The following is a 68,970-nucleotide window of genomic DNA, read 5'->3' on the forward strand; positions in this document are numbered from 1 at the left end:
TTTGACTTTGTCAATTTGTTTTATTTTGCTTTTGTCAATTCTCATCTGTGATTAAAAAAAAAAAAAAAACTCCCTTAACCCCATAGAGAGTAGAGAACTAAACTTTGTATACACAGGTGAACCATGGTTACTAGAAAAAATCCAGAGCTCTATATGTAGATACAGTTCACTGGCAAAGATGAATCACAGAGTTAGAGAATGAAATCAGGAGCAACTTAGCAATAGCAGTATGTATCACTTTGCTGCCCACTAAACTAGATCACTTTAGAATGGCCTTCAACTTTTTCATATACCTTAGTGTTTTCACCGAAATTCTTTTTTTACTTGAATTTTTATGACTGCTTGTATGAATGCCTAGCTTTATGGCTGCTTGTGTATTGCTTGTATCATAAGTCATAGTTTACCTCTAAATGCATTAGCGCATAGGGGTTTAACTGAATCTTTCTATGTGCTAAAATTGTGCTGGGCACTGTTCTTGTCCTCAAGGAGCTTCCAGGCTCATTGGTAAGATAAAGGGGGAAAATGAGAACTACACACAAAGGTACGTAGCTTAGAGTAGAATGGTACATGCAAGCTATAAATACCAGAGGGATGCAGAAAGACAGAGAGACGCTGTGTTCAGAGATATCAGGGAACATATCTCTGATGGGTTGAAACCTAGAGAGTCTTGAGAAATGTGTGAGATTTGGTCTTCTGTCTTGTAGGTGGAAAAGATAAGACCTCTTCCACCTAGGAGGGCACGGGACACTGTAGCTATGAGAACAGCTTTCTCTTGGCAGAAGCTGGAACTGAGGAAGGTGTCAGGGCTTAACGCAAGGCTTAGAACAAGAGAGTGGCAAAAAGTCAAGGAAGGGCCGTGGCAGGAGAGGAGAAGCTAGAACCAATGGTTTAAATCCTTCACCCACCTCCATTTAGCCTGGACAAAAAACATGGCAGCTTCTCTTGAAACAAAGTTCCTTCCTTTTCCAGCCAGCACGCTTGCACAGAAGTTACATTCTGCACACTGGGAACTGAGAGACTTCAAATCAGGAGGAGGTGGGGAGGGGGAGGGAAAGGGAAGCCTGGAACCCCCTGTGGAAGGCTAAGGCCCGGGTGGTAGAAGCAGTTTTTTTCCAAGTACCCTCAGCTTCAAGGCAAAAAGTGCTGCAGAAACCCCACTGCTGGGGTGGAAAGCTCTGGTTAAGTCAGACCCCAATTCCGAGTTTCCTGAAAGTTTGGATTTGCCTAAAGTTCTTGTGGGGTGAATCTTATAATCCTCGAGGACAGAAAACTATCCCCTCAAGAGGAAGAAGGTCCATTTGGAGGTGCTTCTTCCCTGGTATCAAAGGAGGCACCAGAAGCGAAGCAATGATTACAGTTGAGCCCTGGGGAGAAGGCAGAACTTGGAACAAAGTGCCAGAGAGCCCTCACAAGGTAAGGTGAGGCGAGGTGGAAAGCGGAGGACCAGAGGGCCAACTAGGAAATTCTGGCTTCTCCCTTGGCTCAGAGAACTCTGTCCAGCTGGAGCTGTCTCCTCGCTCCCTGGACAAGGCTGCAGCAGTGACCAACCGTCTCTGGCCAAAGCTGCTCAACCCGAGCGGGCACCTCCCACTCCCCCCGGGACTCCCGGAGCCAGGCCAAGAAGAGCAGACACCACGTCTGAACCTGGAACTAGACGGTCCCCCACCTGGGCAGCGTGCACAGTTTAGTCTCGGCTCCCTCCGTCCTCTCTGGCTCCTCGAGCCCCTTTCCCAGGACCTACCCCCACCCCCCACACCTTCACACAGGTCTCCCTCTGTGCTGGAACACACCGGCCCCTTTCCTGGCGATCAGCTCCAACCGATGTCTGCCCAGGCTCCAGAGGAGGCTCTTTCATTGCAAAGCTGGATGGGGGAAGGGTTGGGGGCTGTCGTTCTGAACTTCCAGGTGGGACCCCGGGGGCCAGGAACCTTGGGAAAGGGCCCCCAAACTTGGCACTGCTTGCCAGTCTCCAAGGTTTAGGACTCCAGATACCTTCCAGAGCTCCTCCTGCGCCCTACACTTCCACCACCCACTGCTCCCCAAGGTCCCAATGCGGTGACCCCCGCTTCCTCCCCCGCCGATCCTTTCTACCGCTTTCCCCTCCTCTCTCCCAAGTCTTTTCCGTCCCGATCTAGGGCTCTTGGCCTGAGGCTCTGCAAACACCCTCAGCTCCCGCCCCCCTCCCCTCCAATCCAGCCAGAACTCCGAGGGGAGGGGCCGGATGTCCCCCTTCTCGCTGGTGGTCGGAGGGGGCAGCGCCACAGCCCGGGTTGGGGAGGACAGGGGCCATCTCTGAGCCCCGCCCGATCAGGCCACTCGGAACACTAGGGGTGGGGGGCGGGAAGCCGGGCTAGCTGAGAGGGGAGTCCGGCCCAGGCAGGTGCGGGCTCTGGCTGGGCCTGGGCGGGCTCCGGGGGCGGGGTCTCAGGTTACAGCCCCGCGGGGGGCCCGGGGCGGCCCGCGGTTTGGGCCAGTTCACCAGCTTCAAGTGGGGCCGGGCGCATATAACCAGCGCCGCCGCGGGGACAAGACGCAGAGCGCTGCTGGGCTGCCGGGTCTCCTGCCTCCTCCTCCTGCTCCAAGGGCCTCCTGCATGAGGGCGCGGTAGAGACCCGGACCCACGCCGTGCTCCTGCCGCCTCGCCGCGCTCCGCTCGGGCCCGGCTCCGCCAGGCCCCGCGGTGAGCCATGATCCGCTTCGGGGCTCCCCAGACGCTGGTGCTGCTGACGCTACTCGTCGCCGCTGTCCTTCGGTGTCACGGCCAGGATGTCGGTAAGTCGCCCATCGTCCCTGCTTGCCACTCTTCTCTGCCGTCCCTCCGCACCCTCCTCCTCGGCCCTCTGCCGCTCTGGAGCCCGCGGCTCGGGGTCAGAACGGCTCTCGGGGTCATAGGACGCCGAGACTCGGGTGCAGGATGCGCAGGAGCGTAGTGAGCGGAGTTTTGCAAGGCGGCGACGCTGTCCAAACGTCCTCTGTGCGGGCCGCGGTCAGAGGCTTCTGCAGGTCCCTACGCTGCTAGGAATATTAAACGTGCACAGCGTCGGGTCGGAGAGGTTTGCGCACAGATTTAAGCGCGCTCTTTTCTACTAGCTTTGATGATTAAGCGCACAGACACACGACTCGCCTCTCTGAAGCTCTCGGAGTTCAGGAAAACAGGTCGTGACCCATCGATCTAGAAGTAGGAGAGAAAAAGCACGAGCAAAGGAGGGAGCACGCGCCAAGGGATAGACTTCGCAGTCGTGTCCAGCGGTCGGTGGCCGGGGCTTCAAAAGGGAGTCCGACAAAGGAGATGTTCTGAAAGTGAGGGCCTGAAATCCGAAGCCACAAAGAAAGACTTAGGAGGGGCACTCTGTGCCTCTGTCGGCTCCCTCCCGGTCCCGGCTGGGCCTGGAGCAAGGTGCGGCCCCCTTTCGCATCTCCGCTCCCCGGCGCCCACCCCGCCCCGCAAACTTCTCGTAGGGAAGGCCATCTGAAGGGCGATAACATTCCAACCAGACCGTGCTTTTCAAACGCCCCGGAAAATAGCGCCCCCTCCCCATGGTCTTCCCTCCCAAACCCCCGAAGAACTACAATGAATTACTTTTTCTAAGTTGCTGAAACTCTCTGAGCCAGGCTGCGGCTGTGTGTCTGTGTGTGTGTGTGTGTGTGTGCGCGCGCGCGCGCGTGCGCGCGTGCGTAAGTGTGTGTAGCAGGGGAGGGGGGCACAGTTGGTCAATTGCTATAACTGTTTCAAATGAATATAGTTAGAGATGGCAGTTTTGCAATCTGGTCCAAAGGCCATTCGGACCCCATCGGTCCATCGCCTCCTTTGGTTAAGTCCCACCGTCTGGGATTATATTTAGGACAAACGAAGCCTGGAAAGTATATTAGGTACAGAGATTTTTTTCCACGTGTTTGGGCACGTTTCCGACGGCCGGGATTCCAGCCTTCTCTTTGCATGTTACAGATTGTAAATCAATCGCAGGGAAAACTTTTTTTTTGGGGGGGGGGGGAGGGAGAATCAAAGTCCCTCTGCCGACGAGGCTCTAGGAGGTATCCTCTGCCACCAGGCTGTCTCCAGAGACGGTCTGGCAGGCTGCGGGCCAGGAGGACTTTCGGCTCATTAGAGCGGCTGATGGGGGCGGGAGCAAGACTGGAGCCCGTGGCGCAGCCCCAAAGAGATCCTGGCCGGGTGGTCGTGTGGTGCGCTAAATTGGCGGAGCAGGCCTGGGCACCTGTTGAAATATGCTGTGTCCATAAGTGGCTCCAGCTCAGACTGACTATATTTGTGTCTTAAAATTGAATGTACGCACTAACAAAGCCGTCTTCTTGACTGACCTCTGCTTTAGTGCGCAACGGAATTCGCTAAGTGACTTTAAAATAATTCCTAAATTCTCCATCTGGTATTTGGAGGCGCTCAGTTAAGTGGCAGGGCGCTCTCACCGCCGCCGCTTTCCCGGGAGGGAGTGAATTCCTGTTTCTTAGGCCTAGCTCTTCCAGTCGCTTCTCCTCCTCCCCAGGGGGAGTGCATCGGAGCGGCTGATTTTGCGCCCTGGCTCATCCCAGCTCCATAACCCCCTCCCCCGGGCCAGCGGACCCAAAAATGTGACGTAGGGAAAGGCTCAGTCTGCGTGGACTTCAGGAATGTCAGAAACCTGGAGCTCCGGCACGCTCCTCCTCCCCGTCTTTCCATGAGTTTGAGAAACTTATTGGCGGCGGCGTCTTTGACCCACATCTGCATTTCACAGCCTTTGCCTCCGAAAGTACCCCTCAGCCCGGGGAGAGACCTCAATCCTCCTTTGTGAGGCTTGTTTGCGTTGAGAGATTGGCAGCGATGGCTTCCAGATGGGGCTGAAACGCTGCCCGTATTTATTTAAACTGGTTCCTTGCGGAGACCTGTGAATCGGGCTCTGTGTGCACTCGAGAAAAGCCCCATTCATGAGCGGCGAGGTCCGGTGGGTTCCCCTGGATTCCCCGACCCCCTCTCCCACAATGCCCCCCTGTGCCCGCCTGCCGCCACCTCCCGGGCTCCGGCTCTGTGCAAAGCGGCGGCGGGGAGAAACAGTTCCCCGAAAGAGGTAACTTTTTAATTGGCCTGCTACAAAGAATCACTTATATGGGGCTGCGGTAATGAGCGGAACCCGATCGGGCGCGCGGGGATGCTATCGGCAGCCGTTTGGAACGGCAATTATGGTGGTGCTGGGCTCCTCTGTCCACACCTAGGGGATCCGGTTACGGTGCTGGCTCCTTTCTGGGGCAGTCATTTAATCCCACTTTTCACCCTCCCAGTGTCTCTGGCTGAGCCACGTCCAAAGCCGCGGCCACAAAGAGTCACACAACGGCTCTCACGCCCAGCGCCTCCTGGCCCCGCCCCTGCGCCCGCGCATCCCCGTCGCCTTGCCTAGCGAAATCCGATCCGCATTCGGGGTGCACACCCCTCTCTCAGCATTTCCCTCTTTCCGTCCTGGGTCCTCTTGGGTGAAGGTGGGCTCTTCCTTAATCCAGATGGGAGACCATTAACCTTCTACATATCCCCTGGGATCCCCTACCCCCGCTCCCCGCGATTGTCTTGCCTAAAGGCTGAGTGGATTTCTTCTAGTGTAAAAGGAAAAAAAAAAATGTGTATCTTTAGGTTTTCGGCATCTCCTTAAAGAGCAGGAGGCAGGCTCGTTTCTGTCTCCGCCCACCTGGTTTGTAGCTCTTTCCTATTATTCATCCCCTGCAGTTAGTTGCCATTGCTTTGGAGATTTTGATGAGAAAAACAGCGCTGGGCGCTCCCTAGCACGTGGTGCGGGCTCTTTAGCCCTTGGCGCTCTCCGGAGCGCTCTTGTCAGCATATGTTTTCTTTGCAGGGTGAATTCCAGACGGCAGGGCACTTGTGGAAGGGACGTATCCCTGCCAGTCTTGGTCTGCACTCTTGGTGGAGGCCAGGCCTGGACAGGCTAATCATAGCCCAGGCCCAGCATTCAAAGCCCCCTGCCCCACAAATTGGGGTGTCATCTTCAGATGGAGGCAGGGTCTCTCCAGGGAGGTCAGTAATGGGGGCTCTTTGGCCCTATTTGTCTCCCAAAGCATTTTATTAGCCTGCTTGGGTCCCAAATGTATTATTTGAATGGGCCTATCCTCTTCCCCAAACTGGCCCTGATCCTAATGCGGTTTAAAGAACCGGACAAGATTCTAATTCTACTAGCTCTTGCTTTCAGCTCCCCACCTCCACATCCACTGTTGGAACCTAGCTGTTTATAGATTCTAATTTTTGTAGGTATAATTTTCTTTATGCCTTCTGAATTTTAGCTATCAGTTGTATTTGGCAAGTCCCATAATTCCTAGAGGAAGGCAGAAAAAAAGAAGGCTTCTGTTCTTGTGCTGGGTGGGTGGGTGGGAGGGTCATATCTCCGTTTTCCCCTCTTCTCTATCTTCACTCTCATTCAGAGTCTCATCTTCTTCTGCTCCTACTCTAACTTGCTCCTGCTGTCCCCCACATCATGTCTCCCTCATGCTACACCTGTGAAGTGAGAACAGTACAGTACCTGCCCTCCCCTCACTGCTGGGTCAGGAGTTTCACTGGTGAATAGACAGCATAGTGCAAGGCACACAATAAATATTTGTTGAGTACATGGAAGAATAAATGATATCTTAGAAAAATAATCTTCAAGTTCTCTATATTTGGGTTGCCTGAGTCCACATTCTTCAGCATTTGAATGATGTCAAGTTGACTGCAACCTCTTTCTCTTTTTCTCTTCTGGCTCCCGCACCCTCCTCTCCTTCCCTTTGCTCTCTGCTTCCCCTGCTCCACCCTTGGTGCAGAGAAGGCTGGCAGCTGTGTGCAGGACGGGCGGAGGTATAATGATAAGGATGTGTGGAAGCCCGAGCCCTGCCGGATCTGTGTCTGTGACACTGGGACTGTCCTCTGCGACGACATAATCTGTGAAGACATGAAAGACTGCCTCAGCCCTGAAACCCCCTTCGGAGAGTGCTGCCCCATCTGCTCAACTGACCTCGCCACTGCCAGTGGTCGTAATTTATTTATTTCCTGTTCCACATAAATAAATTACTTGCAGGTGCAGAAAATGCCCTCTCATGGATACTGGTCATCTCTGCAAGCAGAGGGGCTGGTTATCCATGGGACCCCAGCAGCTGAGGCTGAAAGGAAAGGCCACTTCTAGCTTGCAGGTTAAAACCAAGAGAGCCCGAGACACTAGAAGGGTCCTTCCTCACCTAACACCTCCAAAATATATGCTTCTTAAAGTGTCCTCTCTGGAATCAGCCCTGCAAATTACTAGAGCCGCAGTGGATTGAATGCTCCATCTGGCCAAACCACAGATTCATTCCTCCTCTATGACCCACACCTTGTCTTCTTAGAAGACCTTCAAATATATGTTCTTCAGGGAGAAGAAACCCTCTCCTGGCTACTGGGAGACAGTGGGCAGGCTCTCTCTTTGAGATAGAGAACATTGGTGGCAGTTTGCTTTTGTTTTTACCTTTTTTGGAGTTGACTGCCAGTTAAGAAGCACATTAATAAGAGAAGGAGCTGGGCTCTGGGACTCCCAGAGCTGAAGGATGTAGATGGTGTTGGGACTGAGCTCCTTGTGCCTGCACTCTGGTGGGCAGTTACAAACTCTCAGCTAGAACCAGTGCTGGTGGATGATGTGTGCAGGTGACCTCCCCAGCACTCAAACACTTGCCCTGTCTCTCTAGGGGGTGGGGGTGGGGGTGGGGTGGAGGGTCTAGGCCTCATGGGTGGCCCTCACTGCTCCCTTTCTGCTTAAGCAGATAAAAAGTTGAAAGGGAAGGGAGAAGTTGCCTTTCCTTATCACTTCATCAACACAGGGAAGCTGCTTGGGGGAGCTGCTTTTATGGTCCAGATTCCCAGGTCATTTCTGAGGGGGGTCTCTGTGAGTGAAGTGTTGGTTGCCTTTGCTGTTGATGCTACAAAGGGCAAAGGGTTACTGATTCGGGGTGGCACTGACTGCAATGCCCTATATAACTCTTGTGCCTGCTGTTTTTTTTTTTTTTCTTCTTGTGCTTGCTTCAAGGAGACTCAGCTTGAATGTAAGGCATTTTTAACTACCTAACTTTCTCTGGGAGGGCTTGGGGGCTGCGGGAAGGCCTTCCTACCCTGTAGGGGAAAGAAGAGACTGAACCTAACACCAGCTTCTGGTGCTTTCCTTTCTGGTGGCTGATTAGAATTCGAGCTCCTCTTACTGCCCCTGCTCCATTCTTTTGCATGCTGACTGCTTTTTGAATAACAAAGTTTGGGTCATCTCTGTTCCTCACGGGACTGGGACTGCAGCGACCCTAGAACCCCAGTAACCCGAAGACCCCAACAGAGGGTTCAGTGGAGTAACTGAAAGCCGCCTCCTTCCTTGGTTGTGCCCTTTTTCTTTGACCCCTTAAAGAGCATTTGAGTGACAAGAACATGTACTGCTCCATCTCATAAATCTTACATTTTTCTTTTCCATTTTTTTTCACTTGCAGGGCAACCAGGACCAAAGGTGAGGGTTTTTTCTTTTTTGCTTTTCTTTTGCTTTTCTAGTTCCTTCTTCACAAGCAATGCTATGCTCATTCAGGCTGTCATTTTTTAGATGAGGTCTCTTTCAGAGGGCGCCTTGATGCAGGGGCTGCTGGGAAGGATTTCACGCTTAGGGCTGGTGGGCTTGCTTAACTCAATCCTGTGAATGTGTCATCATGTTTCAGGGACAGAAAGGAGAACCTGGAGACATCAAGGATGTAAGTAAAAATTATTCTCCCACCATGTTGCTTATACGGCTCTGAGTCATTTCCTTGTGGTCCCCTCTAACTTGCCATCCTGTGGGCCTCTCTCTCACAGATTGTAGGACCCAAAGGACCCCCTGGGCCTCAGGTAAGAAAGAGAGAAAGCCTTTCCTCCACCCCTCCTTTGAGTTACGGATCTGTAGGCTCCTGGCCTTGCTGTCATATCAACATTTCTTCACCTTCAGGGACCTGCAGGTGAACAAGGACCCAGAGGTGATCGTGGTGACAAAGGTGAAAAAGTGAGTAGAGAAACAACACTGCCCGACCCTTGTGGACTTCTCCAGTCCTCTAAGGCCCGCTGCGTGCCTGGCCACCACCTCAAGGGCAGCCCGTGGACCAGTGGTCCATGCATAAACACTGCTGCACATTGGTGCCTTTTTCTCTTTCTGCCAAGGGTGCCCCTGGACCTCGTGGCAGAGATGGAGAACCTGGGACCCCTGGAAATCCTGGCCCCCCTGGCCCTCCCGGCCCCCCTGGGCCCCCCGGCCTTGGTGGAGTAAGTATCCTTATATCCCCTTTCTTCAGACTGTCCTTCCAGAAATGTGGCTTCTAAATTGCTACTCACACTTACCTGGCTGGCTCCCAGGGCTGCCAGCAGTGTGTACACAGCCTGTCCATGGGCTTCTCCCCTAGACCTATAATTTAGTGGAATCACATATTAGGCATGAGACTATGGCACTAAGAGTTGACTTTTTTCTCTCATTGGGTTTCTGCAAAGAGAGTCTTCAGTTACCTGGCTCCCTGGCGTCTGTACTGTGTGGTAGATTCTTGGGAGAGGGCATTGGGGTTAGGGGAGAGGATGACTAGGTGCTTGTAATTCCCTGGAAGAAGAGTGACTACTGTCCTTGGAAGACATTTATTCTTGGCTCTTGCCAAGTATATTCCAAACAACTATTCATTCTCATGAAAGAGCCCCACTGAGTGAAGGTGTGTGGCTAAAGTCGTTTTTGGAATCAAACCAATCAACAAATTATATTATTGCCCAGTTTTGGCAGGTTTGCCATTTTGATGTTTTCTATGTTTTAAATTTTTAAATTTTAAACTCACAGATGCCTACTTGCTAAAATATTTCAAGACTGTCAATTTTAATTTTTTGCTGGGCATTAAAGCTCCGAGGGAAAAACCCACTTTTAAAAGTGAAGCTTTAGTTGCGGTCCTCAATATATGTTTAAGAATGTATTTACTGTTTTAGAATTTAAAAAAAAAGTAATTTTATAAAATGAATGCAAGTAACTGGTACTCTTCCAAATAACACTTTATCTTCCAGGAAAATGATTATGCCACTGTCAGCCAATGACACATTTTCAAAATGATTTTCTAGGAATCATTGGCGATACTGGTCAATCTCCAACAAGTAGAGTTTGTCTAAATAGAGTTTTTCTATCCAGATATAGCTTACCCTGCCAAATGGGAAAAACCTAGAGACTCTCAAGCTCCTAATGTTGTCGGGTTTCTTTGCAGAACTTTGCTGCCCAGATGGCTGGAGGATTTGATGAGAAGGCCGGTGGCGCCCAGATGGGAGTAATGCAAGGACCAATGGTAGGAAAAGACAACCAGCTCTTTGCAGCCAAAATAGCAGGAGGTGGCCTTTAGCAGAGCCAGAGACTCTGGCAACCTCACTTCACAGATAACTGCTTAGAGCAGCTCTTCTCTGTCAGTTATGTAACCCTCCTATTTAGTTATCCCAAAGCATTTGGTTTTTAATGCGATGGATGCCAGTTTTAATGATGCGCTGGAGTGACTAAGAAGAATGAGGATGGAGAGATGCATATAGGCCGATCTGTTAGAAGGCCAGTTGCTATTGCTCTTGGAATGAGAACTGAAGAATGCAGACAGCAGCCACTGTTCTCCAGCATCCACAAGACTTCTAGCAGGAAATCTCAGCCCTGTAGCTCTGACTTGGCACATGCTAAATGAAACTCAGACTTTAGTAAACATGGCTGCTGTCCAGGAGAAAGCAAGGCCAGCTCCTCTGTCCAAATGGTGCCTATAAATAAAAATAGATTGTTGTGTGGGGAGTGGGAAATGAGAGGGAGCAGCCACTGTAGGCCCCCTGCCCACAGAATAGCTCCTTGTCCTTTGTCTGGGCTGCTTGCGGGGAGGAGGTGGCACGCTGGAGGCTGCTGCTGGAGCATTTCCTGTAAATCCTCATTCGCTGTTCTAACGCAGGGCCCCATGGGACCGCGAGGACCTCCAGGCCCTGCTGGTGCTCCCGTGAGTACTGAGTCTTTTCTTCTTAGCGACAGTATAGATGGTTTCAAGCTGCGTGTCAGTTTGTGGGGGTCAACCTTGTTTCCTCACTTTACCTTTTAGGGGCCTCAAGGATTTCAAGGCAACCCTGGTGAACCAGGGGAACCTGGCGTCTCCGTGAGTACCAGTGCGGGCCCTGCCTTCCTCCTGGGGAGACTCCAAGACGTACCACTCAGATTCCAGTCCTGCCACCCGCACCCCCCTCCCTGTTCCCATCTGCCCTGTGCTTTTCTGCAGTGGAGGGGCCCAGTGGAGATCCAGATGTCACTTCCTAGCTGTGGGGGAACTCTGACAGAGAACCAAATGCACCAAGGACCACTAAGAACTCTGTCATGACCGTCCCTTTTCTGGGCCACTGCTGCCTCCCACTATGACCTGCTCAGGACCTTTGCTCTCTCTCAGCACAAAGTGGGGTTTTCCCATTTTTCTTCCTTAGAAGGGAACTAGCTTCCAAAATCCCAAAGCTCTGTCCACTGATTTAGTGCCTTCCCCCTCCAACCATCTCTTAAACTCTCTTATTTTGTTTGTAGGGTCCCATGGGTCCCCGTGGTCCTCCTGGGCCCCCTGGAAAACCTGGTGATGATGTGAGTATACCTGAGTAGTCACACAAGTGGCTGCCTCTGTGAAAAGGCCTGGACAGCGTGTGTGCCGGGGTGGAGACTGGCTTAGCCCCGGGGCAGGCATCGTAAAGGGCAAGACTGGTCAGTCAGAGACTCGAACTCTGTCTACTGTCTAATTCCCACTTGCAACTTAGCTTGCAAGTGCCCTGGGGACTGCCGTGGATACATTGAGAAGGGAAATAATTAAAACATCATTACCTTCAGGAAGGGAAATTGAGAAATGAGAGAAGGGAGAGGGAGGGAGAACACCAGGGGAAAAGGTGCAGAGAAGAAAAAACAAAAGACAGGAATGTTCAACAACCCGGCATTATCTTAATTGTAAATGAGTTAGGAAAAGCTCAGCCTGAGTCGGGATGTCTGCAAGGGATGCAAACGAAGAGACAAGAGTTGGCACTTGAGCTGTTCTATGAATCACATTAGACAAAGTCTCCTGAGGTTAGGGAGCACGAGCCCAGTCAGCAGAGACCAGGAGAGCAGAGAGAGAGCCCACCAGGGGAAGTGGAGGCTGGTGGGGACGCGGTGCTTGCCTACCCAACGGGCAGCTGTCCCAAAGAATACTTCGTGACCCAGGAAAGATATTCAGGGAAGTCTAGAATGTGAAGGAGGTGAGTCAGCTGGAGAACAAAGGTATGGAGGGCAGAGAGAAGAGATGCTGTTTGGAGTATGCCAACTATGCTAATGTGTCTTCCGAGGAAACTGAGGTACATGTCTCCCTACAGGGTGAAGCTGGAAAGCCTGGAAAATCTGGCGAAAGAGGCCCTCCCGGCCCTCAGGTAAAGCCCACCTTTCCCAGCTTCGAACATCCTTCCTTGCAGTCAAAGCAGTGGCTTCATGCCCAGCTCATCCAGTTCAGTTTGCTCACTTCTAAAATGAAATTCCAACAGTCCCCACATGTATCGCGCCTTCTGGCTGCTGGTCTTATTTATGATCCTAATGCAGGCTGGTGGGGGAGGCTGGGCAGTTGTTGTTTCTACTCCCTTTGCACAAGATGGGCGAAGCACAGTGAGGGGGAGTCTGGGATTTACTGAAAGAGCTGTCCTAGCCCTGCCCCTCCTCCCTGACAGCCTGAGGGAGCTGGCTCCGAGGGCCGACTAGCAGCTCTGGGTAGCTTTTACCTGGTTCTGCTGTGTGTCCTGACATCTTCTCTTGGGATTGCAGGGTGCTCGGGGCTTCCCAGGAACCCCAGGCCTTCCTGGTGTCAAAGGTCACAGAGTAAGTATCTTGGGTGAGGGTGTTAGAAAGAAGGGACTGCCTGGGAGGAAAGAAAAGCATTTGGGGGCATGTGTATTTCTTCCTATCCAGGTTCCCCAGAAGTGTGATTGAATGTTTTCTATTGTCCTCTAGGGTTACCCAGGCCTGGATGGTGCTAAGGGCGAAGCTGGTGCTCCAGGTGTGAAGGTAAGGACCAGGAAGCACAAGGGAGGGACGGGGAGATGGAGGGAGATGATAGGGAGCCTTTCTTCTTAGTCAAGGAGATGCCATTGAGCTTAGTGGAGCCAGGACATCAGAACAGCTTCGGTTGGGAACACCCAGTCCTATCTCCTGATGGACCAAGAGAGCTTGAGAGGTCATTCCACACAGAACTGATGTTTGGGGGTGTCAGTGACAGCTGAGATGACCAGAGCTTTCAGTCTCTTCCTTGGGACTTTTCTGGGGCTGGCAGAAGGGTCCCAGTCATTGACCCTGTGCATCTTTTTTCCAGGGTGAGAGTGGTTCCCCTGGTGAGAATGGTTCTCCAGGCCCAATGGTGAGTATGAGCATCACCCCTGGAGGGCTTCCAGATACCCTTCCGGCACCTCCTGCAGCCCAGCAGATGGCTCCTCCCTGAACACCAGTGCTTCCTTTATGCAAAGTCGTTACTCAGTTTTGTATACTGATCCGATTATGAGCAAAAAGCAAAGTGTATTAAATAGATGATTCGTTCAAGGTTTCACCAACATTTCCTCGAAATAGCCTTAATACACTTTAAGTGTGCTCGAATTTTTAAAAATTCTGTTTATTCTCAACACGTCGGGGAGCTCATCTGTTACGAGAGGCGAGTGAGCCTGTAACCAGGCCCCCACTCGGTAACAATGGGAGGATCCGTGTGTCCGGCCTGGGCAGAAAGGCCTCTGCTGTGCCACGAGGAGTCCTGCATGAATCAAGAGGGCACCCGCACCTTTGCCTCCCGGGCGCACGCACGTTTCCTCCCGTCGGGTGTCTGGGAAGGGCCCACAGGTAGGAGTGATGGCGCAGAGTGTTGTTAAGTCAACTCACGCTCTTGCCGTCCTGGTGTGTATTCCAGGGTCCCCGCGGTCTGCCTGGTGAGAGAGGACGGACTGGCCCTGCTGGTGCCGCAGTGAGTAACTGACAAGGCCAAAGGCCACCATTTGCCCAGCACCTTAGAGTTTGCAAGGCAGTTTCACATGGAACTCTCACAACAACGCTGTGAGGTGTAGAGAGTACCGTCATCCCACAGGGCTCGCTCTGAGTGTGCCCTCGCAAATTCCCGTGCTGGGTCTGTTCAGTCAAAGGAGCGGGTAGGTTGTGTGGGCGGGGCGGGCAGTTGGTGGCGAGGGCAGGACTCTCTCTTAACCAGTCTGGATTATTCAGGTAACCCCCACAACAGTGCACACTCGTTCCTCAGTCAACCCAGTGTGAATTAATGGACAGACTTACATTGGCTGTAGTATGGTGCTACTTTCTATTCTTTTGGTTGCTCAGAAGAAGCCCTGTAAAATATAACAGTCCAGCATCATCTTCCAGGGCCTTTATACATGACGCTGCTGCTGCTTGTGGTGTTATGGTATAATATCAGCAGCCACTGTTTCATGGGCACTTCCTATGCATAATGCCTTATGTGCTTTGTCTCATCTAATCTTCCCTCAGATCCTATGAGATAGATTTTGCTATGCTCCCCATTTCAGAGAAGAAGAAATGGAGGCAGAGAATGGTTAAATAGCTTAAGAGGAATAACGCTTGGCAGGCTCAGACTTTGGTGGCATCTTGTTAATGTGGGATTTACAGCCGATGGAGGGTGCAGGTGCTTAGCTCTGATCCCTTAGCAATAGAGAGCCCTTGCAGGCGCTTTGTCAGGCGAGTGATGCGAGGAAAGCCATATGTGAGAAGGATTATTCTGTTGATTTTATACCCCAACCACCCAACCAGTGAGGCCCCTCCTCACTTTTGCAGGGCTGGCCAGAGTAAATCAGTTTCACTCGCTCATGCTCCTTTACAGATATTGTATCTGTTTGGCAGAAATTTTCCTCAAAAGCAGATCAGTGAAGTAACAAGAAGCCTCTACCCGCATTTGTCAGCCAGAGCTGCTGAAGTACCTTGTCTCAGGGTCACTTTGTATGAGGGGATTAGAGAGCACTGGGCCTGCCAAAAAACACTACTCTTTCTTCAGATTAACAGGACCTGGCTTGTGGCTTTTTGGCCCGGCCTAGAGCCACGGTGGCTGCCCCTGTGAGGGGCAAAGACAAGCTGCATCCCCTGCCCTGTTCGCCCTCCTTCCTGGGCACAATGGCCCTGCTTTGTGATCTGCCTTGCTGGTTCCTGTCCCCATGGTAGTCAAGCTGGCAAGGCATGCGTAGGATTTGGCATAGAAGGTTGACAATGTAACAGTTCCAAGTATGGGCCTGATGTCCAGGCTGGACCAGGGACTGGGCTGGGTTGGCTTCTGCCCACTGCAGTCACGTGCCCCCTCCCCCTGCCGCCACTTTGGGCCCGGCTCTGTCCTCCCCCCAGGCTTGTTGCAGGGAGAGCCTCTGATGCCACCCCAGCTCTGGCCTCTCGAAGCAGCAGCACAGCTCTTTTTTGCTCGCATCTGGCCTCGGCCTCTCCTCTGGCCAAGCCCTGGAGGGAGGGTGCTCCAGAGCTCCTAGAAGCAGCTGGGCCAGCCCAGAGGGGATCTGGCCAATGCGAAGGCTTTATGTTCCCTGACATTTTTTCGTTAAATCTTCTCTTGCTTTTTTTTCTGTTTAATGCCAACCTGGAGAGTGTCAGTTGGGAGAAATGGACCATAGCCAGGAAGAAGATTTGAGTCTTATTTAAAACATGAGCTCCCCCTAAAGCATCCTTCCTCAGCTTCCAAGGAGAGGCAAAGGCAGGCAGGCAGGGCTCAGCTGGGGATAGGTCGCCTTCTGGGCTGCTCCGGTCTTCTGCCAAGGACCAGGTGCCGGCCCCAGCCTAGCCTAGCCTAATGGTTCCCAGAGTTGGGGTAGAAGTTCCCTGGGCCTTGAGAGTGAAACTGAGGGGTTCTAACCACAAAGTTGGAGAAAAAACTCTCAGAGTGCAAGTTCTACAGAGAAAGAGCCAGCAGCCTTTCAGTGTAAAGGAGTCTCAGGAGTATGAGCTCAGATGTGGTCCATGGGTTGTGCTGAGTGCCCTGTCCCCATCACAGGGCATCGTTTTGGCTTGGTGGCAGACATCCTGTGAGCATCTTTGTTTTCCTTAGGAGCAGGTTGTCAGGGAGGGGCCAGAGTACAGAGGCAGTTTGGAGTTTACCAAGAGGAGGCCTTAACCAAGCCTTCACCAAGGAAGCTAACCAAGCCTTGGAGGCCTTAACCAAGGCCTGAAGTGCTTCCTGCCATGAGCAGGCGGGAGGCAGCACCTCAGGATGCTGCTTGTTTATTTCATTTTCCTTCCGCCCAGTTCTCTGAGTCTTTAATTGATTACTTGGCCTTGGAGTTGGAGATATTTGAGGCCTACAGAAAATTAAGATATGATGGAATAGCTGGGTAATTACTCAAGCTTTATTTAAGCTGAGACCAAACCCTCTGCTGGCCCCTGAACACCCATTTATGCAGCCACCATGGAGTTGCTGTGGGCTGCTCCCTCCCACATTGTGTCCCATAACTCACACCTCACCAGCCTCACGCTCAGCCCTGGAAGACTGGGCACAGTTTCCTGTATGGATGGGCTGTGGGTAAGGAGGGACTGGACATATGGGCATTTTCCACAATGGCTGCTTCCTTCTGCTTGCTCACAGGGTGCCCGAGGCAACGATGGTCAGCCCGGCCCTGCAGGACCTCCGGTAAGTCTGTTTCCTTCCCGGCAGGTTTATTCTCGAGGCCCAGTGGAATCTGCTGTGTTTGCTCAGTGTAAGCGTAGCAGTCAGTGCTCGGACCTCTACTGGAAAGGAGGAAGAATGATTTTTTCAATATACTTTAGCTTGTTAATAAGCTTTGAAGCAGTGGTTCAATTTTCAGAGGTTCGATGTTTCAATTTTACCTTCTGGCAGGTTTTTATTTATTTTTATTTTTTAATTTTAGGAGGGATAGGTAGAGAGAGAGGTGGAAAACTCATCTGCTTCTCACCATGTATATAGTCAGAATGTTGCTTTACAGGCCTGGGGACACTGGCAAAAGGGACAATTTTCATCCAGGGACTTAAGCCACAAAAGATGTACAGGCAAATCAGTACGAAGGTGGGATGGAATGTGAGGTATGGGGATGGTTTACTCTGGGGTCTGCAGAGAATCTGCCCAGGAATGGCATTTACCTCTGTACCCTCTTTCTTCCTTCAGGGTCCTGTGGGTCCTGCCGGTGGTCCTGGCTTCCCTGGGGCTCCTGGTGCCAAGGTGCGTGCCCTGGTGGTCGAGTCAGGCACCCCTTTCCTCCATAACCTGAGCTGATTGCCCCCCTGGACTATGCCCCTTCCCTTCTGAGGAGTGTCTTCCACCCCTTCCCACCGTTGCTCTCCTTGGAGCAGCGGAAAAGAGCCAGACATTTTGCAGAGTCACCAGCTAGGAGGGAAAGTGAGATGGAATGATAACGAGCTACAGGTACTGTAGTTACAGCTTCAGAGAGGGGAAAGGCCGAGAAAGATGGGAGACACCGGAGACCTGGGAGGGAGCAGAAAGATCAGGAATGGAAGGGAAGAAGGCAAAGCTCGGCAGACTCTGGGCCCGGAAGAGAGTTGGAGGGAAATGGGCAGGGGGGCGTGGAGAAGGCTCCGTGCTTCCCTCTCCTCTCCTTCATCTGCGGGGCTTGGCTCTTCCAAGCTCTGTTAATTGAGTTCTTCTGAGGATTAATGAGGCCAGTGGGAGGCCAGCCAGTGCAGGGAAAGACCCGTGTGGCCCAGGAGGGATTCCAGTGCACACATCCCTGGGAATTCTCTCCTGTCACCACCCGGAGATGAATAAGGAGCCTCCGTGTGGTCACTGGCATCAGGTTGCTTTTCCCCTCCTGGGTGTTGCCATGGTAACCAGACAGTGTCTGAGGCCCTGGGAGCCAGTGAAGGAGACCCATTGTGAAGAGGGACAGCGGAAGGTGAGGGGGCCTGACCTTTAGAAAATAATAATTACAAGAGAGAAGCAAGAATGTTCCGAGAAGAAACCTGAGCAGGCTCTGCCTTCCCTCCAGGTCAGCAGTCCTCCCCAGAGACTGCCGTCCAGAGCCCAGATATCAGCCCGTTGTAATTTTCAGAGTAAAATGAAAGTAAAAGCAGAGGCCATTTTGAAGGGAGGGGGTAGGGGGCTGCCAGAAGGCCAGGGGGATTGGACTTCAGTCGGAGCAGGGAAAAGTAGAGTGGGGCACTTGTCCCAGCTTACGATCGCCCTGGCTTTCCGGCTCACGTCACACGGGCCTGGCCCAGAGCCTGGGGCGGCAGTGTTCACGCATCCGTCAGCTACCAGCAGAGCGATGCCCTGAGCTGAGGTATCCGAGGGCCTCCACTTCCTCAACACAGGGGACAAATAGGTGAAGACGGGGAGATAAGGATGCTTGCCCCCTTCGGCTATCTGTCTATCACCCCCTGATACCAGGATGGCAGGGCACCCCAGCACGGGCTTTCTGATGGGTGCTGATGGGACTGAAGACACGTTGCCCATCACTACAGCGTGTAACTGCACTTGCTCACGGTCGTTCACAGTATTGAGGGGAGGTGGAGGGTAGAGAGGCAGTGGGGGGCAGTCATCAGGTTGGCGAGCTTGGTCAGGCCGCCCCTGTGGAAACACGTGTGCTCATCTGCGGGGTGGGTGTACGCTCATGACTCAGCTTTCTGGTACGTGCAGACAGCCGGCCCTCGAGAGGTCTGTGTCCCCGTCTTTTCTTCATTCCCTCCCTGTCTCTTCCAGGGTGAAGCTGGTCCCACTGGTGCTCGTGGTCCTGAAGGCGCTCAAGGTCCTCGTGGTGAACCTGGCACTCCTGGGTCCCCTGGGCCTGCTGGTGCCTCTGTAAGTGCAGCTTTTCTTTGGCCTGAAGGGCCTGGGGTCTGTGGCCCTGGCGCTCTTGACTCTGTGCTTAGATGTGAAGGAAAACTTCATTCTGACCCAGTGCTTGCCCCCCCATCTCTACAGACAAGTCTTCCTCTGTCCCCTTCTGCCCCTTGAAGCATCCAGTGGGATGATGCCTGGAATGGGCAGGGCCCAGCCCCCTGACCTGTGCCCTGGAAGGGCTGGGAGGGCTGGGGTTTATTCTTTGCTGCTTATTTTATAATGACACTGTCTCCTTTTTCAGGGTAACCCTGGAACAGATGGAATTCCTGGAGCCAAAGGATCTGCTGTGAGTGTTGCCTTTGGACTTGGCTCGTCCAGGTGGGGTCAGTCCTTCCGCACTCCCTCTGCTGATGCCCCTCTCTTCCGCTCATGCTGACAGGGCGCTCCTGGCATTGCTGGTGCTCCTGGCTTTCCTGGGCCCCGTGGTCCGCCTGGCCCCCAAGGTGCAACTGGTCCTCTGGGCCCGAAAGGTCAGACGGTAAGAACCTGGAGTGAACTCAAGTCCCGGTGACACCCTGGGGTCAAAACTCCACCCCTCCTTTACACGCTCACACTGGTGTCTTTTGGTGGGCACCTTTAGGGTTTCTGGAAGTGGGACGGGGTCCTAGGAGAGAACCCAGTATGAGAACCTTATTCTCTCTTTTGTCAAGGGTGAGCCCGGTATTGCTGGCTTCAAAGGTGAACAAGGCCCGAAGGGAGAACCTGTGAGTATTTGTCTACCAGCCCTTGTCTTTCCATGCTGCAGTCATCCCTCAGGCATCCCCCCAGCCCACTGCCCATGTCTTCTGGAGCTGTAGCCCTCACCTGAGACCTCTGAGGTTACGCTTGGAGAAGGGGATGTAACGGGGTAGAGAAGATGCAGCTTCAGCTCTCATCTTTGGCTTGATCAGTTTGAACAGTTCGAACTTTACACCCTCTGTCTTTCTGCTGGGCCACTTCTTCCACCATTAACATGTCATGGCCTCCCTACCTCAGGTCCCCAGCCCTGGAACAATGGCCAGGGCTGCATCCTCCACGTGCAGGCCAGAGCTTGCCCAGGTCCAGGCAGAGACTCACCCTGTTTCTCTTTTGTGTTGGTTCTTAGGGCCCTGCAGGCCCCCAAGGAGCCCCTGGTCCTGCTGGTGAAGAAGGCAAAAGAGGTGCCCGCGGAGAGCCTGGTGGTGCTGGGCCCATCGGTCCCCCTGGAGAAAGAGTAAGTGGGATAAGAGTTCCTACCTCCATTGGTGTGTGACCTCAAGATGGAAGTCAAGTCCTGTGGCTCTGCATCCCTGCCTAGTCCTGTGTCCTTTGGATATCATATTCTCCTTTTCTATACTCACCACCATGGGGATAGGTCTCCCTTTTCTTTATTTGTGACCCCACCCCCAGGATGACATGAAACAGTGTGAGCTTCTTTCCAGAAAGGTGGAGACAGGCCCAAGAGGTTAATCTCTCAGAATCTTGCAAGCCGTGGCTACTGCTCTACAGAAACCGTGGTTGATGGGTTGGAGGAGGGACCCCCTGGAGCCTGGTTAGGTTCCTTGCAGCCACAGTTGAGTCAGGGGCCATTTTAACTCATTGCTTCTCCTCTCCACTTCTTAGGGTGCTCCTGGCAACCGTGGTTTCCCAGGTCAAGATGGTCTGGCAGGTCCCAAGGTGAGGTGGGGAAGAGGGGCTGGAGTCCCTTCCTACATCCCTGGTCTAATGGCCTCTCGCTGACTCCCTGCTTTCTCTGGTACAGGGAGCCCCTGGCGAGCGAGGGCCCAGTGGCCTTGCTGGCCCCAAGGGAGCCAACGGTGACCCAGGCCGTCCCGGAGAGCCTGGCCTTCCTGGAGCCCGGGTAAGTACGGAGCTGCTTTTGTCCTTGGCCTCTAAGCAGGCCCGTCGTGTCTTTTTCCACCTGTTTCTTGCAACCCTCCGCTGCCAGGGTTGGGAAGTCCTGGGACCTGCTCTGACACTCCTCTTCCTCTCTCTCCTGAACAAAGGGTCTCACTGGCCGCCCTGGTGATGCTGGTCCTCAAGGCAAAGTCGGTCCTTCTGTAAGTTCATCATCTGGATTTTTGGGAGGGCTTTGGGGGTATCCTTGGGGAGGCAGGTAGGAAGAGGGGCAGGAATTTGGGTGGGGGCATCCTGTGAATTTTGAGAGCTGAGGAGGGGGCAGATGGTAGGTACTGGGGTCAGATATGGACAGTGCAGTAGCTGTGAGCTCTGAAAATGTCACCCCCTTGTGCATTTGGGCCTCTTCACAGGAAAACAAAACCTAGTATGCACTCTCAGGGGCAAAACTTCTGGGCTCAGCAGTGCCTTGTCACCGATGGGGTCCCTGTGTGTGGTATGGGCTGCTGGTCACAATCTTGGTCAATCCCACCTGCTGTGTCTAGCCAATGCCTAACTCTGTGCCTGCCGCATAGTAGGCACTTTGTAGCTGTTGGATGGACAAATGTGATCAGAGTGTCTGTTCTGAGAATGGTGTCTTCTCTTTCAGGGAGCCCCTGGTGAAGACGGTCGCCCTGGACCTCCAGGTCCTCAGGGGGCTCGTGGGCAGCCTGGTGTCATGGGCTTCCCTGGCCCCAAAGGTGCCAATGTAAGTAACGACCTGCCCTTCCATTTCCTTCCACGTGGTGCTACCTACCTCCCTGCCCCGTGGGGGAGAAGGCTGGCTTCTGAAGAGAGTTAACCAAAGGGTAGTGATGAGTGGGGTCCCTGGTGCCACAGGCAGCTCAGGCCTCCGTGTCCTGCAGGAGTGCATGCGATTGGGGAAAACCAGGGCTCCTTAGAGCTTTGGGACCTCTCAACCAGGACATTGTTCCATGGGGCAGCACCCTCAGTTCATACCTCTGAGCGTAAGAGAAGATGCTGATACTCAGCTTTAGCCTTCGCTGTCTGTCAGACCCCACGCCCCAGTCTCCCCAGCCTGCTCTACTCCCCACTCCCACCAAACCCTTGACCTCATGGCCCTGCACTCTCTCCCCCAGGGCGAACCTGGCAAAGCTGGTGAGAAAGGACTTCCTGGCGCTCCTGGTCTGAGAGTAAGTACCCCACTGCCTGCCTTGGCGTTGGCTGGACACCCACAAGGGAGAGGCATTTCTGTGGGATGCTTCCTGGGGAGCCCCGGTAGCAGCATGGCTTTCTGTGGCAGAGCCCAACTGCTCCGGGACCTTTGGGAGTCCACACAGGGGCACTTTTGGTTGCCGTGAGTCAGCAGCCCAGGGAGACAGGGAGGACCCCTGTGCTGAGAAAGACTGAGGGAGAAGGAGGGGCCTGGGAAGGAAGGGGAGGGAAGGGGTGCACCTGGAGTTCAGGCCGGGGATCGTGAAGGTGCGGAAGCTCTGGGCCACAGAGTGCACCTCCACGGTCCTGGGGTTCCGCAGAACTGAAGAAGAGCATGCCACCACATCACTCTTCTCCCTCTTCTCTAGGGTCTTCCCGGCAAAGATGGTGAGGCAGGCGCCGCAGGCCCCCCTGGACCCGCTGTAAGTACCTGCCCGGCCTCTCCAGGTGTCCCTGTGGCAGGGCCTCGGGTAGGGTGGAGGCAGGCGGCCCTGTGGCAGGGGCTTGGTAGGTGAAGGCGGGTGGGCCTCAGTAATGGAGCTGGGCCAATCCAGGACACCAGACCCACCCTGAGCCGAGGCGGGGTGTCTCATTCTGAGGAAGCAGTGTGGGACCCCCTCCCCCCGCCCCCTGCCCCCGGTCGTCATTGATAGGAGGACAGTGAGGCACACAGGCACACACACCTTGCTTGGGCAGTGCAGGAAGGTGTCTATCCTGCCCTCCTGTGGCCGCCCCCCAGGGGCTCTGGAATGCTGGCTTGGCTCACCTTTGCTTCCTCTGCAGGGACCTGCTGGTGAACGAGGCGAACAGGGTGCTCCTGGGCCATCTGGGTTCCAGGTAGGCAGCTGAACCAGGCTTTCTCTGGAGCCCTTTTCTGCGTCCAGGGCTCAGTGGGGCAGCGGCAGGCACTGTGGGTAGAGGGTCCACCTCCCTCGAGGGGGACCAGGGGAATGAGGCTTCCTTGCACCCCTGGTCTCCACCCTGTGCTGGCCTCCCTGGAAGGTGGGAGGCAGCAAACTTACTCCTTTACTAATGCTTGTCACTTTGGCTTCTAGGGACTTCCTGGCCCTCCCGGTCCCCCAGGTGAAGGTGGAAAACCAGGTGACCAGGTGAGTGTGAGGTTCTTTGAATCTGCAGCCTATCTAGATGGAAAGCTGTCTTCTGACACCCAGGAGCCAAGGGCTGGAGGGCATGAGGAGCCCCGTGAGGCCCGGGATGTCTGGGAACACATCCCAGCTCCCCAAGATAACAAGGGAAGGAATGCTCAGCCAGGCTCTGACATAAAAACCTTCATCTCTCACACATTCTTGTTTTCCAGGGCGTTCCCGGTGAAGCTGGAGCCCCCGGCCTCGTGGGTCCCAGAGTGAGTGTCCTGTTGGCCATTCCTGGTGGTCCCTTGAGCCTGCTCTCTCCCTGTGCAGTTCTGCCAGCGCCTTCCAGTAGCTCAGCCACCCTGGGTCTTGGGCCCCCACCCCGCTCCCTACCTCCCTGCTTCTCCTCGGGCCTCTACCTCATCTCTCTGGCCTAATCGCTCCTTGGTGTCTCTGCCACAGGGAGAACGAGGTTTCCCAGGTGAACGCGGCTCTCCCGGTGCCCAGGGCCTCCAGGGTGCCCGTGGCCTCCCCGGCACCCCCGGCACTGATGGTCCCAAAGTAAGTGAGGCTGATCCTGCTGGCAGGGGTCTTCTGGGCTGGCCTAGGAGGCCTGCGGAGGAGGATGAGGAAGGGGAGGAGGGAGGAGTGGAAAATGAGACAGAAGAGGGTCTGGGCATAGGAGGAAGTGAAAGAAGGGGGGGGGCTGGGCACTGGGGTCCCAGGGGTGGTGCTGCCCACTACAGACTCCCTTTCTCCCCTCACACCCCAGGGTGCATCTGGCCCAGCTGGCCCCCCTGGGGCTCAGGGCCCTCCAGGTCTGCAGGGGATGCCCGGTGAGAGGGGAGCAGCTGGTATCGCTGGGCCGAAGGGAGACAGAGTGAGTACCAGCCTGATGTGCCTCCCCCAAAGCCCTGCTTCTCTGCCCTGCCCCCACACTCACTCCTTCTCCCATAGTCCCTGGGGGCAAGGGGCCCGACTACCCCTCCTGAGGAACTTGGAGATTCCCCTCCAAAGTCTCTATTTGCCTTTTAGTGACATCGTCCTTCCACCCTTCCCTCCATCTCACTCCTTGTCACTCACCCTGAGACCACAGTAAACCCTCTTGGCTGGGGCCTGAGCTCTGCCTGGAGCCGCCTTCAGAGTGATACCGAGCTGGCAAAGAGGGTCTCGGAGTGCCCCCCTGAGGTGGCCCATTCTCTCTGTTCCACAGGGTGATGTTGGTGAGAAAGGCCCCGAGGGAGCCCCTGGGAAGGACGGTGGACGAGTAAGTGAATGGCTCCAGGCTCCTTGGGGACTGGGTGGGGACAGGTGCAGTGGACCTCATGGGTCCTCAGCTCTGCACTCAGGGAAGAGAGGGGTCATGTGTGAGTGCAGTTCTTGGTCCTATCTCAACTATCTGGGCTAGGCAGCCACAGGGACTTCCCTGTCAAAACTGGGGGCCACAGGGTGAGTTCTGGGGGTCATGGAGGGTACACCAAGGTCCACTGGGTGTGGGGCCCCCAGAGTCCCTGCTGGGCTCCAAGTCCCTGACTGACTCTCCCCGCCTCCCTCACCACCCCACTTCTCTCTTCCCAGGGTCTGACTGGTCCCATTGGACCCCCTGGCCCAGCCGGTGCCAATGGTGAGAAGGTGAGTCCTGGCTCCCTTCTCTTCCTCTGCCTCACCTCCCCCTTCTCACATACTGCCCAAGACTGTTAACATCTCACTCATCAACTGTCACCCTCCTGCCCACCAGTGGCTGCAAGGGGTGAAGGGTGGGGTCTTCTTAGAAGCGAAGTCATTGGCTGTGTGCCCTGGGGGTCAAAGCGCATTCAGCAAAGGCCCTGAGGATGGTGCAGCTGTAGGCTGAAGCAACAAGGAGGAAGGCTGTGGGTTGGGGAGACGCAGAGCCCCTGTCCATCGTTGGGGCTTGCTGGATGCACTTTGTTCTCAAAGGGCTCCACTTTGACCCCCACGCCCTTCCCCACCTTAGGGAGAAGTTGGCCCTCCTGGTCCTGCAGGAACAGCTGGTGCTCGTGGTGCCCCGGTGAGTATCTGCCCCTGAGCTTGGCTCTGTCCCTAGGCCCCTGGGAGTGAGGGAGCCAGCTCTGCCTCTCAGCCTGGCCTTGCAGGGCTTGGCACTGGCTTCCTCCCTGCCATTTGGGTCTGGGGGTGGGAGGAGAGAGGAGAAAGGAAGAGAGAAGGCATGCTGCCCTCGTGATGTGGACATGGTGGAGGGAGGGCCTTTGGGTCACCAGATCCTCCGACCAGGAGGCTTTTTGGACCTGGGGTTCTTTGTTTAGGATTGGGCTTCCTAAAGCTGCTTTCAGATGCCTTCTCTCTGGGAGTTACTGCGCAGGGGGCTGGGCTGGGCCAGAAGGGGCTCTGGGCTTGTAGGAGGGAACAGAGCAGGCAGGCAGCAGGGCCTTACCCCGCCTGGCCCCCCTCCTCTCACAGGGTGAACGTGGAGAGACTGGACCCCCTGGACCTGCTGGATTCGCTGGTCCTCCCGTGAGTGCCTCTGTCCACCCTCCCTCCCACTCCTCCCCTCAGGCTAGCTCCACATCCCACACCCAAGGGCACCTTGCGGCCTGTGGGGGGCGGAGGGCCAGAATTCAAAGAGGAGAGAAATGGCCTCTTCCCTCCTCTCCTTTTATATCTTCACACTGATGTAACACTTTTATCTTAGACCCAACTTCAGGCCCAGGGTGGACACGCACATGCACACACACTCACTCAGAGTCTCCGGCCTTTTGGGAAGAACCACAAGTATTTGGCATGCCCCTCACTCACTTGCTTCCTCCTTCCTGGGTCAGGGTGCTGATGGCCAGCCAGGGGCCAAGGGCGAGCAAGGAGAGGCCGGCCAGAAGGGTGATGCTGGCGCCCCAGGTCCTCAGGGCCCCTCTGGAGCTCCTGGACCTCAGGTGGGTAGTGCCGAGCTCCCCTAGGAGCTGTTCCCACAGGGCAGGGGCCACTGGGTGCAGGGTGAGGGGCGGACCAGCAGAGAATGGTTGGGAGGCCTGGGCTACACCCTACCTGAGTTCAGGACCCTCGACCCAGTGGACTATAGAGCCTACTACTCTGCTGCCACAGGGAGGAGAGGCTGCCGGGGGAGGAGTCTGTACTTTGGGGGATAAAGTCTCGAGTAGCCAAATTGGTTTTCCACTGTCTTGGGTGTGGGGTGTGTGGTAGGGGTGCTCTGGGAAGGACAGAGTCAGGCTGCGTCTCCCTGAGGAGTCATAGTCCCAGACAGAGCAGCCGGTCTCCTGAGGGTGAGAGGGAGACCTCGCGACTGGCTCTGTGGACGCCTGATGGGCTTCTCCTCCCTGAGCTCTCCTAGAACAGAAGTCTCCTGGTGGCTGGGATGGCAGGTCCACATGCGACTACTTCTTCAGGCTGGGATTTTTGTGCCGAGAAAGCTGCATCTTTGAAAAACCAGCCCTCAGGAGTCCATTGTTGGGGCTCAGACAACGCCCCTCTGGGGCGACTGGACCTCACTGTCTCTCTCCCTCCTTCCTTCCCAGGGTCCCACTGGCGTGACTGGTCCTAAAGGAGCCAGAGGTGCTCAAGGTCCCCCGGTGAGTGAGGCCCCGTCCCCACTCTCACCCAGGGGGGGAGAAGGGCTGTGGGTGCCGCAGCTTCTTTCGTCCCCCCTTCCCCCACCCCCCATGAAAAAGGCGTGGCCCCAGAGGCTCCACTGCGGTGTTCTGGGATTCACCAACTTCCTTCCTCATCCTGCTCTCGCCCCCAACCTGAGCCCAGCCTGAGAGAAGAAACCCGTCTGCTGATGTATAGTGATCTTGGGAGGCCCTGTCCCAGGAGCTAAGTGCCTGGCTGAGTGCTCCCTGCAGGAGTCAGAGACAGAGAAGCTACGGCTGCCCCATCCTGTGGCCAGACCCCAAAGGCCCTTTTTCCCTCTCTGGCTCCCCTCGCCCTTTTCCACACTGGCCTCTGAGACCCCACCACGTTAGATTCTTGGACCTCCTGAGGGCCTGAGGGATTCAGGGCCTCTCCTCTCCTCACACAGGGAGCCACCGGATTCCCTGGAGCTGCTGGCCGTGTTGGACCCCCAGGCTCCAATGTAAGTGCTGCTGCTGCCTGGTTCCTTGCTCGGCCATGGGAGGCGCAGGCAGGGGCTGCAGTCTGGCCCAGTCCCCCTGACAAAGCCCTGGAGAGCCCAGGCTCATGTTTTTGTGCCCACCCATTCCCACACCTGGGAGAAGAAGCTAATCAGCTACAGGACGCATTCCCCTTGTAGACAGCTGGGAGCAGGGGGACTCCCAATCTTCCCGGCTGGGGCTCAAACCCTCAGACTTTTGGCTCAGTTGGCAGGATGGGGCTGGCATGATTGCCTTCATCACAGACACACATTTCTTGAGCACAATTTGTGCACTGGTCCCTGTATAAGTCATACGTCTTGCCCTTAGGGAGTTGGCAGTGGAGGGAGGAGAGATGAGGAAAAGTCACCGAGCTCGTGGACGACACTAAGTGCAGGGGAGCGGTGCACAGGCTTAGGGGGCAGAGAAGCAGGGTTTGAGCTGTGTTTTGAGGAACCGAGGGTGGGCTAAGGTGGGGGAATTGAAGCTGACGGGGAGGTCGGAGGGAGGGTCTCTAAGTAGATCAGAAAAAGCAAAGCGTGCAGGGGCCAGAGAAGTCAGGGCTGGCTGCCCAGACCAGTAAAGTAGGAGAGAAGATCAAAGAGGGAGGGAAACTGGCGGAGGGTGCAGCTGCCGTTTCCCAGAGGGGAAAGTGCTGTCCCTGGGGCCGCGGCAGCGTTGGCAGCCCAGGCGGAAAAGGGTGAATTGACTTTTCACTTCCTGCATTTGCTCCTTCTAGGGCAACCCTGGACCCCCTGGTCCCCCTGGTCCTTCTGGAAAAGATGGTCCCAAAGGTGCTCGAGGAGACAGTGGGCCCCCTGGTCGAGCTGGTGACCCTGGCCTCCAGGGTCCTGCAGGAGCCCCTGGCGAGAAAGGAGAGCCTGGAGATGATGGTCCCTCGGTAAGTGCCTCATCAGACCCAGCCCGGCCCGGGGCTAAGGGTATGAGAAGCTTCTGAGCACAGAGTCGGGGGAGCAGGGGCCGTGGGTGTGCGGGGAAGCGGTGCAGAGAGAAGTTTGCTGCGAGGGCAGGAGGAATGCTGCTCCCTGCGGGGCTGGCAGCCAGGCTGGCGTGGGTGCCCGGGCCACTTTGTGTCATTTCGCAAGTTCTTATCTCCTACCTCTCCTCTTAGGGTCCCGACGGTCCTCCAGGTCCCCAGGGTCTGGCTGGTCAGAGGGGCATCGTTGGTCTTCCTGGGCAGCGTGGCGAGAGAGGATTCCCTGGCCTACCCGGCCCATCGGTGAGTGAGGGGCGCCCCTTCCTTTGGGTGAGCTGGGCCCAGCCTGGCTCAGGTCTGAAGCTCTTCACTTAGTGCTCTGGGTTGCGATGGCCTGACCTCTGCAGCAGCGATGCCATCCTGAGGTTTCCCTTCCCTCAGTGCCCTTGGAACTGTGCCTTCGATAGCCCTTTCCCCAGAAAGGCTCAGTGGGGTCCTGGGCAGGGACTGAGCGGGCACAATCATCATCCTTGCCATTGTCTTTTCAGGGTGAGCCCGGCAAGCAAGGAGCTCCTGGCGCATCTGGAGACCGAGGTCCCCCTGGCCCCGTGGGTCCTCCTGGCCTGACTGGTCCTGCTGGTGAACCTGGACGAGAGGTGAGCAGTGGGACTCGCCATCGAGAGACCCTTCCTAAGGAGAGGAGCCTCGTGCATCTCCATGCCAGGCCAGCCTGACCGAGTCCTGGTGCCCTGGAGAAGGGATTGACAGGATGGGCCATTAAGCTCGAGGTCCTGGGTGCAATGGAAGGTCGTTTTGGGAGAGAGAAGGGAGCAGAGACAAAGCTTGGTGAGGAAGCAAGCTTTGGCTCCAAAGCTTTGGTTGGTTAGCGGGAACAAGCCTGGGGCTTCTGAGGGGAGGACAAGGGAGCAGAGTGAGAGATGAGCAGGGCCAGCTCTAATGGCATCTTGTTTTCCGTTGCCCAGGGAACCCCTGGTGCTGATGGCCCCCCTGGCAGAGATGGTGCAGCTGGAGTCAAGGTGAATATCTGGGGGGTCTCTCTGTGCTGTGGGACCAGGAGGATGCTCTGTTGGGTCAGCCTCAGGTAGCAGCTTGGGGTCAGAGTCTTGTGTCACTCTGGAAAGACCTTCTTTCCTTGCCTCTTCTGGAGCATTCTTCTCTGAGTCTGAAACCTCTCTCCTGACAGGGTGATCGTGGTGAGACTGGCCCCCTGGGCGCTCCTGGAGCCCCTGGGCCCCCTGGCTCTCCTGGCCCGGCTGGCCCAACTGGCAAGCAGGGAGACCGAGGAGAAGCTGTAAGTACCGTGGGAGCAGCAGTCTCAGTTCTCTGCCCAAGGGCAGATAAAGAAGAGGGCCATCCTGTCCTGACCTTGACCTGATGCTGTTCCTACTCTCTCCTCACAGGGCGCACAAGGTCCCATGGGACCCGCAGGACCGGCTGGAGCCCGGGGAATCGCAGTGAGTATTTAGCGTCCTGTGCTGGGTCTCTGACAGAGGCAGGCTGGGAGGGCAGCATGGGCCCTGGAGACCCTGGACTCCTTGGTTTGGATGAGGCCGGCAGAGGGCTCCTGCCTGGCTCAACCTGACCCAACCTGTGTCTGTTGGTCTTGTTCCCAGGGCCCTCAAGGCCCCCGAGGTGACAAAGGAGAAGCTGGAGAGGCTGGCGAGAGGGGACTGAAGGGACATCGTGGCTTCACCGGTCTGCAGGGTCTGCCTGGCCCTCCTGTGAGTGTTGCTATCTGTGCTCAGCATTCCAAGACCACCTCTGGTCAGAGCCCACTTGAGTTTCCCATGTTGTTGCCGAGACAACTGGGATCATCCTAAGACATTTCTTGGGCTCCCTCAGGCTTGGAGGGAGGAGTAGGTGGCAAGGGAGTGGGGATAGGACATGTATCTTCTCCCCCAACTTCTATATATATTCAGAAGGCTTCCCATCCTGGAAGATGGGGCCCTGTCTTTGCTGACCTCTGACCTTTGCCTCTTCCTTCTGCCCAGGGTCCTTCTGGAGACCAAGGTGCTTCTGGTCCTGCTGGTCCTTCTGGCCCTAGAGTAAGTGAGATGGACGGAGCTCTTCCTCAGGGGTGGGGCCAGGGCACTGGCCAGGTGTCTGATGGGGAGGGAAATGTTGCTGCTTCTGGGGAAGCCTTGGGCTCACTCGGCAGTGGAAGTAGGATGTGACTATGGCCAGAAAAGCACCTGAGTTCACAGGAAGGATGAACTTGAGAGCAGCTCTCGGCTATCAGACAGACCTCTGGGAACGGGACTTTACAAAGAGGAGCCTTGGAGGGCAGGAAAGCCATGACACTGTCCTCTGGCTCTTGGGCGAACAGAGAGCTGTTTGGGGTTCTGTGACTGGGAAATGTGAACAATTGGGAGCAGAGTGGCTAGTGCTATCAGGATGGCCACCTAACCACCTCCAGCTACTCCCCGACCTTCCCTTTGCTGACGGCTCTTCTCTTACTGCTTTTTTCTCTCCTGACCTGTAGGGTCCTCCTGGCCCCGTGGGTCCTTCTGGCAAAGATGGTGCTAATGGAATCCCTGGCCCCATTGGACCTCCCGGTCCCCGTGGACGTTCGGGCGAAACAGGCCCTGCTGTAAGTGTCCCGACTCCTTCCCTGCTGTCTGGGGTGTCCACATCCAGGAAGCTTGAAGTCTCTGGTGCTAAGGGCGTCTTTTGGGGCATCTGCCTACAGTTAATGATGATAGCACCCTTTTATACTAGGGTCCCTCTGGAGGTTCAAAAAGCCCGTGACTTGTGCTGGGATGAGAGGGGCTAATGAAGAAATAAGGAAGGTGCTATGGTTTTCTTGGTCCTGGCCTGCTGTACCCCTTCCCAACTCATGGGACTGGGAAGAAAACGCTCCAGTACATTCTAATAGGCGGGGAATGGACACAGGACGGACATCTCCCCAGAATTCCTGATTGATTTCTCTGTTTCCTGCTACAGGGTCCTCCTGGAAATCCTGGACCCCCTGGCCCTCCAGGCCCGCCCGGCCCTGGCATCGACATGTCGGCCTTTGCTGGCCTGGGTGGGAGAGAGAAAGGCCCTGACCCCCTGCAGTATATGCGGGCAGACCAGGCAGCTGGCAACCTGAGACAGCATGACGCCGAGGTGGATGCCACACTCAAGTCCCTCAACAACCAGATTGAGAGCATCCGCAGCCCCGAGGGCTCCCGCAAGAACCCTGCTCGCACCTGCCGGGACCTGAAACTCTGCCACCCTGAATGGAAGAGCGGTGAGCCGGGACAGCAGGACTCCCTGTCCCAGAGAGTAGGAAGTCAGCCCACTGGGTGTGGCCCCTTCAGAACGAGGGAGGAGACACCCGTGAGTGCAGGGCAGAGGCAGGCCTGGGAGGGTCTGGCAGGTGGTTGCTCCCCAGTCAGGAGCAGAGAAACTGTAGCCCTGGCTCCTGTCGTGCCACAGCTACGTGGCAAAAGTGACGTCAGGGCAGAGTTCTGTCCGCCAGGCAGGCACTGCTCCTGTCCTATTGCTCGCTCTGCCATTTAGCACTGGACTTTCCCATTCAGGTCTCCTATTCCCTCGATCCCTCCATCTCCTCTCCTTTGGGCCATGCATGGCCCTCGCACCCTGCTCCTCTTCCTCTGGTGCCCCCATTGCAGCCCTTCCTGTCTCCGGCCCTTCGGGGAGGGTGTGTCAGTGTCTGCCTGAGCTCTGACAGGGTGTTGCCTCCTCCCCCTGCAGGAGACTACTGGATTGACCCCAACCAGGGCTGCACCTTAGACGCCATGAAGGTTTTCTGCAACATGGAGACTGGTGAGACCTGCGTCTACCCCAACCCAGCCAATGTTCCCAAGAAGAACTGGTGGAGCAGCAAGAGCAAGGACAAGAAACACATCTGGTTTGGAGAAACCATCAACGGCGGCTTCCACGTGAGTGCCTGGTTGCTCTCTAGGCCAGAGATGGCTCCTCAAATCCTTTTCTTCTTTTTCCCTGGCAGTTTTTAGCACTGTGCCCACATTCTTACCAGCTTTCTTTGGGGCCGAAGAGGAAGGAAAGAGGAGAAATAGTATTTTCTCCCATTTAGAAGTGGAGGAAGAGGTCCTCGGAAGCTTGCCCTACTCTCTGGAAGCAAACACGTCCTCCCAGTGACCCACTCTCCCAGTCCCCTTTAGTTCCTCTGAACCCTGGACACTTAGCAGCCCCTCAAGCCCATGGTCCAACTGAATGCCACTCACTCCCGGGCCTCACACCACCACTGTCTGCCCTAACAGTTCAGCTATGGAGATGACAACCTGGCTCCGAACACTGCCAACGTTCAGATGACCTTCCTGCGCCTGCTGTCCACCGAGGGCTCCCAGAACATCACCTACCACTGCAAGAACAGCATCGCCTACCTGGACGAAGCAGCTGGCAACCTCAAGAAGGCCCTGCTCATCCAGGGCTCCAATGACGTGGAGATCCGGGCCGAGGGCAACAGCAGGTTCACATACACTGTCCTGAAGGATGGCTGCACGGTGAGTGGAGCTGGCTAGAGCTTCCAGAGAGATAAGCTGCCTGTGGCTGGGGGCTTGGGCTGGAGCAGGTGGAGGGTTGGTCCCCTGTAGTACCATGGCCCTAAAGTGACAAGCTCATTAGAAGTGTGAGTGTGAGGGGTTATAGAGAGAAAGCATGCAGAGTGACAGGAAAGGGAGATGAGCAAGTTGTTCTGTCTTCCTTACTCCCTTGGCTCAGGGGAAATAAGGCCTTAGCCAGTGCGTCCAGTGACTCTTATAAGAGGATTCGTATAACGTGTAAGGGCCACCTGTGAGATGGAGTAACAGGGGGTTCACAGGTGGGGAGCTCACTGTGGAGAGTGGGAAGGAGGAGAAGCGCAGGGTAAAGGAGGCCCTGCTGCTAAGGACAGGGGTGGAGGTGAAGAGGGCTCTGGCCAGCCAAGAAGAGATCTAAGGAGCCCCGAGTGTGTTTTGCACTTTGTGTTCTATGATGCTCAGTTTTGTAGTCCTGGGTAGCTGGTATTGGATTGCAAGGCACTCACTGAATAATGTCTCCTCTCTTTCTCCCCCAGAAACACACCGGTAAGTGGGGCAAGACTATGATCGAGTACCGGTCACAGAAGACCTCGCGCCTGCCCATCATTGACATTGCACCTATGGACGTAGGAGGGCCCGAGCAGGAATTTGGTGTGGACATAGGGCCTGTCTGCTTCTTGTAAAAACCTGAACCCAGAAACAACACAATCAATCCGTTGCAAACCCAAAGGACCCAAGTACTTCCCAATCCCAGTCACTCTAGGACTCTGCACTGAATGGCTGACCTGACCTGATGTCCATTCATCCCACCCTTTCACAGTTTGGACATTTCTCCCCTCTCTTTCTAAGAGACCTGAACTGGGCAGACTGCAAAAATAAAATCTCGGTGTTCTATTTATTTATTGTCTTCCTGTAAGACCTTTGGGTCAAGGCAGAAGCAGGAAACTAACTGGTGTGAGTCAAACGCCCCCTGAGTGACTGCCCCCCCAGCCCAGGCAAGAAGAACCCCCCTTCAGGTGCCGGGCGCAGGAACTGTGTGTGTCCTACACAATGGTGCTATTCTGTGTCAAACACCTCTGTATTTTTTAAAACATCAATTGATATTAAAAACAAAAAAAATTATTGGAAAGTAAACCTTGACTTGGCTTTGTTCTTTATTTTCTATTAGTCCTTGATTCTGTAGGTATGACCAAATGGCTACTCTAAGGCTTATTTCTGTTGACTTTTCAGCCAAAAGGGAGGACATCGAAGTCACACTAACTGGTTTAGTGACCTTACACAAACACAGACTTACCTCTTTTTGTAAACCTTGGCAGTGTGCAGAACCCAGGGGTAAACTGGGACCAGAGACCAAGATTTGGGAAGGGAGGCACAAAATAGACATGGCCTTATTCTTGAGAGTAAACACAGAACACGACTCCAGGGCAAATTAGTGCGAGAGAAGTGATAGCTCTGAGCTCAGGGGATGGGACATCTTGCTGGGTGGGAGAGGTTGGAATCCCTCCTGAGGGAGGAGGGTCTTGGGGTGCGAAAAGGAGAGGAGTGAACTGCAGGGGCCTGTGCGGAGTGGACACAATCAGACAATCTTGGCGATCTACTTTTTTGTATCTTTCTCTAAGACTTTTAGGTCAAGAGAGGTGAGAGTGTTAAACGCTTACCCTACTCCTTATTCCTCTTTCCTGCCCCTGTCCCTCTCTGGTCGTTATTCTACACTTTCTGGGCTTGCACCTAAAACTTCCATGGACTTCCTCTCAACACCTGGCTTATGAATGGACAGCCTCCCATTTCTCCCTACCATCGGGTATCCCTTCCTTTCCAATGGCTTGTGTATGTGTGGCAGAAATGAGGAAGTGGTCACCTTCTCCACTGGAAGAGGGCTAGTTTATGACAAACTAAAAGAGTGAAAATGAAAGCATAAGAACGCATAATTAGAATAGCTATCTCATAATTTCAAAGAAACAACACTGTCCATCTACCAAGAGAGCTGATGGAGGCCAGAGGAGAACAGTGAGGCGTGCAGGTGCTTGTGAAAACGTTTCCTGAGGTAATAGGCAGAGCTGAAGAGTTGAGTATCTAATCTGTCAACCTCACTCCAAGAGCCCATCCTGCTTCCTATCTCTCTTCACTTCACACTGGCGAAGGAGCTGCTTATCCTCGCTAAAGCAGCTCAGTAGATTGTGGCCAGCAGCTTAGATCTTTGTAAGACAAGTCCCATTTGCACCAGCATATCAAGGTGATCCCTTGCAGGCTACTCACTTCTTGGGTTCCTAGTAAAAACTTAGAAATTATAGCAACTGCAGCATAGTAATCAAGTGAACCAGAGGTAGAGCTCAAAGAAAGAGAAACAGTGGACAGAAGGCCCGGCCTCTGAGGTCAAATCGAAACGCACACCCTGGCTGGCAGTGCTGAGCTACTTATTGCTGCTTCCTTGTCTCAACCTGGCCCGGAGGGGAAGTTGAGAGTAACAAGGTTCATTACAAATTCTTGTGGTCCCTAATGCCCCAGGAAAGGCAGGTCTCTCCAGTCAGAATAACCCCTCAGATAAATTCCTGACCCCAATAGAATGGAGCAGACAGACTTAGCTTAATTGTGAGGACTCTCTTGAATTTCTTCATCTATATGAAAATGTCCAAAGGCTTTAAACTAGGAGTCAGAAGCCTGAGCTCCAGCTAAGACTTACTCGAGTTTCATGTTTCCTGGGTAAATCACAGAACAACTTCTGAAATCATTTCCCCTTCTAAATGAGTGAAGGAATACAGCACTCTCGAGGTGGTGAAGAATCTTACTTATAAGGGCAAAGAACAGAGATTATTTTTGCCTAGAGGAAATACTTAAGAATAGGCTGATTCTATTAGTTATTTCATACTTGGGGCTAGAATCCCTAGACAGGTGACCCAGAGATTGCAGGGATCCTGCTTTGGGGTAACTAGAGTTGCAGAAGAGACAGGGGAGGTAAATTGTGGCCTGGACGGAATGTCTTGCGATGGTGTTTTAAACTTCTAGCTATGACTCTGGACAAAAAGCATCAGAAAATGCAATTTTTAGCACACAGCAGTTGCTCAGTAATTTTTTGGAATGAATAAATGGAAAAATGGAGATTTCAACCAGGTGACACAGGGTAAGCAGTTTGAGAGCAAGAAGAGGTCACAGTAAAGGCCAAGCCAGAAGCTTCAGAAAAAATAGATCTCCGGTGAAGCCTTGTCTCAAAGACAGACATTCTTTCCAAATCTCAATCCACTAGAAATACAATAATGATGGCAATGACAGCTGGCTGGCCACTTCCCCTGAGTGTTGCTGAGAGCAATTCTATGCATCTGTTCAAGAACTGATAGATTGCATGACATAACTATGCAGAGCATCCTAAGGTGCAGTTTGGGATGCTAAGAATATAAATAGATATGAGAATTCATAGCATTATGAAGTCATATTTGTTGCTCTATGTTTAAAACAAGTACTGTGAGAATCATGGCTGGATTTGAAGGTAATACTGCGAAGTAGGAAATCCTATTGAGGCAGAGTCACGGAATTATTAAAACTTAGGCAATAATGTAACTTTCTCAAAGTTACATGAAAAATATGCTAGAGGCTATTGAGATAATGGGATAGCTAAAGAGAAAAGGTAGCAACGTGGACAACTTCATGTATTTAGGGCATGCTCTGTTTAGGGCGAGAAATGGTGCGCCTTTGCTTCTATACAAGATGTGATCCATTCTCAACATACAGTCACCACTATCCTGTTCCTACAGAGCATTAAAGGACCCAGTGTAATACTAAAACTCAGCTTTCAGCCCTCAGCTTTTAGGTTACTCAATCATGGTATCAGCCAAATGAGTCATGAAATTTAGACTTCAATAAAGATTCAGTGTCAAAATCATTAATATTTAAGATCGAGCTATGGGAATGACTACTATAGACCCTCCCCCCCACCCCCACTGCCATCTGTTGCTGTTAGTTTCCCAAGGCTACTTTAGCCAAGTTCTGAAAACCGACTACTCGAGCTTCCCAACTAGTTTCTGCCATTGTGGGGCCGTAGCCTGCTTTTTGGTGGCTAAGAGCGTGGAGACAGTTGAAGCAACTTTCAACTTCGAACCAGGCGATCTTAATCAGCACTACAGCCATTTGGTTGGGGGAAGTTAATCCTCAGGAAGCAGCTCCTCAGACACCCCTGGCTCTAACTCTTCCAACCTCCAGGCGGCATTAAACGCTCTGTTCTGGAAGAGCAATGGGGCAGCCTGTCACCACTGGAGGCAGATGGTGAAAAGCGAGGTTGCTTTCTGGGGCAGGAGCTTCCTGGGACAGTATAATCAGTGCTCCTTCTCTTCCCTTCCCACCCTGTGCTAACCTCAGGCAACTATCCTATGGTCCCCCACGGGTGCCTACTAAGACATCCAGGCAAGCAGAGGAAACACATGAATAAAAAGCAGGGTTTATTATCTATCAAATCTCTAATGCATGTTCCAGCCGATAGATGAAGTGTAAATCAAGCCTCACACAGACTCTTGGTAAAAACAATTATAACTTTATACAGGAAAAAAAGTTTTGTTTTTAAAAAAAGTTCTTAGGCATTCAGGAGCAGATGAAAGATTTTCACATATTGAATGGTCTGTGCTTTCTTCTATGTGTTTGAACGTTCTCTCTCTGCTGCCTCTTCTGTGCAGATGAGGCCCTGGTAATAGCTATGCAGCTGCACTCACAGTTCTATCTGTAAGTTGCTTGCTCTGTGGTTTGACAACCTCAAAGTACGGTATGCTTTCAATACATAATTCTCCAAAACAGCTGAAAATATCTAAATTAAATTCTTCAAACCTTTTGAGTGCCTACTATTTGCTGGGCATAGGCTGGGCATTGGGCAGTTTTTCTGCTGTTCAGAGAAACATAAATGGTGCCACAGAAAGGAGTTTTCCTCCCAAGTGGCAGGAGGAAGTTTGCCTGGGATTAAGAGAACCAGTTTCTCCTCTACTTCTACCATCTGGGGCAGGTATGGAATTCCTGGGAACAGATGCTGTGTCTCTTCTGACAGTTGCTGTCATGGAAGAATCAAGAGAAGTTTCTAAACAGCTGTGGAATTTGCTCCACAATCCACATAGTGATGTGTCTCCAAGGAGCTCTGGGTCACGTGGCCAATGTATGAAATCTTCACTGAAGTTCTAGGAAAAAAAAAAAAAACAAGAATTAATTCTGTTTTTGAGATGAAATAAGAAAAACTGCCCAAATAATTTCTTGCAAGCTCAGGCAATAATATCCTTGGGTCCCAGAAAAATATCTTCATGGTTACAAAATCAGGCCAGAGGATCTTTCTATATCCACAAAGATGCTGTGCTATGAGGTGACATTCTAAATAAGTGGTTCTCAACTGGGGATATTTTCCCCACAGGAGACTTTGGCAATGTCTGGAGACATTCTGGGTTGTTACAACTGAGGGGGGAGGAGGTGGTGAGTGTTCCTGGCATCTAGTAGAGGCTGGGGATACTGTTAAACAACCTACAATGCACAGGACAGCCCCTTACAACAAGTAACTGTCTGGCCCAAAATGCCAATAGTGCCAAGGCTGGGAAACCTTGCTCTAAACCCACTTATTTCAAATGTCTGCAGCAGACCTGCACATTTAACAGTCATGGTTCGAAGAATACTCCAAAGGTCCGTGACATGTGGTAATTTGTGTGACTAGAGAATAAGTTTGACTAAATGTCCAGTACTTTACACATTGAAAAGACTCTTCTGTTCCTTACTAGTCTCATTAGGATTCTAAAAGGATCACAAAACTAGACACCATTTCATAAAGACTATTATATGTCTAACTGTTCACTGTGAGTCTGGTGATTCGTGAAGGGGATTTGGACAGTGCATCTGGAGGACCCCAGGAGTTCACTGTATCTGTGCCTGAGAGGCACTGAGGTGTCCCCTCTTTGGCTAGGCACCTCTGCCTAGGCCAGATCCTGTGGGTCACACGGGATCTCCCAAGCACAGGTGGTGAGCTGACACAGCCTGACGGTCCATACTCAGAAACAAAGGCCATGGAACAGGGAGCTGGACGTACCTCATGAAGATCACTATGTTGTGAACCTGGATATCGGGTAACGTGCAGAGGAAGCTACCGAAGAGCAAATATGGATACGGTCAGTTTGGCTCAAAAAAAAAGGAGAATCAGCAGAGTGCCAAAGACTGTCAGACCGAGGTGCAGCCGGCCCTGTTCGGGGCGCCTCCCCTTCCCGCGCCCGCCCTCCTGACCTAAGCGTTGCCATGGCTCACCAGTGTGGAGTCCCCGCAGTGTCCTTTCTCCTCTCACAACATGACACTTCCCCCCCCCCCCCAAACCCATCATATAAATGCTGGGGCTTGGAAATGTTTCTAGTGGCTCAATGTTCTCTTTCAGAAATTGTAGCACTTAGGTTAAATATCAAAAAACACATTCTCCAAATAAACCTCAAGATGGCCAAGGCTAGCGAACCTACAGATCAAAGGCAGGACCAGCCCCAGGTTACTGAGTATAACTCTGCATTCTTTTTATCTATTAGAGAGCACACGAAGAGAGAACACCATCCTTACTACACATAGGAAAATGGTCCTCCCATCTCGGCCTGCTCCATAAAATGCACCTGAAAAGAAGACACCAGAGTCAGTCTCTGCCCAAGCAGTATTGACACAGAACAATACTATTATTAATGTCTAAAGACCTGGGAACATCTTTCCGTCACGTACAAAATATCCTCCCCAAGATTGTCCCTCATACAGACTATGAGCCTCTAACAAATGCTTCCGACTGCTTCTCTTTTGAGAGGCCAGTGGACTTCAGATTATAATTCTGCCTCTTCTTGATTTGTAGCAAATTGCTTTCTTTTACAAATTCTTTTGCTCCTCTAATACTTAAATGCTAGCTGATTTTTTCCTTAGTTTTTCATAATTACAGAATCCATCAGGTCTTTCTCATCAACCAGTTCCTACAAGTGGAAAGGAGAGGAAAAGGAAAGCAATGTGGCTACAGCATTCCTACACCCCCTCTCCTCTTTCAGGCTTGTGGGGCAAGGATCCTAAAAGAACAGCATACCAGCTGCTCGCTCCGAGGTGGAATGAGGGAGATGTTAGCTGTCGTATACGACCCAACCACTGTGTTCATGTACTGAACCTGGCTGGACAGGCTGGTCACCGCCACAGGGTAGAAGTTGGAGTTCCTGATTTTCAGGGTGGCCTGCATCAATCAGGGCAAGTAAAGAAACAACTGTAAGTGTCCTGGGTCCAAGACTTGCAGGTGCACAACCCAAGAAGGGAGGGCCTATGTCTTACCTTGATGGCGAGAATTACAAGGGAGTCCTGCTTATTAAATGTGACTTTCACCACTCTGATGCCGCCATCATCCACAAGGACTGAATGTGGAAACAGGAAGAAAACCACCAAACCAGATGCCAGGAGACAGAGCAGAACAGACAGGAGGACATACTGCTTACTGCAAATGACACAACATGTGACCGACTTAGGCAGTCAGATATCAAGGTCAACTGCTTAAGAATAAATGCAAAACCTGGAATGAGGTGGGAGGGACAAGAAAGTAAAAAGGGCTAGGAACCACAAACCAGGCAAGAATGAGTGGAGTGGGAGAAGCCTTTGAAACCCATCAGAGTGCTGTTTGCAATCTGGGAAGAGAAGCTGAAAAGAGGAGCTGTGTGGACAGAAACATTTCCTAACTTCCCAAGACACCCCTCTTCTCCAATTCCTTCTAATTCAGTTCCTTCATTTGGCCTTCGGAATGGTTCTAGCTTCAAGTTTCCTACCCCAGATGGTGATGGGAGCAGTGCATTTTGCTGGAGCAAACAGTGTTACAGGAAATGGAGGGATTTATAAGAACAGATAAGTTTTCAAGAAGTTAACTGGCATTCACACATATAAAAAGAGACTAGGGACAGAAGCAGGTATTAACAGGAAAGAGACAGGTAACTCACGTTCTCTGAGGGCGCAATCTCTGATCGCTGTGAGGGATCAAAGCAACCAACTCATTTACTTGCTCTAGAAAAGACCAAACAATTATTTTGGTAAAATAAGTCCCATGTCTTGGCAGTACTTTCCTACATATCCCACATCAGCCTGCCACAACATATACTAGTCTGGAATTAGACATTTCTAAGATACTAGTTTCACATTTTGGGTCTAATGAGCAAAAAAACAAGTAAATCTAGAGAGTGCCACAAATTACAAAACATCTACCAGTGCTGCCAGGGCAGTGATATGGAAGTTGAGAAATCTAGGATCTTGTTCTGGCCTTCCTGCATGAACTCAGGGAAGTCGTTACCTCTCTAGGCCCCTGTCTCATTTCTAATATGAAGGCTTTAGAGTGGATAGTCATCACTAGCTCTAAACCTTTGTGACTATCTAAACTGTTAAAACTTTTTGAGGGTCGACTTCGTGATAGACGATTCTGCATTTAATCTAGGCTCCGCTCCTGAGCATTTGTTTTTCCTCCCTACTTGACATATTTTTCAGACCTTAGGTTAATGATTCACCGCTTCCTTGAACAGAAGCTTCCAAGTTGTCTTTCCCCTGATCCTCCGGTCCACTCACCGCCAAGTAAAGCCAAGCCAGGCCTTATGAGTGAGACCAATAAAGAAACGTACCTGTCAACAAATCCCACCATGTGCAGCAAACTGTTGAGGAAACCACAGGTTTCAAATGGAGTCACTAGTGCCAAAGCTCATGACAGTGAATCTAGGCTTAATACTTGACCTAACTGCTGTTTATCCAGGAATATAATCTTAATCAGGCTACAGTCAATTAGATCTTCAAATATACTAGACTAAATTTTTGTTCTTTAACAAAACCAAATGTTCAAAACCAAGGAAACATAAAACAAAAGAATGAAAGTGAAGAAAAGAAAGGCTTTCGAATATCAGGAAACCAAGAGAAGTTGTGGGACCTGCCCAAGTTTATCAAGTCAGGTGAGCTGACTCCTGTTCAGGGCACAGCTTACAATTATGATATTTCTGACTAGAATAAAAGCTCTATATGGGAGACAGGAAGAGCTCTGTGGTATCTTGGGATTCTTATTGGGGAAGCATCCTTCCCATGATCAAAGATTCTCACCTGTTGGAATGTAACCTGTTCCTTGGCACGTGAGACAGGTGATGCTGTCCCGCCCAGTGAACTCCACATATGGAAACTGGGCAATGGCTTCTTCCTGTTCCCGTTCATCCAGTAAATCCTCCCTGTCATCTTCTTTCCTCCGCTTGTAGGAAGCGGGGTGAGCAGAGGTGGAATGCTGGGATCCCATGGCCGAGATGTGCCACCAGTGTCATGTCCTAGAATGCAGAGCCACGTTACTGCATGTTAGTGGCCGCACCGCGCCAGGAGAGAAGAAAAGGTATCAATGAGAAAAGTATAAACACAAAAACGACGAAATTGTCGTCCTCAGTGTGATCTTAAACATCTGCACAATTTCTACCAGGTCTTCATTTTGTAGCAGTGCTCCCCCCACCCCCATACAGCCGGAAGAACGGATCCTGCTTCTGCCAACCTGCCCAGCTCCTAACAGCCCTGGGACTCGGGGCACCCCAGCTTCCACCTGGTCCCGTCTCGCCCTTCCCGTCCACTATTTGCAAACTCTGTGCCCTCCTCAAGAAAAGCTTCCTGAACAAACAACACACACCAAATTAATAACAGGCCTTAAAAATCCTCCCACTCCGACCCCCGGCCCCGCGAGGCAGGCTCAGGTCACGCCCCCTGACAAAAAAGGGACGCTGCGAGTCCACCGGAGTCAGAAGCGAAAGCCGGAATCGACGGACCTACCTGCAAGGCGCGAACCCCCAGTAGCTCCTTTCCGGACCGCACCTCAAGCCACCCGCCGGCTTCAGCTTGTTTACCTGCCTGTCGGGTCGGCGGAGTTGCTCTCATTCGGTGCGCACGCGCCGAATGGCAAGCGAGCCGGGGACGCCGGCGTGCGCACGCGCGTGCGCCCTTTGCGGCCCAGCAGGCGACGCCGCTAGAGGGCGGCAGAGTGCGAGGGAGAGCCGCGTCTACGCGGCCTAGGGAGGGTGGACTTGGAGAGAGGGCGATGCCCAGCCGTTCTCCAGAAATGCTGGGAAAGGTTCGAGTCAGGCTTCCTGAGCAGAATGTTTCTCTGCGGCGGGAGGAGGAAGAAGCCCCTGGCGACCAAAGCCATTCTCAACGTTTCTTTGAGCATAGGGACTGTGTAGACGCTGAAGGTACAGAGATGCAGAAGACACTAAACCCGCCCTCATCCTGCTTTAGGATCTCCCCTTCCCCAGCCCGCCACACCACACAAAAGGCAAGCACGTAAAGGATTAGATAACATGTTTTAAAGGGTGCGTTTCTCTGTGGGTACTGCCACGTTGAGCTTAGCCCGCAGCAGAAGGAAGTGGGGGTGAACATTAAGCAGGTGAAGTGACTAAAAATGATGCTGGGGGAAGAGGAGAGATTCTGAACTGAGTGAATGAGGGGCCTGCTTGGCAATGGAGAGTGAGGTCTCTGCCCCCTCCATCTCTCTTTCCCCATTCTCCTATAGGGAAGGCTGGTGCTCCAGAATTTGTCTAGTCACCTGCCTAACTGCTGGTCATGAGCGTCCCCGTGAGTTTTTAGAGTAAGAAGTGATAAAGAAAAAAATATTGAATGACAGCTGTCGAAGACAGAAAGGCAGACCTTATGGTGAGGGCCATGGTGATAGGTGTAGGGACTGCTGCAATGGTGTATTACAGTGGGAGAGAGAGAGTGGGCCCAGCTCCGAATATAACATGGGCAAGTAGGAATTTATAGCCCCGGGGCAGAGTAAGGGTCAGATGGAAAATTTAGGGGGAAGGGAAATTCTGGCTAAACTGACCTAACAGGATTTTTGCTGAAGATAGGCCAAGGTGATCAGATATCACTTGGGGGATAGTGGAGGATGAAGAACCGATCAGATTTGAGGGTGATCAGATATTGAGGGTTGGGGGTTCTTGCTAAGCTGACTTAGCAGTGTTCTTGCTAAAAGTGGATTTTATAATAAGTATACAGAGGGGCCTAGGAGAAGGTTCAGGAGCCTGACTTAAGTTTGGTCAAGCAAGAAACCTTTGTTAGAACCAACAAGGATCCATTGCAACTCCTTTTCCATCTCTGCCCACACCTTCTCCTTTCTGAAATCTGGTCTTCACCTTTCTCCTTGCAAGCACTATACAAGTTTATGTTCCTTATTTATACAAATCTGATTTTGTTGGAGGTGGCAATATGCTCACTTAAAAATATATTTCCCAGCCTTTCTTGCCATGTGACACAATTCAAGCCAATGAGATATAAGCAGAGGTTGTGTGAGACTTCCAGGAAAGCTTATTAAAAGGAATTGAGACTCAACTGGTACTTTGACCTTCTAGTTCTTGTTTAAAATTTGAACTTGTTTTTGGAGGTGGGACAGCCATCTTGTGACCCCGAAGTAAAAAGTTCATGCTAAGAAAGGCTGAATAGAAGGGAAAAAGGAACCTGGGACTCTGATAGCCTTTGGAGCTACATTCAGGCCCTGGTACCTATCTTCTGATTTCTCATTACATGAGAAAATACTGTGGGGTTTTGGTTGTCTCTCACAGTGGGATGCTCTCTTAAAAGATACAGATACAGAGCTAGTAAAGGGGAAAGCCTGAATTTTAACGCAAGCAATCTGACTGCTTTAACCACACACCATGTAGACCACACTTAGGCGTCTATCCTCTTCTAAAGTCTGCCCTTGGGCACATGCCCTTGGAGAGGGGGAGGCCCCTTGTCTATCTGAGATCTCTCCCTCAAGTTCAAGTTTTTGTCTGAGGACTCACTTCTGGCAGGGAATTCACTTGGAGAAACTGGGGAATGAGCCCATCCTTTAGCAACATGGGTATCACCTCACTTTGTGGCCTCTGCTGGAACACTGCCAGGAGCAGGGTACAATAAACCTAATGTCCGTGCTACAGATGGACATTACAGAGGGTTGTCCAGGCTGTCCAAGAAGCAGAGAAGGTGAGCAGGCAGTACCCTGATTCATACTAGCTTAAAAGGAAGAGGCCAGAGGGCTGCGGATGCTTTGAAAAGAAGGGAAAGAGCTAAGGGCCGGGGCCTGTGGGAAGGAAAAGGCAGGGTTTTGGTTGGTGAGGATGGTAAAGGGGGCTGGGGGCTTAACAAGCAGAACCCTTGGGACTTTCTGACAATCCGTTTTTGAAGTGTGTCTGGGACAGACGGACTGTACTCTCCAGTGTGGCTCTTATACCTCCATGTCTCCCCAGCACCTGACTTGATGCCTGGCGCATAGTAGGCCCTCAAGAAATGCTTGCAGAATGACTCAGCCTGGAGGCTGGCCAGTGCCGCCCGAAGAAGTAGTCCCAGCATCCTCCTGAGCCATCTGGGAGGCAGTTTTAATTGGGCAGCACATTCCTGAGCAGACAGCCATCACTTCTCACCTATGCCTGGCTTCCAGGTTTGTCTCATCATCCTGATTATGAACAGTGAGGTTACTGCAGACGTGAGCTAACTGGGGCTCTCCAGGTGGGCTGGGACAGAGTAGGGCTAGCTGGGCATTCCTACACCCCCAGCCTCTTTAGTTTCTCCATATACCTTATGTCCACTGGGCTCCACAGACTGAGGGGAATGGAGGCCTCAGGCCTTGAAGGGCTGTCTGAAAGACTCCAAGGGGCAGCGTAAGGTCAGACGCTAGCTCAACTCGGCTCTGTCACACGCCCTTCCCTGCACGGGGCAAGGGTGGGGGAGTGGAGTGGGGGAGGGAGGGTTGTCTAGGACTATGTTAACCTTCCTCTGCACTGACAGGGAAACTGAGGCCTCAGAGTTGTAAGCTCTTCATGTTCTTCATTTTGCCCCCTTTATTCCACAGTTGGGAAAAACTTTGCTTGAGGTTAAATGACACTCAGTAAGTGAAAGAATCAGGACCAGAAACAAATCTGCTGTTTCCTTGTTCGGTATACTTTCAAAAGAGATGAAGTGACTTGCTAGAACTTGGAGAGTTAGGGCAGAGCCAAGTCTTAACCCCGTTGCTGCATTCACTGTGGTACACATGTGGATTTAAGGCCACACGACCCTTTATATGTAATGGATTCTGTGTTTATTATAATGTGAATCAGAGATCTCAATGTGCAAAGCTCTGGCCCTTGTCTTGTCCAAATAAAGAGAGAAAACAGTCACACACTCTGAAGTTCCAGATTTGGATCTCTTAAGGAAGGTCTTAGGGGAGAAGGGGGGAAAGAGGTCTCTCGCATTTAAGAACCTCTTACAGCCGAGGAGCATTTTGGCACTTACCTGGCACTTCCTTTGCTGTGAAACAGCTCTTATTTCCATTTGACACTGAGATACCACCGGGAAACAGATTGCCTCAGCTCTAGGGGGAAAGTCATGGGTTTTCTGCTCCCAAGTCCTGTCTCTTTTTAGTATGCTATTTCCTATGAAGAATGGTCATGGGAAGAAAGTTTTCAAACCAGTTTTAGGAAGAGGAGTGACGCAGAGAGTGCTTATGTACAAAAGGGGTCTAGGCAGGGGCTGCACCTGTGTGCCACTCCCAGAGCAGTTGGAGGTGGGGGCTCTGCTCAGGGAAGTCACCTGTGATGGGAAATCACAGTGGGGTTGCAGGGGCTTGTGTGTTCAAGGAACTGACAATCCACCACAGCCTGGTAAAGAGGGCCACTGAAACCACAGTCAATCAAGGCAGTCTCCTCAGCTTCTTCCCTGAGGTTGATTGTGGGGCTCACATTTACCCAGCACACATTTGCCTGGCTCAGGATGCATTCTGGAACAGCCAATGCAGTGTTCTGGCTGTAGCAGGAATCTTTCTCCACAAACCCAGGTAGACAAAAGATGTCCTGTTTTTGAAAAATGGAAACCAATCTAAATCCAACTCAGAGCCCCATCCTGACCTGTTGGCAGATAATTTAATCTCCTTCGTTATTGAGGTTGCCTTCCATTCCCCAAGGACGCTCAAGAGCCCTAGAGACTTGCTTCTTAGAGCTCAGGAAACAAGGAGAGGCAGGGTCTCTCATACTCAGCCCACCTGCCACACTTTCTCTTCCTTGTCCATTGCCCTACAGGCCTCTGATTTGAATGTTGTTACTTTTACCTCAAGACCCATGAATCTTTGCCCAGGATGGCAGAACTGGGGCCCAGGGTTGGGCATGCCCAGTGCACAGTGCAGCCACTGCCCCAAGGCAGTGCCAGGGAGGGGGTCTCAATTCCCGCAGCTCAGGCAGCAGGCGCCCCAGCCAGAGGTCCCTTCCCACCTGGCGCAGGCTCCATCTCTCTGCGCTTTCCCTATGTTTCCCTTTTTCTCTTCGGTGGCAATTCAGGAATACCTGATATTACCTCTTTGAGCCGTGGATGAAAGACAGTTCAAGGGGTTATCTTAAAGCATTCTTTTAAGAAATATTTCTACCTCACAGAAATCAAAGAAATCCAAAGGGCCCTTATCTCTTTGGACCAAGGGACAGAGGTCCAGGGAAAACCAAAACAGAAGCTGACATCTTAAAGGAACACCTCCTACACTTGCAGGCCGAGGAGACTAATATCTGGCTCCTGAACACTATAACAACTGTCTTTGGGCTGTGTGATAATGTGCAGGAAGTACCTACTACAGTACCGGGCACATAATAGATACTCAGTAAATTATAATTACAATGATAGGGGACCTTGGTCCTTAATAATTTCTAAGAGTCCCTCAATTGCTGGCAACCTCAGATGAACACACACTCTAAGTCACATCAGCGTGTATGCTGTACACATACAAACTGTGTGGTCCTCCCTCCCCTATAGGAATTACCACCCCTAAGCACCCCTGCCTAGAAATTCTGGACCACCTCCTGAGTAGGAATTGTGTTAGGAGCTGGCACCCTCAGGGCAGGTGTGGCAGGAAGGCCGCCTGGGCCGGAGGATTTGGGAAGCTGTGCCTGAAGGGAAGGCGAGGGGCGGGCTGTCTGGATTTTAACTCCACAGTAAGTGATGAAACCCAGGCGATGGTCTGCCAGTCCTTGTGGTCGGCCTTCTTCTAGTGCCGCCTTTCTGACCCCCTGTGCCAGCTGTAGGGACACACCTGGTGGTCAAACAGACCTACATATATCTTCAGAAACTGCCATTAAACTCCTGTCTGTGTCTGCTGTGGTGCTGGGTGTTGTTCTTGGGGCCTCAGCCAGCAGAGCCTCTGCCTTTCCCCAAGCAGCCTCCACCTGAGGCCCAGCCAGACAGGACTGAACAAGCGAACACCCTGTCCGAAGCGGGCAGTGAAAAACGTGGGAGGGCGATAGGAATGAGGGAGCCACAGGGCCGAGCCCTAGGACAGAAAGCAGAGATGTACTCCAAGAAGTTTTGTTTTAAAAAACAAAATTTATACCCAGCCCTATCCCAAAAGTCAGTAGTGTGAAATAGCTCCTGGTGTCTCTTCTCGTGCGTGCTCATGGTTGAATTCAGACCCTCCATCTTCTGCTTAGGCAATCAATGGCAGTAGCTTTTTGACTTAAAAATTATAATTTACTGAGTATCTATTATGTGTCCGGTACTGTAGTAGGTACTTCCTGCACATTATCTCATTTAGTCCTCTCGACAACTCTGCAGGCTGGGTATCAACACCTCTTTCACGGATGTAGCGTCTGTGGCTCGGGGAAGTAGAGTGGCTTGCCCAATGTCCCACAGCTGGGATACAAGTGCTGTATCACCTCCAGCCATGTGCCCTTTGTCCACACTCCCTTGGTCTAGTGGTCTTGTCTCATAGTCCTTTCCTAAACTGCAAATGTGGTCATATCATTCTCACAGGCTGTAGGACCCAACCCCCTTCCACAGCTTGCAAGGCCCTTTCCACTCTCCTGCCGCCTTCTTCCCACTAACCACACACTCCTACCACAGAAGACTATTTGTAGCTCCCTAAACACGCCGGTACTTTATGTGCTTGCTTACTCTGTCCTCTCTGCAGAGGGTATTCTTTTCTCCTCGCCCCACCCCACTCCACAACCCATTTCCTGCACCCAGAGAGATCCTATACAGCCATAAAAGCCGATCCCAGATGTCACTCTGAAATCTTTCCTGCAAACCCAACTCCTGCTACCACCGCACACACAGGCTGCCAACGTCAGTGCAGCTGTCCTGACACCTGTCTGTCTCCTCCCCTGGACTCTTCTCTAGCACCTGTGCTTTCCCCACTCTATTGTAATTGTCTGTGAACTGTTACATGGTAACCCCCTGAGGGCAGAAATGGTGTCTCTGAAACCTAGAGGAGAGCCTGGTAGAGAATAGGAGCTCCGTAAATATTTTATTGATTGAGTGAGGGAGTCGAGTGAATGAATGGGGAGCACCTCGGGACAGGAACAGTGTCATAGTCACAGGACACAGTATGTACCCCCATCTCGTAGGATGTACCTGGCACCCAGTGGATGTGCAGTCAGAGTGAATGAATAGAGGTGAGAGGAGGAGAGGATGGAGAGGAGGCGAGGGGAGGGAAGGTCGAACCCAAAGGGCTGTGCAGGACTGGGCACAGCTTTGTTCATCCGCCAGGGGGCGTGGGAGGCCTGGGAGTTGGGGCCTCCAGGCCAGTAGTTCTCTTTGCCCTGAGGTTCTGCCTTATCTGCGGAGGCATGGGTTAGTTTTTTCCCTCCGTAGAAGGGTTCAGGAGGCAGCCGGGATCCGAGGGAGCCCACCCAAAGTTGGGTTACTGCAGTAGGCCTGGGATCATCCTGGCTTGCCCTTGCCTGGTGGGATAGAAAGGAGCTAGCTCGCTATCTGAGGATCTGGATGCACCCAGGTAAGGCCACCTTGAGACAGGTAGGTGCTTGCAGCTGGAGGCTGCGGCTGGAGTCAAGTAGGTCCGCAGCAGGGAAAGAACTTAAAGCCATTCATGTCATGGGCCTGGGGGGAGGAAGTTTACACAAATTCCTGGACACTAGCAATCTGTTAGAACCCACAGCTTTGTCTCTCCCCTCTACTCCATGCTAGTCAAGGCCAACTCAATCTTCCGGGAAGTCAGGGCCCTGCAAGACAGTGAGGCACAGGAGACATTCCTTGCCCTCCAAGAGCTCCCCGCTGCTGGAAGCCCTGAATCTGCTCCTTCCAGGGGCTGCTGGAGCCAGGCCACCTGCATGGGAATCCTGGCTCAACCCCTCACTGGCTGTGTGACCTTGGGTACCATCCTTAACCCTATCTGTGCCCCAGTTTTCTCATTTGAAATGTTAAAATGATGGAATAAGTTATCGCATGAGAGCCTCTTAGATTAGTGCCCATCAGGTAGTACACATTCAATACATGGCAGCTACTATCATGATGCCAATTCTTTAGCAGGTCCTTAGAATCTTGCAGGTGAAGGCACAAAGGAGATCAGGTGGACCTGTGTCCTGGCAGCATTGCCACCATCTTTGGATTAGCCTTGAGCATCCACCTAGCTGATCACTCAATGGCAAGTCCCTAGCTGTAGAGAAGAGGATAGAGTACTCTGAGCTCATGGGGCTTTTGAACCTGAAAGGGAGTACACCAGGTAGATCCAGAGAGAGATCTGAGGCCCAGAGATGCCAAGTGACCTGGAAAAGGTCACAGAGACAAGTGGAAGCAGGGCAGGGAGAAGGGTCTAGTCCATTGACCTGCCATTCTATCTGTTGGGGTGTTGGGGCCACATGGCTATGTGGCCCACCCACTGGGCCATCCATCCCAACCAAGACAGCTTGGTGATTTTTGTCTAAATTAGATACTACCAATATTTGTATTATAAAGAGCTTTTGGAGTGTTGTGGCTTTTGTCTTTCACCTCCGCTGTTAACAGGTTTATAAGGGGACTAGTATACATGACAAGAATGAGAGAATTGAGTGGGTGGAGAGGGATCAGAGGGAGGTGAGAAAGCAGCCTGATGGAGAGTGGGAGCAAGAATCCGAATCACCGTCCACAACGGCTGGGCCTGGCCTGCCTGTGCATCCTTCTCCTCTGGGAACTGGGCTGCTGTGAGGACTGCCCCTGGCGTTGTGGGGGCCATACCGTGGGAGCTGAGCTTCTTGGATCCTGTTTCTGCCTCTGCTCCCGCCTCAGCTTTCTCTGCAATATGCCTCCCATCCCTGCCACTGAGGATAGGCTCAAAATCTCCACTGTCCTTCCAGAGGCAGTACATATATTACTTCTTCCGTGAAGTACTCCTTGATTCTGATTCTTGGCCAGAAACTATTCCCTTCTTTGAATTCTCATGTTGGTGTGTCTGTACTTCTCTCTTGGAGCTTTTGCCTCGGCCTTGCACGACTGTGGAGAGGCGGCGTAGCACAGTGGCTGAGAGCATGGATTCTGGGACAGACTCCCTGGGCCCAGAGGCTGACTCCATCATTTATCAGTTGTAGGGTGGTATAAGTTTGTTAACTTCGGTGTGCCTCAGTTTCCTCCTCTGTAAGATGGAGATAACAATAGTACCTTCCTTACAGGCTTGATAGGACTTTCAATGCGTTAACGCATGTGAACTACTTAGGCCAGGACCCCATATATAGAAAACACTCTCTGTGTGCTATTGTTGTCATTGGGAAATTTCTGTCTGTGCCTCGTCACTTGATTAAGCCTGTAGCCCCTTGGGGAGAGAGGATTAGTCTCTTTTACTTAAACCAATTCGTGTCCCCCCATGGTCTCAGCACTGAGCCTGGCCAGCAGGTCCTCCCTGATGGCCCCCTCCTCTTGCCAGCTGTTTCTGCTGCGGGCCCCTGCAGAGAGGGGCTGTCTCTGTGGCTGTGGCCCTTCCTCCCACAGCCCCGCCTGAGCTCCGGCAATTTTCCCTGGCAGCTCCCACGGTCTGGACTAACTTTAGGGTTGGTTTCCAGCTGTGGTTGGATTTTTCTGTTTGAAAAATATTTTAAGCAGCTGGTAGGGAAGAGGTGGAGAGGTGGGAAAAGAATAATAAATAAGCTTGTGAAAGGAAGATTGTCTAAATGGCTTGGTGCTGCTAGGGCCTACAGCTTGACCCTGGATCGTGCCAAGGACTGGGGAGCTATCAGGTGGCTGGAGGTGTGGAGGGGACCGCCTAGTGGCTTCATAGGCCAAGGAGAAAGATTGCTCTTCATAAGCACCTTTCATGCATGCTTCCATTTTATGGCCTGCCTGGATTCTGAGGATGCAAGAACCAAATCGAGGGGAAAGAGTTAGTTTTGCAGCAGGCAGGATTGAAGTTAAACATTGAAAAGAGCTTAATATCAGAAACTATCCCAGATACCCACCCTTATTTCACCCAAGACTCTTATTTTGTCCCAGAACTCGACTTCCTTCTTCACTCTTATTACATAATACTTCATAATAATTCAGACAGTCTGCCCCCCCCAGTTGCTCTTTATCCCCCCAACAATAGCGGTTCTATTCTCCTGCACCCCAGGTTTCATCAGCTTCCTCTTCTCTTTGAGTGCTGCTCTGCCACTGAGGCCCTCAGGCCCTTTTTGGAAATCTTTACCTCAGTCACCTCCCTGGGTGGGGGTGGGGCTTGAGGTAGGGAGACCTCCCCAGTGGCACAGGTATGTCCAGGCCAGCAGCCCAGCTGGGAGCAGAGGCCCATGGGCTGTGCTGGCTGGGAAGGATTGCGGAGACAGAGACCCACAGAAAATCAGGGATGGGAGAGAATCTAAATCATAGAGTCGAACAGAAGCCGAGTCAGAAAGAAACAGGGAGCAAGTCAGATGTGGGGGTAGAGAGTTGACTGTCACCAGGCAGTTCCTCTGGCTAGGCCCACATGGAAATTCCTGTGGCCTCTGATGGCAGGGTGGGCTCAGCCCTGAGGGCCGCCTGGTGCTGGCAGGGTCTGAGGCCCAGCAGGGGGTCTCAGGCCTGCTCTGACAGGGAGGCCCTGCCCTTGAAGTCCTGGGTTCTCCTGAGGGCTCCCTCCACCCAAGTCAGAGCTGGCATTGGGGTGACGCCCTGGCACAGCCTGGGCTCTGCAGGCTCAGGAGCCGTGGGTGGGAGGAAGCGCCTCCCAATCTAGGGGAGCCAGCTATGGGAAGTTCTGGACTGACCTTCCAGGAGCAAAGTGGGTGCCAGGGGAGCAGGGAATGCTGGGCCCAAGGACCAGTGAAGAGGTTGTACTGTTGAGGACTAAGGGGTGGTGGGCAAATGTGGAAAGGAGGTCGTTTGGGGTTCAGGCAGCTTTGCTGGGTGAGTATTATGCCAGCCAGGAAGTCTGGGTGGGAAGATGTGCCTACAGCTCTCAGCAGTCTGCTGCGGAGGAGGAACTGGGAACTGTGGGGAAGGAAGAGCGGATTGACAGCTTTCTTCAAGGCCTCCCACATAGGGATCCACACCCGTTAGACACCTCTGCCCTCCTAGGCCTCCCTCAGCAAGGAGGACAACACGGGTCTAAATTTATCACTGACATATCTACTTGTTAGCTGATCCTTGCCACTGGCCAGCTCAGACCACAGCAAAGTTCAGAGTCCCAGCTTCTCAGAGGCTAGAAAAATGGGAATTTGCACCTCCTAATACTGAATATGAATATTTCCAAAACATTTTTATTATTATAAAACATAGCATATATTAAATATATGTACAATTTAATAAATAATTATAAATTAAACACCTATATTTCTATTGCCCAAGTCAACAAATAGAATACTGCCGGCACCGCAGAAGCCCCTGTGTTCCTCCCTGGTCACAGACCCATTCCTCTGCCCTGAAGGGAACCAGTATCCTGACTTTTGTGATCTTGATTTTCTTGTTTGTCTTCCAAAGCATTTAATCTCTTAGATATTATCATCTTTGAGTTTCACAATAACCTTATTATTCCCATTTTACAGATGAATAAACTGAGGCTCTGCAAGGTTAAGTAACTAGTCCAATGCTATCCAACCATTAAGTGGCAGACCATTGCCCCAGGAAGGGGGAGGCCATCATCATGAAGGCAGGCCAGGTACTCCCCTCTCGGACTGGTTGCCTCTCTTGACTCCACAGGGTTCTGCTCTCTGAGAACCTGGCAGGAAATGATGGAGGCCCAGTGGAGAACAACTGGAGGTCAGGGAAGCAAGAGGAACTGGGAGCTGATCAGGGAAGGGAGAAAGCTTCAGGCCCTGCCTGACACATGCCAAGGACACCCAGGATTGTGGGGACGTGCCTGAGCCAGGTGTGTGCCCAAGTGTTTGCCAGATTCACCAGGTGTGCCCTCCTTGGTGGGCCAGGTGTGCTTAGTGTGAGCATACACATGTGCGTGCATCTGGAATGTCTGTGTGTGTGCTCGGCCCTACACACTTGGATCTCTATGAACCTCATCTTTTTACTTTTCATTGAAAAATTATACACACTCACTATAAAAAAAATTCAACTATCAAAGTCTCTCCTCTAATTCTAATCCAAATTATCCCCAATGTAACTTCTTTTAACAATTGGCATTTATCCTTCTTTCTCCTTTCTAAGAACATTCAAACATATAGTCATTTAGATACACATATCCAAATACAGTAGCTTTAGGTTTAATTGTTTTAAGAAATAATTTTTAAGAAAATAGTATCAGAATGTACTTATATTTTTCTTTCTCTCTTTTTTTAACTTACTATATCTTTGTCATTTTCCCTGTCAGTATGTGTAGATTTATTTTACTTTTTTTGATGTACCATCATGGATTTAACCGGGTGGATCGCTCTGTGTCCTAGATCCCCTGGTCTCCCAGAAGCTGAGAAAGTAGGGTGCAAGAGGAGGGGGATAACAAGGAAGCTGGCTCCTCAAAAGTCAGCCCTGCCCTGAGAGGCAGCCCGATTCCAGCTATCCTTTGACCTCTTGCAAATGAATTCCCCTACGACCCCTCCACCCAATGTTCACACCTTGTTCTCCTGTCCTCTGTCGAGGGTCCTCTTCCCCTTTTCCCTCCTGAATCCTGACCTCTGTGCAGTGCTGCAGATATAGGGGCTGTCGGGTGAGCTCCCGGCCTCTGAGACCATGTCATCTCAGAGAGCCAGTAGGAATTGGGCTTGAGGACCCAGAGTTCAGGAGGCTCTGCACAGATAGCCCCAGGAGAAGGCATCATGCTGATGGTGAGGCTGGCACTGTCCTGTTCCCAGACGGCAGCTCCCTGCTTCCCAGAGGGCATGGATGACGGGAACTGTGCCAGGTAGGCATGGTGCCCCCGCCCCTGCACCAGTGTCATGGAAAATTCAAAGCCTTGATCTTTGCTCTTGATTGCTCCTCCCTGACTTTTATAACTGGAAACTTGCGGACTCTTTGTTCCTGTCAGCTTGGGAGGGAGCTGTTGAGGGGAGGACAAGGGGAGGTGGCTCAGACAGCAGTGGGGGGCGGCTAGAGAACTTGATACTTCTGAGGCCCAACTCGACCCCTTCTCTCTCTCACTCACACTCACACAGTTTACCTATAATCACACTGCACTTCTGTGGGAGCGGGTAAGGAGGGTAGGGACAGGATGGGCGCAGCCATCATTGTCCTTCTTGGGTAAGCTGCCTCCCCTTGCCCAGAATCAGCCCCCAGTTGTCCTGGGCCATGGTTCTCCTTCCTCCTAAAACACCTGATTCCTCTAATGTCCCTGTAGCAAGTGGTTCCCAGAACTTCTCGTTCCTCAGGGCAGGTCCTGCACGCAGGTTTACCATGGGATCCAATTAGAACTTTAGGGCAAGGAAATCACTTGCCAGGTTGCTTCCCTCCCCAGGGCCTTGCTCAGCTCCTGCTGCCCTTTCCCCCTCCCTTCTCCTCATGGCCAGAGTTCATGGAAAATTCTCAGGTCAATGATTCTCACCTTCCTTTCCTCCTCAGGAGAAAGGGGCCCAACCCCCCTTCTCTGGAGCCCGGCACCTGTCTTCCTCAGGGACTGCGTGCTGTAGGGGAGCAGGGGTGGACCTGGGGGCTGAATCCAGAGCAGAACATCCCCTTCGGGCCTCACCTGGTTTTCTAGCATTGTCTGCTGGATGAGCAGATGTGCCTCTTGCTCCTTGCCATCTTAGAGGTGAACATGGGAGCGAGAGGTGAAGCAGAAAGAGATGAGGGAGACTTTGCCCCAAGATAAGGGAAGACAGAGGTGCTGAAGCAGAAAGGGAGAAAGCCCAGATTTTCATTCAGCAGCTTCTGCACTCAAAAAACTTGTGCTTCATCAACTTATATGTACTGTTAGAAGACGAGCACCTCATTGAGGAACCTTGTCTAGCCATGTGTGGAGGTGTGTGTTGGGAGACACGTGTGGCATGAGCTTTTGGACCTCAGAAGAGGGAGGTGTGAGAGAGGCTGGTGAAGTCGAGGCCTGCCTAATGGAGGGGTGGAAGGCAAGCCGAGGCTGGACCAGCTGGCGGTGTCAGAGGATGGGGTGCAAGTTGGGGGAAGGAAGCAAGGCAGCCTATCTGGAATCCTGTGCGCAGGCCTTGTCTGCCTGGCTGGGGTTTGGTGGGGCTCCGGCTTTTCTGTCCGTCTGGGCGATGTGCTCACCTGGCATCTGGAGCAGGAGTGGCTGTGGGGCAGAGGGAATCAAACCGATTGGCCTGCATGCTGCGTGCTTGACCTTCACTTGGTGATACTCTGTCTACCAGGTGCTTTAACTTCTGTCTATGCCAGAGCAAGACTGAGAAGCGCTCACCTCCGCAGGTCAGGGAGGGGTGTGCGGGTTGAGGGACTACAGGTCGGGCTTCTCTGCCACCCACATCCGATCCGCCTTGCTGCCCAAGCGAGACAGATTATTTTTGTTCCTTCAGACTCTGCCAGGGCCTTTGCCCCTCTCCATGGGTTATTCAGTTACCAGTGTCGGTTTTCTATTTCCAGAGCAAGGCAGGCCCACCCTGCCCGGCTTCCTCCCCACCAAGCCTTGGTAGGCATTTCCCTTCCATCCAGCCCATGTTGGGGCTGGTGCCTGGGTCCATGTCCAAGGTCAGGGTCACCCTCGTTGCATCTGAGGGAGGGCTAAATCTTCTCTTTTTCTCACCTTCACTCTCCTGTTTCGTCCCAGACCATTCCCATCAGCACACCAGCACGCTCTCTCATCTTTAAAATCATCCCTCTCCAAGACCCAGACCCCTCCAGCCATAGCCCACTGCTCTGCAACTTTCACAGCCACACTCTTCAGGGTGGGGACACTTGCTACTTCTACTTTTCCTCAGACTTTCCTTCTTTACCACCCCCACCCCCAGCAGTGCTCCTTCTGCCTTACCACCCTCTCCACTGCATCTGCTCATATTAAATTCACCAAACCCGGTGAACACTCCTTGGCTTCCCTTACCCCCTCTCTCGGCAGCTTGAACTCAGCCAGCGCTAACCCTGAAGCCCTCTCCTCTCCTTCCCCACGTGATGCTCTCTTGGTTTCTTCCTGCCCCGTTGGCGTTGGCGGCTCCTTCTCAGGCTTCTTGGCAGGTTCCTCTTCAAAGTGACTTTAATGCCAGTGCCCTTGGATTTGGTCCTAGGCTTCTCCTTCCATGTTTCTGTGGGTGTAGACACCACCCATATGGTGGCAAGACCTCGTTTTAGACTCTAGCCCATTCCTCCTCTCTGAGTGCCGACTTCCAGAATGAGTTCTCACCCGATATTTCTACTTGAGTCTCCCAGACATCTTTAAGTTAACCTGTCCCTCCAGTCTTACCTGTATCATCTCCACTTTCCTAGTTGCTAAAGACTGTCGTCCTTGATTCCTCCTCACCTTTCACATTAAATTCATCATCAAGTCTAGTAAATTCTACTTCTAATTCCATGATTTCTCTCAATTGTCACCACCACCCTGTTTTTTCCTAAACTACCATCTTCTTATGTAGACTCTGAGGTAGCTTTGTAACTGGTCTTCCTGCGTCGAACTTGAGGCTCCTCTGGTTCATTGTCCATGAAGCATTAAGAATTGTCATTAAGACTTTAACACCCTTTGCTCACAAGCCTTTCTATGTGTGTATCTCTGTGTGTGTGTGTGTGTGTGTGTGTGTGTGTGTGTGTGTGTGTTCACAGCGAGTGATTCTGGACTTTTTGCACTTCCTCAGCTTCATCTCCTGACCCCCCCACCCCCATATACACACACTGGCTGAGCACTGGGGTCTTCTTTCAGTTCCTAATGATCCAAGTTCTCTTCCTGCCTTAGGGCCTAGAATTTCTCCCCCACCCCACAGCCAGCCCATTCTCATCCTTCAGGTGGACCTGAGTGTTCATCTCCCCAGAGAGGTTTTCATTGCTGTCCTGTCAAAACCAGTCCCCCTCCTCTAATTTCTATTTCAAGCCTCTATTTAGTTTATTTGCATAATAACACTTACTACATTTGTAATCATTTTATTTATTTCTTTGCTTACTTCTACTTTTATAGAATGTAAGCTCTGTGCGGGCAGGACTATGATGTTTTTACCGTCGTACCCCCAATGCTTAGCAGAGACCTTGGTGCTTGCAATAAAAATTTTATTTATTGCATGTCTGCCAAAATGAGTGAATGAATAAATGAATGAATGGCCTCTGAAGTCAATTCTGTTTTGTGGGGCTGGAAGAAAGGTATGGAGGAAAGGAAGACTATGGTTGGTAGAAAGACACTCCTTAGCTAGGGTTGCCGGATTTAGCAAATAAAAATATAGGAAGCCCAGTTAAATTTCAAATTTAATTCGAATTTCAAATAAACAGCATATCATTTTTGCTTTAGGTATGTCTGAAATTAAAATTTAATTGGGCATCCTGTATTTTATCTGGCAACCAGCTGCGTGAGGAGAGGGGGTGAGAGTCTGATGGTATAGTGGGGCTGAGAGACAGTACACAGAGCCGGTAGGGTCACTGGGAGTCACTGGGAGACCTAATCAGCTAACAGCAGAGCATGTCCACAGTTGATTAGTCAGTGGCATTCTCGGAGTGAGGTGCAAAGGAAGCTCAGAGACATTGGCTGAGATTTGAGTGTGGGCTGCAGGACTGTGTCCTGGGGTGATGGTGGGGATCCAGATCCTTGCCTTTTTATGGTCACAGGCAAAACCTGTCAGACCCTTCACTTTCCATGATCTTCTGACTTGTAAAATTTAGTTGATTTCAACACACTCTTACTGGATGCCCTAGGGCATGCTGGGTGCTAGGCCAGGTGTTGCAGTTGCGATGATGAGTTAGACTTCTCTTATGTTCCTTCTCTTCAGTACCCAGTACCTGAGCACTGGACAACATGATCTGGCCCTAGGAGGCAAGCAGCACCAGCACCCAGCACCCATTGGCCCCAGACACAGGGCTGGGCACCTCCTTGCTTTACCTCATTTCATCCTCTAAATACCTCGACAAAGGAAGCCATTTTTGCCATTTCATAAATAAGGAAATAACTGTTCAGGTGATTCTATAACTTAGCAAAGGTCCCACAGAAAGTAAGTGATGGAGCTGGATATAAACTTGGTTTTCTGATCCTTTGGAGCAGAACTACCCCCTCTTGCTACAAGGGCCAGAACACAAACTTCCTAATAGTTTTTTTATGCCCAGACCCAGTGGAGCTGCCTGGACACATGATAGGACAGGCCATCACATAGGTCCTGGTCTCATCGGCCTCTCCCAGTGACATTAAACGTATTGTCTACTGACTTCAGTCCCTCAGAGGCTTCTAAGCCCTGGGGAATACAAGCAGTTTGTGAGAAGGGGCTGGTGAAATGCTAATCCCACCCTGACCCCTCTCGCCATGAGGGCCTCTGTCCCTTCTAACTCTGGTGCTATAGCTGGCTTCATATTGCTTTGCTTGGAGACCTCATGTCTCATAGACTCTTGGATCAGGCTGGGCTCCTGCAGGGCACCCTTGCCCTCCTTCTTCCTCCGGGAAAGCCAGGCCCTCCCCTACTTCGACAGGTAGGCTCTTGTAGCATCAGAAATCCCTGAGAAGGAGAGGCTGCACAGCCCATCTTGCTCACCCTCCCAGGGTCTTCTATGCCTAAGGAAACCTCTACCCAGCTTTGTCCCTCCAAGTGGCATTTGTGGCAATTTATTATAGCCCAGGTACCTGAGAACCAAGATGACGTTGGAACTTGTTGTTCAACTAATTCTTTTTCTATCTCTCCAGTTTTATTTTCTTTTGTCTCTATGATGCTTCCCAATTAATTTTCAAAGAGATGTAGCTTGGGTGTGAAGGATCCCTTCTTTGAGTCTTTCATGGGACTGACACATGGGATTTCTCAGCATTGGATCTAACACCTAATGAAAGAGTCTAACACACACTTTACGTATTGCATTTGGTCTATAGGGCTGCTCCCTACACATACGTGCACACATACAGTCACACATATGCACACTTGCACATACATGTTCTCTCACCAATGCTTACACATACATTCACAGACTTACACCAGCACCTGGATGCCATCCATCTTTCTATCCTGTAACGGAAGGCTTTGGTGCGTTGGGAGAAGGCCCATTGTCAATGGCGGTCTGTGGGAAAATTCATCTTTGGGCCTTCTGTTCAACATCATAATGGCCATTTGGATTGAGGAAGGCAGCCCTCTAATGAGATTGTATTGGACTTAGACAAAGGATAATCAACAAAGGAATTTGTGGGTGAGGGCTTGGTTGAGAAAGGAGCCATAACATAGTAGGAGGCTTGAGCCCAAGTGGAAGACAATTCCCTGTGGTGGGAATGTGAGGAAAGAGAATGGCTGGAAGACTTTTAAGGAAAAAGATCCTAGTCATCAACATTATGAGCTGTTGTATTGTGTGGCAAAGAACTGCCCCTCAGTTACTTCCATATCTACAGGGGAAGTCTACAGCATCCACTCACCTTGGTGAGTGATGGTTTGGAGAAATTGTAGAAAACAGACTAAATTAGATGTTTGATTTAGTGCAGGTGGAGAGTGGACATGTCCACAGGAGGAAGACACGAGAGAGAGAGAGAGAGAGAGAGAGAGAGAGAGAGAGAGAGAGAGAGAGAGAGAGAGAGAGAGAATTCCATGGAAGCAAGAACTTAGAGTCAGAAGTGACTTGGGGTAGGAGGAAAAAAACACGAGGTCAATCCTATTACCACTCCAAGCATTTCTGGAGATATTGGGAGGGACCCTGGATTTCCCACCATGTGTGGGATGAATGTTCGAATTAACAAACATCTTATTTCAAAGAACAAAATGACCCAAGCTGAATTATATGTAAATGCACATATTAAGACACACGTATGTTCACACTCACGTGAGCATTTTTTTCTCCTTGATAGAATCTGAACAAGGCAGTAATTTGGCAAGTATCTGGTTAACTTTATAAAGACGGCCAAACCAGAATATTTAGGTTCAAAAATCTACTGCTGGCCTGAATTATCTGGTTTGGCCATCTAGACTTAGCAAATTAATCGGAAAATTACCAAAGTCCTGCACTTATGCTGGACAGCCACAGTTTTAAGGTAGCCCACATCCTTGTGGATACATAGATATTTCACCACATATTATTATTAAGTCTATCTCTCCGCATGTTATTATACCTAATATGTATTTATAGCCAACTCGATAAATTGTCCCAGATTATCCAGAACCAACCTTTCATACCAGGCCGATTTTCTATAGCTGCCTCTCATGTGACTGAACCGTAAGTATAAAACACTGAAAAAGTAGGGCATACTAAACAAAGAGAAGGCCACGATTGCTTCTATTCTTGTTGTTATTTTTATTCCCTATTAATGTGTGCTCAGGAAATGCAGTGAAGTTTACTATTAGTCTCAATTGTACATACCTGGTGAAGAAAGCCTGCTTTTAAAATAGAAATCCAAAGCAAGTATGAAACTAAAAAAAAATAAGGAATTAGGAAGGGGGAAGATATAATGAAGGCTTTCTAGTCAAAAGAGAGGAGATTTGGGTTTTCCCCTCAATTCTGCTAGAGACTTGCTTTGAAAAATTTTTGGTGTCACCATTTGCACCATGATGGAGTAGATCTAGGCGATTTTAAGAAGTCCCTTTCAGCTTTGAAATACTGACACTCATTCCCACCCCCCCCCAAGAGTGTGTAACTCAAGTAGATTGTCAGGTGTTATGAAGAATGGTCTGATATGGTGAAGGTGGTGCTTCTCAAATTTTAATATGCATATTAAATGTGAATCACCTGGGAATCTGCAATAAAATGCAGATTCTGATTCACTACGTCTTCGTTTGAGATTCCTTATTTCTAACAAGCTTCCAGGTTGGCCAACGCTGCCGGTCCAAGGACCACACTTTGAGAAGCAAAAGCATAAAACACACTGGGTGTGGAGAAGTCCCAGGTCTGTCCATCCTTTCTTAACTTTGCGGAACCTCGGTTTCCTCTTTTGCAAAATAAAAAGTCAAAAACACACACTCCCAGAGGATGTTGTGAAGCTATAAGATAATACATTTGAAAGCCCTCTCTATATCATGAAGTGCCTAACAAACGTTTGTTGTTGTTTTTTGGGGGCTGCCCAGTTCTACCTTCAAAGACTCCTGAAAGCTGCTGACATGGAAGGTGGACTGATGGAGCAATAGCGGTTCGCATCCTTGCATCTGGTCCATAGTGCATGCACGTGATGCTGTTTTCCTAGAAGCTATTATTTGCAGAGCCAGATGCCCTGTGTGTCTTCCTCCACCCTCTGATTACAGGTCTGCTTGTGCTGCTAGCTGTGACCCAGGGAGGCCACATGGCTTCCAGCTATGGTCCTCCCCCTCCCAGCTTGTGGGCTCTCCTTTTAGCTCATCATACAACCAGGCCTGGGAAGAACTCTGCACTTGGCAGTTTTTCTCCCCGTATTCCCCTCAGGCAGCCAGTGCCCTCACACCCTCATGCCCTCATGCCCTTCTGCCTGCCCTCAGCTCACTCCACCCGACCTGCCCCTATCAAACCTCACACCAGGAAAGCTCCTGATACCCGAAATCAGAGTTGACTGATAAGGCTTAGGGGTGACCTCTCCTTAGGGGACAAAGCCAAGATAGGGGTTGGAACCACAAAGGAATGGTTTAGGCCTCTCTGCCTGGAAGGGACAGCATTTGGGGATGTGGTTAGGAGGCCTCTCTACTACCTCTGAAATCCTAGACTTCAGTGTCCTGCATCTATGTGCCTTGCCATTTTCTCTTTCCAGCCAGAAACATCCCAACCTTGCTGTGTTCCTGGTCTTGCTCCTGCCCCACTTGGGTGTTTGTGGAAGCTGAGACCAACTCTTTCGATTTTATAGACTGCTGCAAAAATCTGGCAGGTCATGTAGAAGTTTGGTCACAGCTGTCACTATAAACCTGCTTACCCCCTCAACAGCCTCAGCAATGGGTGTTCCCTGTAGGACTCAGTCTCTTCTGAGTACCCTGGTCAATGATTACCACGCCCACCTCGGCCCCTGGCCCAGCTATGGCTCACCCTTTTCTCCCTTGTTCAGGCCAATCTCATCCAAGTAAGGGAGAAGAATATTATTATAAAGTTAACCTTGATTTGCTCTAATTATTATTTTTTTAAAGTGTAGTATATCTAAACTTCGGTGCTTTATTTAACATTAGGAACAAAGTGATGTATGTCTGTCCTCAGACTCTGTTTGCTCTGATATTGGGGCCAGAGATTGCCTGCTCAAGAAGAGGATTTGATTTTATATAACAGATCCACTGAATATCTATTATGTACCAGGCTGCCAGCCTTTGGAGATACAAAGATAAATAAGACATGTGGCCAGCTGGAAAGCGGGAGGGAGATCTCTCTTCTCTTAGGACATGATAATTTCTCAGGCTTTTATTATAACTGCACAACCTCTAGTTGCCATTAAGTCTGTTTCTGCCTCCCTCCCTTCCTCCCTTCCACCTTTCCTTCCTTCCTTCCTTCCTTCCTTCCTTCCTTCCTTCCTTCCTTCCTTCCTTCCTCCCTCCCTCCCTCTTTTCTTTCCTCCCTCCCTCCTTTCTTCCCTCCTTCCTTTTTTTTTTACTTCCTAGATGAATCTTTATATTTTATTTTTCTTTTTAAGTTTGTCTGGCTTAGTAATCTTCCAGAAACCAGCTTTCGAGTTGGTTTCCTGATTCATCAATTTTTGCTTTTATTTTTGTTTTTACTCTCTTTGCATGTCCTCTTGATTTTTTAAATTGGATATATAGCTCATTAACATTCAATCTTATTTTCTAATCAATATATTTTAAATTATACATTTTCTAATAAAGACTGCTTTCATTGCATCCACAAATTTTGATAGGTATTGATTTCATTATCATTTGCTTATAACTTTCATAACTATAATGTTTTTTCTTTAACCTACAAATTAGCACTTGAAGTTTTCTAAATAAAAAATTTATCTTTTTGAAATTGAATTTTTATTATACTTCATTGTGGTAACAGAACATATAACAAATTTTTTTGGTCTTTTTTGAGACTCACTTTATGGTCTACTTTCATAAATGTTGTGTCACATGTCCTTGGAAAGAATAAGTATTCTCCAGTTTGGGGTGCGAGCTTTTATATATGTCCTTCGGATCAAGATGTAATAGTAAGTCCTATGAAAATGACTTACATTCTTATTCAATTTTGACTCATTAAGCTTTGAGTTTTGAAAAAGATAAGGAAATTTCTCACTCTATTTGTGGATTCCTTCATTTCTCCTTGTAATTTTGTCATTTTTTCCTTCTGTATTTCAAAATTTTATTGCTGAATATAGATTTAGTCATTAGCATATCTTTCTGGAATAATATCTTTAAGTAATGATCTTCTTTATTTCCGTAATACTTTTTTTTTTTTTTGCTTGAAAGTTTGTTTGGTGTGATACTAATATCGCTACACCAACTTTCTTTTTATATCCTTTTACTTTCAACATTTTGTCATTATGAATTATGACAAAATATAGACCAACTTTTAAAAATCCTATCTGAGAGCCTCTCTGTCCTTTAGCAAATTCATCACATTCATCATCATAATACATGTTTGCTTTTTCAGTATCCATGGGTTTTAGGCAGGGGGGGACCCAGAGGAATTGAGAATCACATTGCCATTCCCAGGACAATAAATGTGAATTATTCTCTCACAATTCTCCTGAGTCCTGGCCCCGGAAGTTATCTTATCCTACATTTATTTTACCTTTATCTTCCATTTAAGGTGCAGTCATCTTCAAAGGCCCCTGAATCTTACAGCCCCAGATCTGTTTTGTGTACTTCTGTTCCCTGCTGCTTGACTCACACAATCCACAGGAGGATATTTTGCTTGGGGTGTCCATTTCCTTCTGTATGCAGGTGGGATGTATAAGTGGGTTGACTTGGCTCAGCATGGTGAGCCCTGTAAGTCTGAGTCAAACCCTCTGCTCTCCCAGGCTTTGTCTACGGGTATCTCCCTTTGTCCTCTGCTTCCTGTCACTGTGGTTTCTTATAGTTCTCTCTTCAGTTTTCCCTCCTTGCACACATAGGCATGTGCATGCATGCACACAGGCATGTGCGTGCATGCACACACATACACACACAGAGATTTCTTTGCTGGATCCAGTATAAACTGGCTAGGGAGGATTTTGCTCTGATGAATCCCATTGATAGGAATGTCTGTGCTTTTTTTGGAGTTGGCAAAGCAGATAGTTTTGTTTGTGGGTGAGAGTGGGCAAAGGGAAAGTATAGTTAGGGTTGCTGATCTGGTGACCAAATGGTGTTGGTGAATTTAAGAAGCACCCATATTTACTCAGTTGTGAATCCCATGTTTCCTGCCCACACAGGGTTAGGATTGGAGTATCCAGGCTCTCTCCCCATCCAACCTGGTGACAGACTTCAAAAGGCTAGGCTGAGCTTGAGTGGAGAGGAGATATCACTTCTGAAAGTCTCATTCTAGTGGCTTAGGGGCTAGAAACTATGGAGGCTGTGTAAGTGTCTGTGGTCTAGGGAAAGCTCTGCAAGGTAGTAGGCAAGGACCTCACATGCACAAGCACACCAGGAGCCTGCAGGGCATGCAGTGTGGGCAAGGCAAGGGAGGCCCCAAGAGACCTGGTGAGCAAAAGAGCACTTAACCTTTTCAAAATGCCATGCTATCTTCTGGCCCACCAAGAGAGGTGTCTCTTAGGGCCTAATCAGGTGCCAGGTGAAGTACAGGGACCCAGGGACACAGGGGTGACAGCATGGGGGTGGGAGTGACAAAGGGCCATCACCAATGGGGTTGTTGGGTTCTTAAGCATAGGTTAAGAACTGGAGTTGGCAAAGCAGATAGTTTTGTTTGTGGGTGAGAGTGGGCAAAGGGAAAGTTTAGTTAGGGTCACTGATCTGGTGACCAAATGAAAAGGATCTAAAGATCAGCTCATCAGAGACCCTATCGGGGGGTGGGGGCAAAGTATGGCTTTCATTGCTTGAAAGCCTTCCTATTGGTGGGAAACAATTGAAGGGGCCAGGTTTTTGTGGTAACAAGAGGCTTCTCAGAAACAATAACCTATGCTTAAGAACCCAACAACCCCATTCCAAAAAGATTTCACACAAATCAGTGACCCAAATGATACATTGTAATAATTCCTAAACAGTGTCATCTGTCCAATCATCATAGTTTCTAGTACTCAAGGATGTGTGTGCTCATCTGTACAACACCTGCTGCTGCTTAAGCTAAGAGATTAAAGCTTCCAAATGTGCCGATCCCCAGTGAGCTCTTTGGCCCTCTCATCTACAACAGGAATGGGGGCATATTCTCATTTGGTAACTTCTTCCTTTACTTGGGTTTGTCCCAAGCACATCCAGATATAACCAAGCCACCTAGTATCAGCTGGTCAGGACTGACCTGGATGGAGCTCGATAACGATAGTGTTCTCAGTCCTGGGAACAGGGCAGCAGCCCACAGCACGGGTATTATGTGTCTTAATTTCAGGATCCCATGATCAACCTCAGGGTTTCTCCAGGCAGCCCAGCACAAACTTAGATCTTTTGATGGACTCTGTGTAGAATCACCCCCGTGTCGCCCACTTGCTTGTCTGAGACAGACTCGAGATTTGTCTGTAGCATCTTGGTGATGGGAAAATGCTCTCTCACCTTGACTTGCCTCAAGTCCTATCTCCTCCGGTGGCTGTGGGGAGAGAAGTCATTGGGAGCAGTGGGTACGCCGAATTCCTGGAGAGCACCCGGCTGTCAGCCCCACTCAGAGCTCCAGAAGAAAGTATCTCAGCAGCGAGTGTGTGTGTGGGTCCCTTCCTCTCTAGAACCTGGCAGTTAGAGTAATTGGCCTGATTACTGATTACTGCCATGGCAGGTGAGGTGTATAATTGTGCTAGGGTGTGTATGGAAGGGCAGAAGCGAGGAGTAAAGGGTGGGTGTTGAACCTAACAAAGTGAGTTTAGGAAATTGAAATCTGGCTTATTGACAGAGAACGCTCTTGGACCTGGTATCTCTGAAAGGAAGAATCTGCTCCAGGGTACCTTGGGGCCTGGAGTTGGGGGTTAGGGTACTGATGGTACCCAGAGATCCCCAACTTTGTGTTGCTTGCTTACAGTGGGTTTCTCTTGCTTATAATGAAGCTAGTAAACTCCAAATCCTATCTGACCCTTAGTTTGTCTTTGGACGTCAAACCAGGGAGGATCTAATGATGGCCACCATTCATAGCCGGCTCCTCACCCCACTCCTCTTTCCAGTCTGCACTTAATGTACAAAGTCTGGCTGAGGGCTTCGTGCCAAGTTCGTGGGCTGCAGGAGTCCCTGGGGAGCCTGGACAGCAGGGGCTGCAATGTCTCTGTGTGCGTCTCGCCTGTGGTCTCAGGCAAGCTGCAGATACCACAGGGCAGCGTGTCTTGGGCTCAGCTTCTACCCTCCCCACTGGTCATGCTGACCTGGGCCTTCCGGCCTTATCTTGGCTTGGTCTCCTTGTATCTGGGGACCCCAGGAAAGAGGGTCTGATTGTGTAAGTTTGGGGTGAGACCTCTGCTGTGGGGGCATTTTCTAGGCTTGAGAGGGAATTTGGGCCATGGAGTGAAGTAAGCAGGCTGTGTTTCTGGGAAGAAGTGCCCTGACCAGTTACTTGAGGTTGAGGGACAGGGCCCAGTGTCCGGACCCAGAGCCTGTGGGCCAGGCCACACAGAATCATCGGAGGGAGAGGAGACTGCACTCAGCCAAAGGGCGAGTGCTCTCTTGTCCCTGACCTCTTCCCTGGCCCTTCTTCTGGAGCTCCAGTTTGCCTTATAGTGGCTGACAATTGCTGACCCGAACAGCTCATGGGCTGGGCCAGCTGTGGGGTTAGGCCAGAGGTGAGAGATAATACTTAACCTTTCTGAGCCAAACATTGAGAAGGACCAGGGGGTCGTCCAAACTGGGCAAGGACACCTGGTGATGAGTATAGTGGGATTTGAGTCACTCAAGGATTCTATCTGTCCTAATAGTACTAACTGTGGCTCTTCACCAGAATTAATTTTTAAGTCTCCAGTTGGTCAGAAACTTTCCTAGGATCATCCTAAGCCTAAGGAAGGTATTTTGGGAAAAGAATGTCCTTATTGAAAGCTGAAAAAAAAAAACCAGTGTAATTCTTGCTGTTCTAGTAAATTTATCAATTCCCTATAATTTTCTTGACCCCAAAGATAACAAGCTGTGCTCTTAAAGAAGGACTTGACCACATCCTTCCCCTGTGCAATCTCTTTGCTGTCCCTGTCCCTTATAGCTTTGGCAGAAATGGTCAGTCCAGCCCACAGCTCTAAGCATGGTTTCCCACCACTCTGAGTATATAGACCCTAAATAGTTCAGGCTGCAATCTCTGGGAAGCCCCTGTTGCCCTTAGGCTAGATGCTCCCACAATGACATATGATACCCCTCTGTATTCCCCCCAAACTCTCTCGTGTTATGGGAGGTGATTGCACTCATAGTGGTTTCTGAACTGGAAGGCCAACAGGTGAGCTTTGCTGTCATGGGATCTTCCCTATTTCAGATCGTCCCTCCTCTGAGCCCCACCAGTCATAGTGAGGGTCCCTGGGTAAGAGTCATCAAAGTTGAGCCCATACATAGCCCAGGTCCTGGCAAAATCAATATCATGGCAAGGCCAATGAGCCTCTTGGTTCCTTTATGTACTGATCATTCTCTGTTCCTCACTTGTACCTCACCTCAAGATCCATTCTCTCCTCCATTCTCAGAGGCTGACCCATCTGGACTGCATCTCCCTGGCCCCTTTGTCAACTGGCCTCTGACTGGGTCCAACCAGAGGAAGCACTTTCAGAGGGTGGAGGAGAAAGAAGCTGGGTATTTATCCCAGCTCCTCCTTGCTTCAGAGCAATTCTGTGGCAGCAGGTCCATGCTTCTGCTACTACAGTTCCTGCCAGGTGATCCATTCTCCACAGGCCCAGCTCTCATTGGGCTCTGGTTACTATTTCTTCCCTTATCCCTCGGACCACTGAAGTCAAGGAGGTGAAGATTTCCTCCCATTCTTACACTCCATTTTTGTTCCCTTAACCTTGCCCACACATCGGTCAATTGACCCTTCAAAGTCTCTTCATTTGAACCCTTGGGGGTAAGTTAGTTGTATTTCCTGTTAGGGCCTGACTGAAACATCTCACCTCCTTCATTTTCCAAATAGACAGCATTTCATTGACTAATAGGATTCTTGGGGTCAGTGCTCAGGGCCTCGCTGCCCATATTTCTTCCATTACTGCCTAAATAGGATACTGCAGCCCTGGTCTACTCTTTCTTCTGAATCAACTTGGAGAAATTGATTCTGCTCCCTTTCACCATCAGCCAGTCCCTTTAGAAGGGTCTTGTGGTGGACATTGCTAGACTTGGGCAGGACATTGTCAAGGTGATGGCCACACAGCTATGTTTTCTTCCCAC

General features: G+C 51.2%; 2 protein-coding genes across 3 annotated transcripts; one reads left to right on the forward strand and one right to left on the reverse strand.

Annotated features, from left to right (window-relative positions):
• The first annotated feature begins 2,522 nt into the window (after positions 1–2,522).
• COL2A1 (collagen type II alpha 1 chain) lies at positions 2,523–33,604 on the forward strand. 2 transcript variants are annotated; one of them, XM_016124520.2, is made up of 54 exons: positions 2,523–2,772; positions 6,787–6,993; positions 8,458–8,474; positions 8,677–8,709; positions 8,810–8,842; positions 8,940–8,993; positions 9,149–9,250; positions 10,216–10,293; positions 10,924–10,968; positions 11,068–11,121; positions 11,535–11,588; positions 12,344–12,397; positions 12,783–12,836; positions 12,969–13,022; positions 13,327–13,371; positions 13,909–13,962; positions 16,597–16,641; positions 17,134–17,187; positions 18,685–18,783; positions 19,067–19,111; positions 19,205–19,303; positions 19,476–19,529; positions 19,910–20,017; positions 20,407–20,460; positions 20,546–20,644; positions 20,790–20,843; positions 21,290–21,388; positions 21,780–21,833; positions 22,224–22,277; positions 22,639–22,692; positions 22,911–22,964; positions 23,174–23,218; positions 23,409–23,507; positions 23,719–23,826; positions 24,160–24,213; positions 24,525–24,578; positions 24,922–24,975; positions 25,386–25,439; positions 25,745–25,852; positions 26,453–26,506; positions 26,956–27,009; positions 27,765–27,926; positions 28,158–28,265; positions 28,511–28,618; positions 28,946–28,999; positions 29,167–29,274; positions 29,384–29,437; positions 29,597–29,704; positions 29,975–30,028; positions 30,466–30,573; positions 30,927–31,215; positions 31,683–31,870; positions 32,213–32,455; positions 33,007–33,604. In XM_016124520.2, the coding sequence occupies exons 1-54, from the start codon at positions 2,688–2,690 to the stop codon at positions 33,151–33,153; spliced, it is 4,464 nt and encodes a 1,487-aa protein (XP_015980006.2). In that variant the 5' UTR covers positions 2,523–2,687; the 3' UTR covers positions 33,154–33,604. The 2 variants fall into 2 exon arrangements, with proteins under 2 accessions (XP_015980006.2, XP_036093296.1); XM_036237403.1 differs by lacking the exon at positions 6,787–6,993.
• Positions 33,605–36,878: 3,274 nt separating this feature from the next.
• Positions 36,879–42,373, reverse strand: TMEM106C (transmembrane protein 106C). The gene is made up of 8 exons (XM_016124519.2): positions 42,242–42,373; positions 41,540–41,754; positions 40,405–40,468; positions 39,752–39,911; positions 39,516–39,656; positions 39,017–39,066; positions 38,508–38,561; positions 36,879–37,617 (listed from the first exon to the last, which is right to left on the reverse strand). The coding sequence occupies exons 2-8, from the start codon at positions 41,724–41,726 to the stop codon at positions 37,521–37,523; spliced, it is 753 nt and encodes a 250-aa protein (XP_015980005.1). The 5' UTR covers positions 41,727–41,754; positions 42,242–42,373; the 3' UTR covers positions 36,879–37,520.
• Positions 42,374–68,970: the final 26,597 nt, after the last annotated feature.

The sequence above is a fragment of the Rousettus aegyptiacus genome, unplaced genomic scaffold (genome assembly GCF_014176215.1).
Source record: "Rousettus aegyptiacus isolate mRouAeg1 unplaced genomic scaffold, mRouAeg1.p scaffold_m13_p_2, whole genome shotgun sequence".
Lineage (NCBI taxonomy): Eukaryota > Metazoa > Chordata > Mammalia > Chiroptera > Pteropodidae > Rousettus > Rousettus aegyptiacus.

Bases quoted from the DNA above. Each gene is read 5' to 3' on its own strand.
- TMEM106C (XM_016124519.2), bottom strand. From the start codon at position 41,726: ATGGGATCCCAGCATTCCACCTCTGCTCACCCCGCTTCCTACAAGCGG. The intron at 39,657-39,751 runs GTAAGACATAGG...TGATTGATGCAG, and splicing joins TTGTAATTCTCGCCATCAAG to GCCACCCTGAAAATCAGGAA. The intron at 39,067-39,515 runs GTATGCTGTTCT...TCTTCTTTTCAG, and splicing joins CACCTCGGAGCGAGCAGCTG to GTGCATTTTATGGAGCAGGC.
- COL2A1 (XM_016124520.2), top strand. From the start codon at position 2,688: ATGATCCGCTTCGGGGCTCCCCAGACGCTGGTGCTGCTGACGCTACTC. The intron at 29,275-29,383 runs GTAAGTACCGTG...CTCTCCTCACAG, and splicing joins AGGGAGACCGAGGAGAAGCT to GGCGCACAAGGTCCCATGGG. The intron at 29,438-29,596 runs GTGAGTATTTAG...TCTTGTTCCCAG, and splicing joins CTGGAGCCCGGGGAATCGCA to GGCCCTCAAGGCCCCCGAGG.